Source organism: Erpetoichthys calabaricus, chromosome 1 (assembly GCF_900747795.2).
Source record: "Erpetoichthys calabaricus chromosome 1, fErpCal1.3, whole genome shotgun sequence".
NCBI lineage: Eukaryota > Metazoa > Chordata > Cladistia > Polypteriformes > Polypteridae > Erpetoichthys > Erpetoichthys calabaricus.
This window is the reverse complement of record NC_041394.2, coordinates 117,890,504-117,962,592: the sequence shown is the minus strand read 5'-3', so window position 1 is coordinate 117,962,592 and position 72,089 is coordinate 117,890,504. Positions and strand designations below refer to the sequence as shown.

General features: G+C 36.3%; 1 protein-coding gene across 1 annotated transcript; it reads left to right on the top strand.

Annotated features, from left to right (window-relative positions):
• The first annotated feature begins 22,762 nt into the window (after window positions 1-22,762).
• LOC114654891 (achaete-scute homolog 4-like) lies at window positions 22,763-35,950 on the top strand. The gene is made up of 2 exons (XM_028805736.2): window positions 22,763-22,975; window positions 34,018-35,950. Exon 2 carries the CDS (start codon window positions 34,018-34,020, stop codon window positions 34,576-34,578), a length of 561 nt encoding a protein of 186 aa, XP_028661569.1. The 5' UTR covers window positions 22,763-22,975; the 3' UTR covers window positions 34,579-35,950.
• The last annotated feature ends 36,139 nt before the right edge of the window (window positions 35,951-72,089 follow it).

Below are 72,089 nucleotides of genomic sequence, written 5' to 3'. Positions count from 1 at the left end.
TTCATCAGAAGTTTTTCCTTGGATGATACACACCATAATGGGGAATGTACCCCACCCTTCCTTCACTAAAATTCAGGCTTTCTTTGGGTACTTTGACAGCATAACCCTTCTCTATAATGTCTTATCATATCTTAACTTTATAGTCTTCATGGAAATCTGAATTTTTGCTGAAATTTTAGCAGTAGTGACCACGTACCAGTCTTGCAAATTCTGAGGCAATGTGCATGAACTTGATGTTCTCCTATGACATTTCCTCTTTCTCTTCATAGCTGCGCTCTGGAAAATCTGAATTGTACTGTACTATCTTATTCTTTAATAATTTTTTTTTCTTTTCTTGTAACTTTCTCTTTATCATCTTATAAATCACATTGATTTACACTGTTGTATGAAAATGTGCTATATAAATAAATGTTATTGATATTATTGGAGCTCAGGCTGCCTTGGGAGTGTTTCCTAAGTGAAGAATCTTATTGGCTTTGTGGCTCAATTTTTGAGGCCTCTCACCTTTTGGCATTTTTTGCTGCTGTATCACAACACATTAACATAGTATTCCAACTCCAGCTGGCACTGTGTGAAAAAGAAACAGCTTCTTTACACTTAATAACTGGTTTACATCACATTACACTGCCATGACTGCATCCAAATGCTTCAAATAATTCAATGTCAATCTTCTATATTGCTGTAAAGGAATTTTATCATGCTCTTCCTAGCAGAGCTGTTTAAATAGAAATATCGGTATGTTTTCAGGCACAAACTGCTTTTTCAGGTGTTGCTAAAGTGTCTCTTTTTTTGGAGCCTAAAAATTGCTAATTGCTAGCCTAATTAAGTAATCTGTTATTCCTTAGTTTTTATGTTTTGTGATGAATGTAGAAACTACAAAACTAAGTTGGTGATTTTTTATTATTCTGTATAAAGCATTTATGTATTTTACAATGGGATAATTTAATATTTCTTTTTCATCTTGGTTTTTAAGGGTGGAGAGGTGGCTCTGAGGTTAGGGATCTGTTTCAAATCCTGTAAATGCCAGAAGTGATTCTACTCTGTTGGACTTTTGTATAAGGCCCTTAACCTGCAATTGCTTTGTCCTGGGTATGACATTAATCTGCATCCACCCCTGCAAGCAGGCCCTCTAACTTACAGGAAAAACTTGGGGGTTGGTGGCAGGATTGGCACTCCAGCCTCCATAACAAACCTCACACTGTTCAGTGTGGTGCTGAGGTGTCATCCGCTGCACTCGGGTCTCAATCTAGGTGGTTCATTGTGTGGTGGGTGCAGCAACGCACTATCAGCGCATGCTCCCAACTTCTCTCTCTTGGTTTTTAAAAATTTCATCATCATCATTTTTTTCACTCTGTTTTTTGTTAGGAGTTCTGGTTATTTAATCCATTGGTTACCAATGAGTATGTTAGTGGGTCTGACATTGAAGTAGTTGCAGTATTCAGTGTCATTTGCCTGGGTATCCACTCTGATTGTTGCTAATTATCATAATTAGGATACAATTATAGGAGCAAACTACACAAACAACATTTCAAATTAATAGGAAAACAACAAAAAAGGGTTAAGCATTTAAAACTATAGCAAAAATACAAATATGTGCAATGTAAAAGTTATTCGCTCACTCTTTGGCAAATCAGAAGGGTATTTCTTTCAGTATAGCTTGGTAGAGTCCTACAATCTTAAAAATTTCTTTGTGGGTTGTTCTGGACGGTAGATATCAGTAACATTTCTTCTGATCTCTTCTGGAATTTCCTTTGATTGTTGCCTTATATGGTTGCTGAATCTTTGTGTTGGCAACGTGACTCTGCTAAAGGCCAAAATAAGTGTGGGCTGGCTGTTAATCAAGCCTGTTTGTGCAATTATTCGTTTACGTGGATTGATTTCATTCAAGCACAATTGCAGAGGAAGTGGCTGTTAGATAACTTTGTTATTTATTTATTTCCCCAGGTGCCTTTTGTCTAATGACAGATTTTGGTTGAAGACCTGAAAACATTCAGCATCAAACTTTTGCAATTTTTGAAATATAGAGGATATCAGGAATGGAGGAAACACTTTTTCATGGCCCTCTATTAATGAAATGATTATAAAGTACAAAGCATTTTAGCCACTTTCAGTGTGCATCCCAACACCTCTGCAGCAAAAGTTACATAAATGAGAGACTCGTACTTGTCACTGGGCTAATGTTGCATCTTAACATAACATAACATAACATTGTGAATTTCCCCTTGGGATTAATAAAGTATCTATCTATCTATCTATCTATCTATCTATCTATCTATCTATCTATCTATCTATCTATCTATCTATCTATCTATCTATCTATCTATCTATCTAACATGAAATTTCAGTCATGAACCTGAATAATTAAAACCTCTACAAGTGTGTGAATGGTCTTATTTTCCACTGCATTTATAACGTTTTAATAAGGGGAAAATATTTTAAAAACCATAGATAGCCCTATGTGTCTCTTACTCTTTACTTACTAATGTGACTCACTGTCTAAGGATGTTCATATCATATTTTTGAATTTCTTAGTTACTTTGGTCTCTGACAGTTAATTAAAGGATTTGCTCATAGCATGTCATTTAGAAAATTATTTCCTGACATGGGAACATTCTGTATTAAATGTTTTATATCCATGCTCGTTTCCTTTGTTGACCTTATCATTTAATGTTTACTGAGGTAACATGTTTTCATTGAATAATGCATATATTTAACATACTATAAAGTAATTTTAAAAAATAAAGCAAAAAACTTATTTTGGAATTATGAAGAAAAAATTGGCATAATCCTCAAAATATGTTCCCAAACTAGCAATCTTTATCTTCATTACTTTAAATAGAATAGACCATTATAAGAACACTTAACAAAATTCTAAAAGAAAAGAATCCACTCAGTCTCTCCAGCTCATTCAGTTAGCCTAAGGCAATTTATTCCAATAGATCATTCAGGGTCTCTACTCCAAATGCATGACTGACTAAATCTCAATTGACAGATTTCTGCTTTCTATCTTGAATGCACTTCTCCTTTATGTCCACCAGAGGGTTTCAGGCACAACCTAAATATTCACATTTTTTAGGCCCAATGCACAGACCTAGAGAGGAAGAGAGAGAAAGTTACAGATAGTATGTGCCACAGATTTAAATGAGTGTTCACTAAGAGTTGCCTTGAGAACTGTATAAAGGTCAGTGTTAGAGAATCTCTGTGTTTAGGTATACTACTACAGGGCAAACAATGATGACAGAAAATCTGGGGTGGTAGAATTCAGAGTTTTACAAATCAGAGTAATATAATTTTAAAAAATAAATGAAAATTGGTCAGGAAAGCAGTGTATTTGAGCCAGCTGAGTAATGATATATTCTTTTAATTTTGTATGAATCATGATTCTAGCAGGCACATTTTCATCCTGGTACAATCTGTTACTACCTAATGGTTGAATCACAAAATAGAAAATTGCAGTGATCCAATGAAGCAGAAGATACTATCATCCCTCTAAATGGAAACCTATTAAAATCTGCCATTGTAATAATATTTTAACACATTTATTAATAATACTTTGTCATAGTTTTTCATATGTGTACTTCTATGAAAGATATAGATATATTAGGCTAAATACAGTATATAAATTCGTAGTTGTGTCCCCTCTTAACTGAATCCATATTTAAGCTTGCCCCTGTTGTCCAAATTTTACATTTCTTAATTGTTTTATCATCTTAGAAAAAGATGATGACCAAAGTGTATATACAGTTTTCAGTTCAGGTATGATTATTTAGAGGCTGAAAGCTGGCGATTGTTGTAGTTAGGGTTTATTCTGTGCCTTATGTGTATTTTGTGTTTTATTGTTGGCTTTATTTTTTAACTATTATTTTTCATTTTTTTATGAAAAAAGTGGTTGTTTTTGAACTTACATTTCTTAACAAAATCATATTTGCTGCAGGTGCTATAACAAAGTTTGTATTTTTAAAGCATAATGTAATAATTCATTAATAATAATTCATTACATTTATATAGCGCTTTTCTCAGTACTCAAAGCGCTATCCACACAGGGAGGAACCGGGAAGTGAACCCACAATCTTCCACAGTCTCCTTACTGCAAAGTAGCAGCACTACCACTGCGCCACCTGTGAGGACAGAATCCATTTTAAAAACCGCCAATGTGTTTAATTATATAAAAATTATTTTTACTAGTGCCTGAATTTCTTATTTAAAATGTAAGATGAGTTTGCAGATTGTAAGGATAAGTAATAATGAAATAATGAAGTGATGTCAATGGTTGTAAAGCTGTCAGTTATCTTGTCTGCAGAGGGAGGAAGAGAATAGGCATTATTACAGAGTGCTAATCCTTGGAGTAGTGGGGAATTACAATTACTAGAGCCCTTCAGCTGTCCCCTATGTGTACACATGTGACATAAGCAACTTAATGTTGTTCCTGATTTGAAATTCAAACTAGTGAGAGCTGGAAACAGCCATTCTGTCTTTCCAAGGGGTGGTGGATGAAAGGTCAGGATGAACTTCCCCAATTGCGCACAACATTATTACAGAGCCAGGGGTGATTATCAGAGAATGCCCATATCAACTCTCATATACAAAAAGAGCAGAATTGTTGCTTGAAGTTAAACAAATGATATACATTGGTGTTATTGAAGAAAGTTTTAGTCCCTGGTCTACCCCATCGTAATAGTTCCAAAGCTAGATGTTAATTGTTTTTTTGCAATGACTTCTGTTGGCTTAATCAAGTCTCCCATTTTGACAACTATCTGATGCCATGAGCAGACAAAATATTCAGTGTTTGACCACTCTTGACATGATAAAAGGGCATTGGCAAATTCCTTTAATGGAATCTACCATGGAAAACATAGTGTTTAGTAGCCCCAGTAGACACTGTCTTTCCATTTGGTTTGCATGGAGCACCAGCTACATTCCAGCATCTCGTGAATAAAGTCCTACGTGTCCATAATGCCTATAGTGCCACCTACATGGACGTAAATGCTACCTACTCCAGCACATGGGAGGAACACAGTATTTTGTTGGTATTTTATAATTATTTTCATTCATCTTACCCTGAAAGTTTAATGAGGTCACATAGTGGGCTGCAGCCTCCTGGTTGAGAACCTCTTCTCTAAAGACATACCATGTGCATTTCATCTTGCAGATTTCCTGGTGAAAAATTCGTTTGCTTTGTTCTCTCGATGATGATTCTAGTTTAGTGTTCTGTCTCTGATATTTGGTTTATTCTGCACATCTGGTTATGGACTTATTTCAACCAAGATATATTAACTTTTAACCAAGTTTCATAAGGATTGGGCAATACAAGTGAATTGGGAACAAGCTACTATTGTAGCAGTAAAGAATTTCAATAATATTTGTATTTGAGAAGACATTTCTGAAAAGATCAAAAATATAAGTGAAAATATTTGGATTATTGTTTATAATTAAATTTTTCAAGTTTAAATTGTCTAGGATGACCACATTTTCAGATTTTGCCAATAGATATGCTCAATATACATAAATGTAAATAAATACATATCAATGACAGTAAAAGTGTGAAGAGAAAACATAACATTGGAGGAAGACGTTGGAGATTTTATAGCTTGATGAGATATTTCAAATCAACACAGAAGTTGACATACATGTAAAAAAAGAATAATTTTTGTGTATGCAAATTGGTGGCATGTATTCATATTTGTGGAAGCCAAATGTTATGATTAGATACGAAGATAACAAGTTAAGCAACACTGACTAAACCTCTGGAAAGCAAATTAGTGCACTGATTAGTACAGCTGCCTCATGATTGTAGTGGTTATGTATGTCCTCCAGGGGGCATACCGCTCCCTCAACCCCATTTATTCTTCAGTGGGGAAGCATTTTTTCCTTCGCTTCCCACTGCACAGCACAGTATAAAGCACCAATATATTAATAAATACAGTCCTTTCTTCTTCTTCTTCTTTTTCTCTCCCGATTCCGTCTCCCTGATTGGTGGTGAGGCAGCTCCTTATATAGCACACCTGGAAGTGCTCCAGGTGTTTCTCAACCTTCTTCCGGCTGCACTTCCAGGTGTGGTGGGAGAGGTTCCTCCAAGGACCCAGTAGCACCTGCAGCCCCTCCTGGCAGCACCCAGGAAGCCCCGCAGGGCTGTTCCAAACTACAAGTCCTGACATGCCCTGCAGGGATCCGTGGTGCTATAGCAACCCGGGGGACTGCCCTCTAGTGTCTTGGTGGAAATAAAGTCGTGAGTACAGTCTCTTCCCTCGGCCTTCCACCCACCCAGCGTCCCAGCCATGTAATGCTCCTGGCCATTCGTCGCACCAGGTATGATTGAGTATACCAATGATTGATTGGCGCCACCTCCAGATTCTTGCTTTCAGCCTGATGCTACCAGGGTAGCTTTTATTTTCTTGCTATTATATATTAGATCAAATGAGTCCAGTAATTAAATGAATAGGTAGATATAACATGTCATGCATCCACAAATGTTGGATAATAACTCACATTATACCTATATAATATACTGTAACATTCTGAAGTGCACTTAATCTGCTTCAGGGTATTAGGGGCTCAGAACATATTAGAACAGAAATATGCACAAGGCAGGAACTAGCCCTGAAAGCAGTTCATCACAGAGTCACAATAAATCATATTTGGTAAAATAAAAGTAAATCATTAAAATCAAAGGAATATGCAGTGTTGAATATACCTGTTGTCAATCCATTAATATACTTGTTAGCTACGTCTTTGTTCTAAAGAAAGAAAAAAAGAAAATTGCAGACTATTCAAATGGAAATATTTGGTGATAGTTAAAATTATGAAACATCTTTGTTCAGTTTTAAAATTTTAATAGTGTAATATATTTTTTGTCATCCACACAAAGAGACTTGTGATGGTAATTGCTACTAAAGAAACTCATCCATGATGAAATCTGCTTATTTAATTGGGGATCATATATTGTCACCCCACTTTGTACAAGGTGCCAGTTCACAGCAGATACTGTTAATGGAATTATATAAAGTAAACACTGGTAGATTGATTAATTGATGAAACGGAATTTGCCAGACATTGGGATTGCTATTCTACTGGTAGAAGAGACCAAACCAAGTTTGCAAAGGTAGATTATTAGAAGATGACTTATACCTGATGACTTTATATATGTGACATTACATAAACAAGTCTAAAGGAATACTGTAAGAGACAATAGTGGCGGATAAACAAGCTTGCAGGGCATATCATGAAAAGAGGGAAACCTTGCAGCAACAATCTTAAGGTAGATTTTCACTAAAATTTAATTTGAAGTCAGAGACTTTTCCTTCCCTATGCTTGACTTGTACAGTGTACTTCTGTATGGTAGTGGCTGTTCCAGTCTACTTATCAGTCTTACAATGCTTCCTTTATTTATTCATTACCAAAACCTTGTGGTATTTCAATTCCCTAGTATTATGTAGTGGTGAAGCCACTTCACCACAGTTACCTTGTTTGAAGTCACTTCCATTTTTGTATGCTTCACAAATAAGTTGGGTAATGGAGTCAGGCAAAAGGCTATCCTAATCTCACCATATGAAAGTTTTAGTAAGTAATATCAATTATCTTTCAGAATGAAGTCAATTGGACCCAGCCAGACCCAAAGTGGTGTTCACAGGTTGTAACCTAGTAGCCTAGCCACCCACTTAAACCTCTTGAGCTCAACCTGAAATGGTTAGGTGGGCTCCACAATATGGACTCGCCACCTGCAAGGCAGAACATTCAGGCTGAGAATAAACCAGTGGGACTGGTTTTAAAAACTTAAAATGCCTACAGTCACTTCATGATCACTTCTGTAAGTAGTAATCAACTCTGGAAGAGCTGATTTGTTATTGTCAGTTCTGCTTTGGATCTCATCAAAATCTGTTTTATATTTGTCAAATACAGTAACAATTTCCCTTCTGATTGTGGACTTGCAATGCCTGGACAATTTTTTCAGAAAGCCTGCTCCATCACAGGGCTAACCTTGGACACCCTGGAAACTATTGTGGAAAAGAGGATGGTGGCAAACTTGAATGCCATAATTAAAAATCCCCTCCATCCCCTCCAGGAGGCACTCTCTTGGAGCAAATTTAGCTACAGACTCATTCCACCACAGTGTGCTAAGAAGTGACTATGGGGATCTTTTCTGCCTGCGTCTATCAGGCAATTCAATATTTTATACTGATGACCTACACTAAACACTTAATTTATGTTATACTCTTTAAGTTCATTTTCTGAGATCTACACAGTATATTCTACATTTATTTACTCATCGATTTATCTGTTGATGATGAGTCAGTATCTTTGCTTTTTATGTTTGATGCTGCATGCATCTAAATTTCCTATTGGGATTAATAACGTTTATTTAATTTAAATTAAACAGTCAAACAAATAAAAGAATCAGAGAATCATTGAAAAAGGTGCAGTGCAAAAGTTATTTCAAGCTTTTCAGTATAGCTCAGCTATACATCTTGAAGATGAGAAGTGCACAGATGAATCCATTCATTAGCAGTAGCTTTGATCTTTGCAATCAATTAATATATTGTTTAATTCCAATAGTAAATGACTTTACATTTTTCACAGGACTTGCATAAAAATAAATGTTCTCATACTATGAATGTGCACTTAACTTAAAAAGAAATGACTGGGAATGACAGATATTGGGACATCATTTGTAATTACTCTACATGGCTTGTAATAAAATCAGTGACTTACCCCACACTTCCCTGATTACCATCAAACAAACATAAATTGAAAAAATAATAGCCAGTACTAAATATCTACTCTATATATATAAAATCCTAAGCTTAAAAGTGCAATGATTTTATATGACATGTTTATGTCATGTTTTTTGTCACGCTTTAAATCAGGCTTATTTTAAAACCTACATATATATGTTTGGTATTATTCTTTTCAGAATTTATCGAACTTTAACGTGATGTTGTTCGATTTTCAGATTCTTATTCCGTTTTTAAATTATAAACTAAAATATCAAGAAAGTTGTGGTTTTTGTCAGTTAAAACGAATGGATTGTTTATTTGGTCTGTTATAAATACTCATTGAGCATAGTGGACCTCAGTTTAACAGGAATACTCCAATCAGTAAATATTTTATTCTCATTTCATGATTTTTACTCCGTTAAATAATAATTAATTTTTCTTTTACATATTTATAGAATTTCGTGATTTTGACTCCAATAAATAATAATTTTTCTTTTGTACATTTACAGATTTTACTAATATTCTGACCGCAACTTGGGGTTGGGTGCCAAAGGCGCCAGGGGGGCTTGTTCTGATATATAAAATAAGGTTACCCTTCATAATTGTAAGGTGTCTGCCTTTCTGTCTCTCTAACCTCCCTTGTCTTTCTTGCCACTGTGTTAATATTTATTCTCTATAGTATTCCATAGCATTGTGCATTGTGAATGCACTTAAACCAGTACTGGGTTGTGAGGGCCACAGCCAGCTTTTGTAGCAAAGGGTGCAAGGCAGAAAAAAGAATGTGATTAGGTGCTGGTGTATCACAATGTACACGCACACACCCAACCATAGTCACAAATATATGGCCAGGTAAATGTTAATTATCCTAACACACACTTCGCAGAAGCATTGAAAGAACATGTATACAATAGCAAAGCGAGCAGCCTGAAGATGTGAGGCAACACATTGTAAATATTTTTTTCTATCCTAAAATATTTTCTAAAATTTACCTTGTTTTCTGATAGATGTCTTGCTTTATTTATTCTAATGTACCATCAGCCATCTAAAATGCCATTGAACCCAATGTTCTGGCGTGATAATGGCAATGGTCTACTATTACGAATTTAACAGTCCATTGTTTTTTGTACAGTGAATAAGACACAGTTCTAGAGTTTCCATGTGTTGTGTGAATAGATATCTTCAAATTGACTTTTACAGCCCTGGATATGATTAATGAAAACTCAATGACTGACATTTGGATTGTGATTATATGATGAATTTAATTATAAACATTGTTGGAATAAAAACATGCCAGTCTGTTTCAATAAACGTTAAAGTTAGTCTATATTTGGGACAGCTTAGATATTAGGAAAACAAACAGGCTATACGGACTGAATGGTCTCTTCTCGTTTGTCAAATGTCTTAGTTCTTATGAATATTTAAATTAATCAGAGGTTGAAGGTGTCCCTATATTTGGGTGAAAAACTGCACCTATATGTTGTCACAGTTACTGTATGTTTTAAATCTTGTATTATATCTGTATGTTTTGTTGTTATTTTTAGGGGATGTCATCAAGTCCCCTTGGAGTTTAGACCATGATGGGCTGCTACACTCCAGTTTGCAAAGCAGAAACAGGGAAGTGCTGGTACATCGTTTTGGCCCACTTCAATCCCTGGGCACAACACAAGCCAGGAACGATAGCATTACTTGGAGAGTTTAAATGCTTGCACAGCTCACTAAAGTTGTCCCTCATGGACAGACAATAGAGGAGGTGAACATTGTACATGGTATTATTTCTTTCTACTTTTTCTTATCTGTATAATACTTAAAATGTTCGGTCATTACATGGTCCATATAAATGTGCAGCCTGTAAATGTCAATGCTGTATGTAATATGTTAAAACAAACCGTGATTTAGTGCATACCACTTTTGATCTAAATCCTCCAAAACTTTGTAATAGTACAATATTACAGATCAAAGCATTATATTTGAATCTGACTGAAGCTACCATTTTTACAAGATGTGCTACAGGCACATAGGATGAGGGGGGAGAGGAATACTTTCAGAAACTGAAAGTATTGTCATTATTTTGAGTTCATCTCTGTCAAAGATGCAAAGAACATTGTGGTTCATTGTAAACTTTGTCCTGGAAGCAAAATGCCTTCAACCAAGAAAAATACAATGTCGAATTTATTAATGCATCTGACATGGCAGCAAAGCAGTAATATAAAACTTGTGGAAAAAAATGCTAGCGCCAGCTGTCTGAGGTTCAAACTCCAAGGTCTGAGAGATGAACGTAGGACAGCTTACAAAGGAGCTTCTAACAGCAGAGTGTCACGGACTTGCTCCTGCAGAGAAGCCTGCCTCTGTGTCTATGATGTCAGCCAGCAATGATGAAAATGACTTTTTTGCATTTGAGGCTACTTGGCAGAAAAATAAGTTATGGACGATTTCATGCCACAAGGTTACAAGGTTGATACTCTGAACCAGTTCTCAAACATCAAAAACATGTACATGAAGTACAACATTCTGACCCCATCTAGCAGCGTTTTTCAGATTAGGGTGTTTAGTGATAGATAGATAGATAGATAGATAGATAGATAGATAGATAGATAGATAGATAGATAGATAGATAGATAGATAGATAGATAGATAGATAGATAGATAGATAGATAGATACTTTATTAATCCCAAGGGGAAATTCACATTGCTCACCCCGAGAAGGAACAGATTGTCTGATAAGGGGTTTGAGAAGCTTGTGTTAATAAGATACAGTGATTGTTTCACTTCTCAACATTTGATAATGTTTACTATGTCAGAGAGAGGTAACAACACTGGGGACATGATATCAGCCTAAATATGAAGCAACATTTAATGTTTTGTAAATGTTTGGTAAAACTATTAAACTCCTTGCTACTGTGAGAATACTTTAGTTAAAATTTCAGGAGAGACTAGTACTTTAATTTTATACAGTATTTTTAATTTTTAATACAAGCTGCAGTGTCTGGGGTTATGCAGTCAGATTGTTGACTCTTTCTCTACAAGGTTAACTGTTCCAATAAAGTGGATCAGTTTTTAAAAGAAGTTAGCTGTACAGCCCTGTTATGGCGGGCTGGGCATTGAAAGTAACAGAAGGATATAATAAGTAATGTAACTAATTACTTTTGGTACTAATTAATAAGTAAAGTAATATTATTACTCTTAAAAAGAGTAATAAGTAACTTATTACTCTTCCTGAGTAACTTTCCCAACAGTGGCTACAAAATGAAATTATATGTATGCCTAAAATTCCCCATTATTCCTTCTAATTACCTGTTTAAATTGAAAAGAATTCAGTTTCCTCTGAAATAGTGTTTTGCAATGACCATCAACAAAAGCCAAGTTACTAGGAAAAGCAAGAATTTATCTGCAGCAGGAATGTTTTGCTCATGTGCAATTGTATGTAGCATGTTCAAGAGTAAGAAGCACCAGTGAATTAATGACATTAGCCCTGGAGACAAAAATATTGCATACAGAAAAAGACTTGGTTACTTTCACAGTACTTCTGATATATCCCATTTACCCAAGGCAATGTAACTTAAGCTTAGTGTCTCCTGAAATTTCCCAGGTAACACAGCTAGTATTGCTATTTACATTTTAAACCACCAGGAAATTTCCACAAAAACATGAGATTAAAGATGTTTCTCAGCCATCACTAGAAACAATGTTGGGTAAGTAAAAGATTAAAAAAATTTACATTTTTGGGTGGAGTATTCTTTTGGTGCTCACACAAATGCATCAAACACAAATCGTTATTATATTAAACACTTCATCCATGCAGCTATTACCATTCTTTTGAAAGTTGCAGTCAAAACATAAACATTACAGAAACATTCACAGGCAAAGTTTCAATCCACCAATATTTTAATTTGTATATTTTATATATATCAAAACCTCAAATAAAATGGAAATATGATAATAAACTTAAGGAATGTACACTATTGAAGTTTTTTTTTAACTGCTTGCTTTGAGATTTTTTTAATATAAATGTCTAAATGTGGTAAAACAAATACAAAAAAGCCATTTTCACTAATGTGCTATATGTGCAATTTGGACAATTTTAAAATACTGTTTTAGGTTTCCATTTAATTACAGTAATATACATTATTTTTTAACCTTCTGATGAAAGTAATATTTTTAGTGTGGCTGTTGCAAAAAATAGTAAACAACTATTGAACTTAATACAATAAATTATACATATACACTCTTTTTTTCTTGACTCTAGAAACCTAACATTTTCATTTATCTAATTAGTGGGGGCTGTCTGCAGGTAATTCAAACCTGTAATCTTTAATGGTGTTTAGTTCTTTTTCACATAGTAAAGGGCTGTTTCACACAGTCTCTGTCATAATAGAGTGGGATAAATGGGTACAACTGCTTATCTGCAGATCTTCTTCAATAAATGGAGACCCATTGCTTGTCCATTACGAATAGCATAACTTCAGAGATCGTAAAAGAAAAACAAAATGGTTCTGTTCCCCCCTGCCATCTAAAGGCCATTTTGTAAGATTATCCTGGGTGGATAGTTGTTCACCACAAAGGGAGTATTAGAACGGAATTTGTAGGCCTGGAGACCAATCTTGACTTCTTTAATGCTGCTAGAATCCTAACCAGGAAAAGAAAATCTGAGCACATTTCTCCAGTTTTGATGTCACTACTCTGGTTACCTGTGTCATTCAGGATTGACTTTAAAATTCTGCTTATGGTTTATAAAGCCTTAAATAATCTCGCCCCATCTTATATATCAGAATGTCTGACATCTTATATTCCAAATCGTAATCTCAGATCCTCAAATGAGTGTCTCCTTAGAATTCCGAGAGCAAAACTTTAAAGAAGTGGTGAGGCTGCCTTCTGCTGTTATGCACCTAAAATCTGGAATAGCCTACCAATAGGAATTCGCCAGGTTAAAACAGTGGAGCACTTCAAAAAACTGCTGAAAACACATTATTTTAACATGGCCTTCTCATAATTTCACTGTAATTTAATCCTGATACTCTGTATATCCAATTCATTATAATAACTATCCATGGTAGCTCTAAAATCTGTTCTAACCCCTATTCTCTCTTCTGTTTCTTTTTTTGCCACCACCATTTACTCCAAGCACCACGATGTTCCAACAGTGAAGAATTAAAAGCCAGAAGTCTGCATGTCCATCATCATCAAGTCCTTCCGTGAGAACCCTAGACACAAGAGGACTATTTCATTTATGTTAGGTTAGAATGCCCAGAGGGGACTGGGCGGTCTCATGGCCTGGAACCCCTGCAGATTTTATTTTTTTTCTCCAGCCGTCTGGAGTTTTTTTTTTTGTTTTTTCTGTCCACCCTGGCCATCGGACCTTACTCTTTTTTTTTTATGTTAACTAATATGGTCTTATTTTAATTTCTTATGTTGTTATATTTTTTATTTACTGTTCTTCATTATGTAAAGCACTTTGAGCTACTTTTTGTATGAAAATGTGCTGTACAAATAAATGTTATTATTATTATTATTAATCACCATTTCAGCATAAGTGAGGAACTATGATTTTATTTTAGCTTTCAGTCATGGATAATTGTTAACAAAGTGGCTAGTAGAATCATAAGAACTATTATCTCAACTTCATGAAGGTCTGTTACACCAGGGGTCCCCAACCACCGGTCCGCGACCCACTACCGGGCCGCAGCCGTCTGACAGCCGGGCCGCGAGAGAACTGCCGGCAACGGAGACTCACTCAGACATTTCAGAACGCTTGGCGGGTGGGGCTTTGCAGCGGCGCAGAGAGAGGAGAGAGACCGAGGTGAGAGACTATTACAACAAAGTATTGTTACGGTCCCGACAGTTTCCCCATATGAAACGAGTCTATAGAAATCACGTTACTACGAAGTACATTCAGCAGATGCTTTCATTACAACGAAGTGACCTTGAAATGCCTGAATGAATCATCCACAGAGCAGTTAGATCTGTGGTCGCAGCTCAGATGTGCACGTTTGCACAACGATCCCCAAACAGAAACTTTGTAAAAAAAATTCTTTCTTCGAACTTTCCTCGTACTGTTTTTTTTTTTTTGCTGTTTTTGTTTTCTGTGGTTTTCAGTGATACCTTTTGCTTATTGCTTGTCAACATTTGAAAAACATCCATTGGAATTTAACTCATTGTCACCCTCTTATAGAAACGGCAGAGACGAAAAAAACGATAACAGTGTTAATGTTTGTGATGTGCAATCTGTTGGAATGGCAAATGCAAAGCATATGTCTTTGTTATATGCAAAAAAAGAAGAAAAATCTCAGGTTGCAAACATATGCGAACTGCTTAATAACTTAATAATAATAGAAATGTTATGTAAATTGTGTATAAAACTGCCCCCCCCCCACTCCCCCCGACCGGTCCGTGGAAAAATTTGCATCTAATAAAGTGGTCCTTGCTGTCAAAAAGGTTGGGGACCACTGTGTTACACCATAGTTTGTGTATCAGGCCACATACACAGACAACTGGACTAAGATCTGCACATTGGACAATAGTGCAGACCTCTTGTATAACATTTCTGCAAAAAGTGTGAGCCTTGCAGAGTTACTACTATGTGTTCATTCACAGCAGGCTTCTGGTACACTAGCAAAAATTGAGGGATGACAGTATGTTAAATTTAGAATATTAGAAGATTGTAGCATTCTTTATGCAGTAATGTTCATGATACCTACTGTACATCATTCAGTTGGGGAGACAGCAAAGCCCCACTATATTTTAGAAAATCACCTTTCTCAATAACTGCCTTGCATACCTTTTATTTAACAGTATAATGGAGTATGGAGGATATAACAGTTTTGGTGACTTATCTCCCATGAAAGTTACAGACTTTGTCTTGACTACTTTTTGTTATTCATTTACTCAGTAGTTTTAATATGGCCACATGTACATTGTGTAAGTGAGCCCTATGCTGGACTAATAGTTCTACCTTTTATGTGTTCAATGGCCACAACCCTGAATTGGACTAAGGGGGATCTGAGAATGTTAATTTGTTTGCATTACACCATAGACTTTAATACAGAATGAATAAAAAGTCAACGTGGAAATTAATGGGGTTACTGTAAGATCACATTGCATTAGGAGTGTGGAGGTTTTGAATTGTTAAATGTATCCCTTTGTGGACTTGGTTGGGTATTCAGGCAAACAACTAACCTTCTGTCGATACACTGTACATTTGCTTCTGATGTTGGATTTATTGTTGGATTTTTTATTGAGGTGTAGTTCTAAAGGTTCAATATATTAAAAGCTTTATAACAGACTAGCTAGACGGGCTGAAAGGTTTTCATTCTAATCCTTTTCTTATTTAGTGCACTGTTTTTGCTGCTAATTAACTTCTTTTGAATTCATTTTAATAAACTTGTTTTTTAAGATTTGTTCCCCTGAATTTCTTTATAGTTCCTCTGAATTACTTCATTTCTTCCTTAAATGGCACCCAAACAGAAATGAAATGTGAAGTGAGTAAGCCAACAGAAGACCAACTAAGTCAGGGCCTGAAACTGCAATAAATTTCACTCCAACCAGTTGCTTATTTAGGCTCTGATTCTTGTTGTTAAGTAAACCCATTCTTTAATTTTTGCTGCTCTCATTGTGCAACAGTATACATTTCCAAAATTTTCTCTTATTTTAAGAACACTGTTAAAATGTTTTGGGGACCTGAGCAGATCAGCATTTTTGAGACCTTCACCTTTCTTTATTTTCAGATAATGTATGATTGACACAGTTTGCTAGTCATGTTTTGCTTCATTTTGTATCTCATTATTGTTTGGCTGCTAATTAAGGAAAAAGTAACAATTAAGGGGTCTAAGTCAAATATAATTAATTAAAAAAAAATTAATTAGGAGCAAAAACAGGTCACTAATTAAGAAAAGGGCTAGAATGAAAATCTGCAGCCACTGGGGCCCTCCAGAACAGGAGTTGGGGACCCCTGACCTATGCCATTATCCAGCCAAGATGCTTATGTAATGGAAGGATAGGGGAAATGGCTTATGAAGGGTGCTATAACTGCTATTTGGCAGCTCCCTGGGATGCAACAGTGCCTCAGATACCCACAGGGCTATATGGGATTTGGTATTTGTTGGCTCAGCCATGTTGGGTTCTAAGGGGGCTGCCAGGGGGTGCTGCAGGAGCCACAGAGCCCTATTTGGTCAGGCTACTGTCACACCTGAGAGGACGTCAGGATCTCACTAATGAGCCACCTGGAGTACTCCCATTTGCAGCATAAAAGGAGCTTCCCCACACATAAAATGTGTGCTTTCCATCACTTGTGCTTGTGTCTTTGTTTAAGGCGGCTGGAGCACCCTGATGGTCACAATATATATTATATTATATTATATTATGTTATATTATATTATACAAGCCGTCCCCTGCGGCTCCCCCTTCAAGTAGTGAAACAGGACAGTGAGGAGGGCCATGCCCAAATCCCTACTCCTGATGTCACGCTTCCCCCTCTCCTCGGCCTGCAGTCTCTGCCTTGGATTAGCGTAAATATATTGCTCCTGCAAGCGAACTATGATTCTTAGCACGATGAGAGAAGTCGCAAAATCAATCGGAATGTTCAAGCAAATTACAGAAAAAAACACAATCTAAATCCGTTAATTAGTTTGATTGTAAAAAGTGGACAGACATACAGACAGACAGTTGTTGGATTTTATATATAGAGAGATTATATAAAGATACAAGAAACACAGATAAAGAGTTGGGATACCACCTTGGTGATCGCATATAATGTGAAAGGTTCATAGAAAATAAACACACAATTAATTGCAGGGATGTCTTTGCAGACACAAGTCCAAAACAGAACTGAAGCAGGTAGGTGGTTTTCCGGGTTATGAAGATAGATAGCTGGAAGGGGTAGGTCTAGGAGGTTGAACACTGGAGAAGATGTCAGTGATAGAAGGGCGGCCAACCACTCGGTTTGCAGAGTGAGAACAACATTCAGTAGAGCCCTTTAACTTCCTCTCAGGCGCACACACATGACAATAAAGTATGTAAAGTTAATGATGACAATGTTGAATAAAGTTATGTTCAAACAACATGTTCAAACACATGTATTTTTACTAAATTATTATTAAATAAGTTAGTTCTGGAAAACACGTGTCATACATGACTGTCAGAGGATCTCCTCATGGACTTGATGGATGTGAAAACAAACCAGGGAGAGAGGGAGTGCTGTTGCCAATTTTCTCTTATCCTTCTTAGCCCCACCCCTTCTGGTCTGTGCACAATAAGAAGCCCGGCTGTCCAGGAGGAGGAGGAATCATTTCCACTACAAGTGACCAGCCAGATGGAGCTCCTGTGAACGACCCTAGTTTTGACAGCCAATAACTTGTTATTTGTAGTTGTGCCCAAAAGTTCCTTTTGCGTTATCACCTAAATATGTAATTTTTTTTTTTTTTTGGCATAAGCATTGTTGCTTTGACCTGTCATTCCTGCACCCGGCTAGACATTCTTTTGATCTGACATGTATCATGCTTAGATGAAAATGAACATTTGAATTGCAGACATACCTCCCGTCATTAAATTCATTAAATTCATATGCTCAACTGGAAAACCTTGAAATTATGTAGTTTCAGGCTGTGAAACTGCACAAGTGAATTGACCTTCTGCTTGTTGAATGTTTTTCACTTGCTTTTCTTTAACTTTTAAAATTCAGTTTGCACTCAACTCTCAGTTACTTTGGCACTTTCACTATCACATGAAATGCAATATTAGCCAGTAAATGAGATGTTACTGTGCCAGTGTGTCTTCAGTTTAAACCCTAATTTCCAACTGAGCTCATTCTGCTTTAGTTTTACTTTCTCAATGACTTATTTGACAATATTTTAGTAAAAATACATGTGTTTGGGTTGCTGTAAGCATATGATTGGATGATTACACACATGGATTATGTGACATGAGTAATGCAAGATGTTTTTCAATGGATGTTTTGATACCGTATGCTGTTGTCCTACATTGGTCACCATTGACGTATACTGTATAAGAAACTTTTTCATTTGTTCTGCTGTAACTGTGTCACTTGGATAACATGAGGTGTACATTCTTGTCACATATTCTTTATACCCCAGAAAACAATCTAACTTAAATTAGATTAAAACTGTAAATGTCAACACAAAGACCATCATATTCATATTTTTATATGCATTTTACAATAACCAGTACTACTGATCAAAATATAAATTCAACATGTTATTAGATGCCAAGTTATTTGTAGAATTTAAGCCTGGCATGAGATATCAAAAGCAATTATTATCTTCCCTTTATGCTCTCCCCTCTTGTCTTTGCCTCCAGGTGTTTTTATTCTCGATGCAAATAATTAAAACCCTATCCAATATGTTAAACAATCATTTAGCAGAAGACCTCCCAGTGTGTATGTCTGTGTGCCACCCTAGGCCAGAATTAAAATGCCACATTGCAGAAATGTATAAATTAAGGGCCTTTATTGGGGGGGAATTTCAAAAGAAGCTGAAATGTGCGTAGACAAAACTAGAAAACATATCAGCCCCACTGGGTCTAAAGAAATATATTCTGAGACTCCTTTGTACCAGTGAGGGAAGCATTTTTTGCATCAAAACCACCTCCATGATTAACTTTCTCACTCTGTTGCTCTCATCCCCACTTTTCCCTAACCTGGACACTTCTTGTCTTTCCCTTTTATTCTAAGTTCAATACACCTCATGGTTGGCCAGTAGATTTTTAAAAGTGCTACAAGATACATTTTTGCAGCTACTTGTTCCCAGGCACTCAAGACTACTCCTGTACTGACTACAGTGTCCCTATTGTCAACATTATACAAGTTACACTTTGGTTTTATTTTTTGCTTATCATTTTATACATAGTGTCTGTCTCTTTTGTTTCATGTCATTTTGGTTTACTTGACTGTTATGGCACTGTTCATTACTAGACACATCATTTATTTACTGTGTGACATATGATGTCAAGGCTGACAACTTATATAAGATTACTTTGCAATTATGAGGGCATTTAGCTTTTGTGCAAATAAATGGAGGACTTTGCAAGAGACTTCAGTGGTGGAACAAATCAAAACGTTCTGTATATGGTTGTGACTTTCCTTTGTTTATTGACTCCTGCTGTGAACAGATTGAAAAATGCTTGTCCTGATGGACTTATTGTGAAGTTTACTGGGAATTGTTTAGTTGATAAACAGGCAAAAGATCAAATGTAGGACGTCAAAGGAAAATCGACTGTGAAGTTCAAAATGTAAGAACAAAAATTTGAGATCAAAAAATCAAAGCAAAAGTCCTGGATGCCTAGAAATGAAGTAACCAGCAATTATGAGTGATTGTTGTGAGATATGTCCAAAAACTTGGATGCTACCGTTGCGTGTCCACAAACAACAGAGCAACAACCATGAAACAAAAACAAAAATTACATTATAAATGATGACATTAAATAAAGGTTTTAAATTACTAATAATACACAGACATCATTGCTAATTGACTAAAACTAAGATTCATGACAACTTTGAATATAGTGTTGTTTAGTAAAGATGTAGTTATCTCTCATTACTCTTGAAATTTTCTGCTAACAATCCAAAAGCTTGAGAAGGTGAGTGTAGCAAGCCTCCATCTTATACAGGTGGAAAGTGATGACATTATATGTCACATGGCAAATATTAGGGATAGAGTTTGCAAACAATAAATTAGTGTAAGTTGTTGCCAATGATAAAAAATATACAAAATGGTGGTGCTAGTGCTAAAAAAAACAAATACAAAATGACTGCCAAAATAATCAAGTTATCAAAATGAAAACAAAAGTGTAAAATATGCACAAAATCTGTACCTTTCAAAACCTCAGAGTTATAAAATTAGCATTTTGTTATTGTTAATTTTTATTATTTTCACTGGTGCTGTCATTATCTGCACATTTTAATGCTGGGACAGGAACAGCTTTCTGTTTCTGCTGCATGCTGCCAGGAAGTCATGTTGAATGACATCAGTACAAATATTTTGCTTTTGTGTATACAATGAGAAACACATTGTGATATTTATCTAGCATTAGAAGCTGTAGAATATTTCTGGGATATTTGTGTTGCATTGTGGTATACTTTAGATTTTTGATAATTTGGATTTTGATCATTTTTTGATCACTCACCTTACTAAATTTTGAATTTGATTTTTTATTCTTTAATTCCAGATCCATTTTCTTTCTTTCAGTCAATTTTTTCATCTTGATCAGAGCTGAACAGCTGCATCTCCAATGAAGCCTTTGTGTCTTTTAGGTCACCCTGGTCTCTAATCATTTCAGAGGAAATAATATTCTTCTTCGGCCACATCTCACCCTAGTTTGTAACTGACCCAATCTGAAGCCAAATAAAGATATTCAATATGATTACAGGACTCATTGTGCCCTAACAGAGCTCTGTCTTTGACATGCATCACATAATTGCAGTGAATAGTTCTATTATATTTGTGAATGTGTGTGTATATATAAAGATGAATCATCAAAAGAGTGGAAAAAGAAAAAAACAGAATTTTCCATGTACAGTGCAAAAAAAATTGAATGCCAACTTTTGAAACTAATTGTCCTTAAGTAATGTCAAAATGTAAGGTCATTTTTTTATTTTGGTTACTGATTCTTTCACAAATTTCAAAATGTGTTTTTTCAATGTGCTCATTACTATAAGGGATTTTGCTCTGTTATTACCACAATGCATTCTATCTGAATATACTCTGACTGAAACTGGGTAAGTCTGAGGTAACCACTGCTCAAGACAAAGGCTGTCCATCTTGTTAAACCTGCCTGAACTGTTTACATTGTGATGCGGACCAAATATACCCTTCACCAGACATAACATGCATTTGTTAAGTGTTTAATGCATTTAGAGTCTGTGAAGCTCACACAAATTTCTGACAGTTAACCTTTGTCTATTATTAGCCAAGTGGTGAAGATCTAGCACATTCACATCATTGTGTCAACTTAAGCCATTCTAGTTGTCTACAGGCTTACATTTTATTAATATAAACAATCTTTAAAATGTACAAACATTTTATAAATAACAAACCTTACACATTATATTAATTGAAAAATTGAACACCCCAACTTTGTTAAATAAAGAAGCATATACTAACCTAAAGGTTTAACAGCTGCAGTTCATATCCCATAATTAAATAGCTTGATTTTAGGAGAAATGAGGACAAAAGAGACTCTTGAATGACTGATAGTAACTGTTCAGTATTATACCTTAAAATGGTTAATTGGACTTACATTTCATTACAATTTGCACTTTGTGTATAACTATATGTGATTCGATTTTTTTGTAACCCACACACACCTTTACTAACTGAAATTTCCCTTTTAGTGTTATCTTCATAACCCTGGTAATCATAAAGTGGTTTCAAAAAAATGGTTGGGTGGATGAGGTCTTGAGCTCCCACTGCCCTCAGAGCATGCTTTTCTGCTTAGAGTGAATGTTTCTCATAGTCCTTTGTTAAGGACAAGAATAAAAAGAATTTCTTCTGAGAGTGAATTTTTGAGCTAAGATGCAAGCTTTTATAATGCTTTTTTATATGTCATACCTGCTTACCAGCAAAGGATTAAGCATTTTTTTGTGAGTAGTAGTGATGATGATCATTTTTAATGTCCCTTTATTGTTTTCTATCATTTTGATTAAACTGGATTTCTATTTATATATACTCAAGTAGACTCAAAACCATATTTTGCAAAATTCCTGTTACCTGTTCATAGAGGCGAATGTTTACAATTATCAGTAAGGATCCTTAAGTAGACAATATCCAGTTTATTTGGCCTACCTGCATGCTTGCAGGAAAACTTCACAAAACATGGAAACCTTTCAACTCCTAAAAGCTATACTCCCTGTCAGTCTACCATGCTTTATGCAGTTATTCAATTTTCTCCTTAATACCTCTAATGTTGAAACCTGATCCCATCTAAGGGATTATGCAGGAGGTAAATCTGCAATTTCAAAAAGACTTTGTGGGTGGAGGCCAAAGCTTGAGCTGTCTGTCTCAGTTGTTTTCTTTTGATCTCATCTCATTTACCTGGCCTTAAAAAAATGTAGTGACAAACAGGGTCTCTCCTCCCTTCACAGTCTCAGACGAGGAACCTATCTGCAAGCTCTTTTATAGCACTTGCTAAGCTTCAGGGTTTAAACTACACCATTTACGTTAACCAACTGCTTTTGAACTATGATTTTGCTTGCAAGTTAATTTGTGAATGTGACTTTGGACGTCAATGGTGTAAATGAAACAAAAAAAAATCCTCGAAAGGTAAGAAAATGTATTTATAGTTAATATAGCTTTTGTGTGATTTTAATGACTGTGGTATTTTAAAATGTATTTATAAATTATGGGTTCAGTTGCATATTAAAGATTAAGTTAATTGCAATTGCACTTATTATTATAATACAGTTTTAGTTTATAGACACTGCATGAGTAGTATGCACCCAAGAAGTTGAAGGGGTGAATGCTAATGTTCTTTTCTTTGGAATTTAACTTTTTTCTGCAGCTTGTCATTACCTAACACTTTAGCAAGAAAAGATTTAGCTATTGCCAAACCACATTTGACATTATGCACCTTCAAATAAGGTAAAAGTGAATATCAAATAGTTATAGCATTTTCAACAACAACTATAATACATTTTATGTATATAGCTTTTTGTTCGATTGTCCACTAAAACACTGTAACTCTGAGAGCACCACTAGAAGGAACACAATTAAAAAATGTTTTTAGCTTTAAATTTTTAAATTTTAAATTCTTCTAAAGCGGAGTACATAATATGTCAATTTAATATATTGTTTCTTAATTTTAAAATTAGCACAAAGTTTAGTGCATTACTTTCACCAGTTCATCATAATTTTGTCACAAGCACAGCAAAAAAAAAACATCAGGCAATGAAACAGAAAAGCATGCAGGTTACCAAAAATCTTTTCAAAACACATTTGAAAATGTTTTTAATTATGTTTTAAACAGTATTTCTATACAAATTGAAATCTGGTGTTTTTCTATAGTTTGGGTTGTGCCCTGAGACCCTGAACTATACTTTATAGAGTGGGATTGACAAAAGCGTATTTCATTGGTAGCCTTTTACAGAATGTTCTAGACTGACTTATAAAAAGAATACTATAGTAAACAGTGTCTATCTATCTGGTTGGTTTAGTAGAACAAGTTAAAGATGAAGTTTTCCAAGTTAAAGATGAAGTTTATACAGCTGAAATGCTGTATCTCTATCCTTCATTTCGATTTTAAATTTTCTTTTAGCATGGAAAAAACATCAACCTGTATAAAGCTATAGAGCTAAATATTAATTAAAATCCACAAATCCTGCTAATATTGTTTCATGGTCATAATGGCACAGCAATAAAAAATGCAACAAATACAAAATGCTAAATTGTCATTAAAATCTTTCTATAACAACAACAACATTTATTTATATAGCACATTTTCATACAAATAATGTAGCTCAAAGTGCTCTAATAGATTATTAACTATTATTGATTTTTATGGTCAAATTTAGTTACATGTTAGTACCGTAGTTCACACAACCACCTCAAAGCCTCCTGAGGCTGGTAGCAAATTCTGGCCAGGACACTGTTTGCATCCATGTTGCATGTTCTTCTCCCAGTATCCTGTTTTCCTGCAGCGTGCACATTAGGCTAATGGCTGATTCCTAATTGGCCTTGCATGGGAGAATGGAGTTATGTGTGCGTCAGAACATGGACTTTGGCTCCTGACTACAGCATGATGCTGTAGACAAAGGCTTCAACCTTCCATGACCTAAAACATTGAACTAAGCATTCAATGCTTCCTCCCAATGCACCAAACTAAATTCATTTTGCAATTTCTGCTCAGTTTACATTATTGACTGATTGATCGGTTGCTTGCTTGATTGATTGATTTGGCTGTATTGTTTGTCCTCTGAGTTTGTATCCTTGTTTTTTTATGTTTACACTCCTGCATCCATGTAAAGTTCCCCTTGGGATTAATAAAATTTATCTAAAATAATTTAATCTAATCTAACCTAATAAACACCTTGTTAATTGATTACATACAGTATATAGATATATTACACATATTATATACATATATTATTTAAATGAATAATAAGCATGTAACAAAAGAATAGTTAATGTCTTGTTACTGAAGACTGAAATGTGCAAAACTGATAGAATTAAGAAAATGATGATAAATACAGAGCTGTGAGTTTAACATCACACAGAGAGTTATTAAATACTTTTAGTTTTGTATCATCTAGGCATTTGTTAATAGTATAAATATGATTTTTAAATATTTATTTCCTCCAATTACATGTACATGTCAATAAGATACATGTAAACAAATATTCTATGCTTAAATTAAATGTTTAAACTTACATTCCACATATAAGTAATACATAGTCAATCCCTGAGGTAGAAAAATTGAATGAGCAAATAGTTTCCTACGAAGAGTGGCACAGTGGTTAGTACTAATTTATTGTATGAACAGGGAGCAGGGTTTGATTCTGTACCACACCATTGTCTTTCTTCAAGCAGCATGACTTTTTTACAAATCAAATACATGCAAGTTCAGTTCAAAAACAATTCTGAATCAGCACAATGAGTGTGGGATTGTGTATAAAAGTGCCTCCTGATTGACTGGCATTTGCTCCAAGGTTAGTTCCAACTTTGCTCCTCATGTTGCAGACATACATTTTGACTTCAAACAAAATGATGCGTAGATGCTTGGGTTACTGTATTACAATAACAACATTTATTTCTGTAGCACATTTTCATGCACAAGATGTAGCTCAAAGTGCTTTACAAAGTGTCAAAGAAATAGTTACAAGAAAAGAAAAACAAATTATGTTAGGCCTGTTAGGCACAAACAATAATGAGTAAGTAACAAGATAACCAGGAGGACAGAGAAAGAAAGAAAGAAAGAAAGAAAGAAAGAAAGAAAGAAAGAAAGAAAGAAAGAAAGAAAGAAAGAAAGAAAGAAAGAAAGAAAGAAAGAAAGAAACCAAATAAGCTGGAGAAAAAAAAACTAAACCTGCAAGGGTTTTTTTAAATATTACTGTCAATTATTCAGCAGATCAGCAAATAACATCAGAAAGCTTGGTCATCACAATAAACAGAATAACAGCTCTGTTGTAATGAGAAAAAGAAAGAATCAAAAGTTGTCCTACATGATAACTGGAATAGGAATCCTCAATAAAATAATTTTACCCTCTCTCTGCTTTTTAAGAATAAATGCTGTCTTTATAGAATATTATGAACCATTGCATTTTGTCTGAAATTCACAGCAAGTATAAGATGACCTTGTTGAGATTTTCATGACACAAAAAAATTGCATTGTCATTTGGTATGAACAGGTGGCACGGTGGCGCAGTGGGTAGTGCTGCTGCCTCGCAGTTGGGAGACCTGGGGACCTGGGTTCACTTCCCGGGTCCTCCCTGCGTGGAGTTTGCATGTTCTCCCCGTGTCTGCGTGGGTTTCCTCCGGGCGCTCCGGTTTCCTCCCACAGTCCAAAGACATGCTGGTTAGGTGGATTGGCGATTCTAAATTGGTCCTAGTGTGTGCTTGGTGTGTGTGTGTGTATCCTGTGGTGGGTTGGCACCCTGCCTGGGATTGGTTCCTGCCTTGTGCCCTGTGTTGGCTGGGATTGGCTCCAGCAGACCCCCGTGACCCTGTGTTCGGATTCAGCGGGTTGGAAAATGGGTGGGTGGGTGGTATGAACAGAAAATTCACATACAATCTCATTGTACAGGACGTGGATGATCAAAGATATTTTCCATCCATTATATTGCTTCATTGTTCAAAAGACCAGTTATACCATTTATACATCAATGATCTAACAACATCTATTAAATTTGCTTAAACTAGCTAGTATTTTGGGAGATAGTCCAAGTAATATTGGGCAAAAAAGAGAATTTGTATTGGAGTCTAGTTTCTTGTATAACATACTGCCAAATCTATTTTCAAGCACTTATTCTTATATACTCTATACTTAAAAGGCACTGAATTCTATTTTGAGAAAACATTTCATCTGCGGTGGGTTGGCACCCTGCCCGGGATTGGTTCCTGCCTTGTGCCCTGTGTTGGCTGGGATTGGCTGCAGCAGACCCCCGTGACCCTGTGTTCGGATTTAGTGGGTTGGAAAATGGATGGATGGATGGAAAACATTTCATATCGTCTTCTAATTCTTTCAAGCTCTCCTTTGTGAAGCTATGCACAATCACCACTAATCTGCAGATATTGTTGTCAATCAGGTTAATAAGATGTATAGGTTAGGCAAGACTCCAAATCGGACCATTGGGGAAGGAGTAAGGATAAGTTCATGACTGTGTCCTGGGGTGGACTGGAACCACACTTGTCTTTTTCCCATCATTGACAGGAAAGTCAGAACCTCTTTAAAATCTTGAGTTTGGTAACATAAAATGACATTCTTACATTCTCTAAATCTAATTAAGAGTTTTAGGGGTTCAAAGACAATACAGGCAGAATTGGATGCAAGGCATGGGCAGGGCATGAGCCTATTGCAAGGCTCACTCATGCACACACTCACATGCACACTCATACATGGTCAGTTTGAAAAGACCAACCTTGGCCTAACCTGCAGATTTTGGGAGATGTGAAAGGAAAACTAAACTACCTGGAGGAAAATGTACTGTATGTAGAGACAGGAGAATGTGTAAACTTCACAGAGATGGTGACCTATGACAGGATTCATGCCATGCCATCTCATCAATTTAGATACAGTAAGTGGGTTAGAAAATGGATGGGTGTGTGAATGGGTTAGACACAGCACTTCTTTAACTTAATGTACATGTACTTAGTAAGTTAAAGTATTTTGGTTTTGTAAGTGAAGAATAAAAATGCAATAAATATTTTAGTATAAGGAAAGTTTTCTATCTTCTCAAATCAATTGCCTTAATGGATCTGAAAAACCATAATGGGAACAGTACAGTTTTGTAAAAACATTTTAGACAAAGTTAAGCTACTCAGCAAAGGCATTATATTAGCAATTTCTGTCAGTTTATTGGTATGGGCATAGTCATACTATAAAAAGTCATACTGTCTCTCCACCATTATCCATAGTTTTCTCTATTTTGGTTTTAAATTGAAATACAATAGAATATGCTAATAGAAGTATATTCACTAATATAATCACTAATATATGGTTTTGCCATAATATTACATGTTCAGCTGTATGCACAATAAACAAGCAAGTGCAAAAGTAATACATCTGAAGGCTAAATTTTATTTTCTTTTTATCTGTGGTCTTTCAGAGACTTCAAAAATAATTAATTGTTAAAGCTGAAATAGAGAAGAAAGATTTTAAGAAATGGGATAGATCTGCAAAATGTATGCACCAACTACACCATTAATTCCGAGACTCTTTAATCTTTTCCAAAACAGGTCTCATCCTGCTTTAAGGAATACACTTCAGAGGTGAATGAAATGCCTGCTTTATTCTCCAACTTTTTTTTTTCTTTTGTCTTTTACAGCAGAACACATGTAACTTAATGGAAGTAAAATTATTTATTTATTTATTTATATACTATTTTGCTGTAAATGCCACAGTTGAATAAATAACAGAAAGCATGCTTATAGCACAAAACTCATCAGTCTTACTTTAGTATAACATTTAACATGTTGTTAGTGTGAAATCACAATCCAATTTAGTATTAGTATTTAGTAAGTATTTAAGTAGATTTCAAATATAAAGTGAATTACTTTCTTTATATTGCTACTTTTATGAATATGTGCCACGTAATATGTGGGTGTTGAACTTCGCTTTAATACCTGCATTTAGAGGAACTCTTTCTTTAATCAAGTGACTCATGCTGTATATGCTCTTAGAGTCAGAAACACTTACTGGATATTATTTTTGTAACAAAATATATTTTAATGAAACCTTTAGCTGAGATGTAAATTGTTTAATCTTATACTGTTTTTCTTTACAGTTAAATCAAAGGTCAGGCATAAAAGCATCATAAATGAGCAGCTCATACAGTGTTCATTGTACAAGTATCAAAAGAAGGCTGCTTAAAAACTAAAAATTATGAACAAAATCAAAGCAAGCAGCACCAGTAGGAATGAGTTCAGGGATCTGTTTCTCATAACAAAATAGATATAGATTTTGGGCCGTGCACATTTTTATCTATCTATCTATCTATCTATCTATCTATCTATCTATCTATCTATCTATCTATCTATCTATCTATCTATCTATCTATCTATCTATCTATCTATCTATCTATCTCTGTTAATCTGTGTATGTATGTGCTTATTATAGCATGCCTGAGAATGATTCGTTATAAACTAGATTTGACTGTATATAAAACAGCATGGTCGTCTGAATCCTAGCCCAGTCCCTGTCTGTGTGCTTGTATGTTCTCTCTGTATGTGTGAGTTTTCCTCTGGGAAGTCTGTTTCTTTCTCCCATTTTCCATTGACTTTTATATCTGGTCACATAAACATTTGACCATAATGAGTGTGTGTGCCCTACAATAGAGTATAAGGCAGGTTCATGGCTTGCATGCAGTGCTACTGTAATAGGCTCATGCCCACACAATTTTGATTTGAGTTAAGCAGGTTTGAAAATGGAAAGGCAGATGGACTCTACAAATTTGCAATTTAGTCCGTATATACCCTATTTGCTGTTATGCATTTCAGATGCAGGGTAGCACAGTGGCACACAGTGTCAAATCCCATGCCCAGTCTCTGTCCTTTTTGAATCTGCACACTTTCTGAGTATCTGTATGGGTTCTTCTTCAGGTGCTCTGGTTTTCCTGGTAGGTTAATTGACACTTCCACATTGGGCTCACCGTAAGTGGAGGTATTTGCATGACTGGGCTCTGTAATTGACCAGCACTGCCCTAGGCTGTTTCCGCACATGTGGCCTGTGGTGCCTGGGTAGGCTCCACTTCTCCAAAAGAATGAATTAAATAAACAGGTTTTAGACTGCTATGCCATTTTATTTTGTTTCAGTGTGTCTTTATATATTTAGAACTTGGGTTGGCATATACAGTACTAAAATACATTTGAGTTCCACAATAATGTACAGTCGTACATTGGATGTTTGTAAGCTACTTTTGGCCAGACCAGGGTCGGTCCTATGTTTGCTTAATGCTGCCTATTTAAATTCCACATGTCACAAGAAATAACTGGATTCAATTATATATGGATATCACTGAACATACAAATACCTTGAAAGTGCAAATAAGGTGGAAGTTTCCATAAAGAGTTGCACCTCTATCATTTTCGTTGTTTAGTAAGTATTAATTATCAGTGTTTCTTTCCTGCAAAAAAAATACATAATATTATAACAGCTGTAATTATCTGCAGCCATTGTTCATTTGCAATCACTCTCTGGCTCAGGGGCTCAATAGCTCCGGCTCCCAACAGCAAGCAGTGGTGCTTACTTTTTATTCCACCATCAATGGTGTCTGGTATATTGTTCTGTCATGATCAATTTAAGAGGTTCACCATATTAGAAGAGAGCCATCTAAAAACTAAAATTGCGAATTAAAGTCAGATATTCAAAATTGTTAAGATAATCGGGCTAAATAAGGTGTAACATAATGAAGAGCAGAAACAAAAGGCACTGAAGAACGTCACCCTGTTTGAATCTCTTTTCACAGGGGAAACAACAATGACAGAAATGTGAAACTTCTGAATGAAGAGAAAAAGTCAAATTGAATTTTAGTTTTATATTGAAAGTACTGTCCTCAGCTAACGAAGTTACCAGTTATTGGAGCATAGTGACTTTACAAAATCCATCCATCCATCCATTTTCCAACCCGCTGAATCCGAACACCGGGTCACGGGGGTCTGCTGGAGCCAATCCCAGCCAACACAGGGCACAAGGCAGGAACCAATCCCGGGCAGGGTGCCAGCCCACCGCAGGACACACACAAACACACCCACACACCAAGGCCAATTTAGAAACACCAATCCACCTAACCAGCATGTCTTTGGACTGTGGGAGGAAACCAGAGCGCCCGGAGGAAACTCACGCAGACACGGGGAGAACATGCAAACTCCACGCAGGGAGGACCCGGGAAGCGAACCCAGGTCCCCAGGTCTCCCAACTGCGAGGCAGCAGTGCTACCCACCGTGCCACCATGCCGCCCAACTTTATAAAATGACCTTTTAAATTATATTGTGTTGAATAGCAATTGAAAATACAGTATGTTTTATTCTCTAAGGGAGAAAAGTGAATATAATATAAACAGCCTTCTCAGAAGCAGACCACTGCAAAATCTGTAAGGTAAAAACATATTTTCAGACTAAACACAATAATTAAATCAATATAACTGATCTGACATATCTTGTTATCTCACATTCACAGTTAGGGGAGGAGTAAACATAATGCAGTATGTGGTGGATTTAGTTTTTTATAAGAAGCAAAATTTGATCCATTTATTTCACATGCTGCGAGTTGGCAGTGGAAATTACAGGTGAGACTTTAAAAATGAAAGACTGATCTATAAAATTTAATTTTAAGAACTACATACTGCTGTCACTCCAGAAATGAAAATTAAATGAAAAGGGTGATTCGTTTTTCTGCATGATTTTCATTTTAAAGTCATTAGATTGTTTAACAGTTCAAGAAAGATATACACTAGAAGGCAGCAAAGTATTGTGAAAATGCTATTTGACAGCTTGTGATTTCTAAAAATCTCAAGTATGAATAAAAGTAACTTTAACAAAACAAAGTTATAAGAGTGAGTGCTTCTAAAATGCAGAGGGCTAAATAAATCAGTCTTTAATTAATTTAGCATCATTCACAGAATACTGCAAATTTCCAACTGCAATTACAATTACAGTTACATTTAAAACCATGAAGTGTTCATGACTAAAGAAGATTATTAACAATATATGCAATATAAATGCCTTTAAAATAAGTGATACCAGTATCTGTGTAATTATTTTAATGTATATGTGAATTTAAACCTTTGTGTTGATGACCAAAATTAACAGCCAGTTAATTCAAAATATTATTTGTAGAGTGTATTATGTAAAGTGCATTTGGATTCTTCAAACTGAGTAGAATTCGATGGCGCACTAATATCGTGTTGTATGAAATGATGATCAGTTTTTCACAAGATAGACTAAGCTTGTCTGAAATGACTCCAAAGACTGCTGTAAAATGATCTGCGATGACGGTAAATACCACACAAAATGATTTTAATTTTGGACAATCCCAAAAGATATGCCCAAGCGAGTCTGAAGCTACCTAGCCTAGTCTGGCGGTAAGCACTGTGACATTAATTGATTAAACTTGGAAATCCTGCCAATATTCTTTTCATTACCAGTTTAAATATTTTCAAGTATGAATGTTAGAGGTAATGGATTAGGGAAGTTTGGCAAATTCAGTTTTACAAAGTTACTAACTTATAAATAGAAAAATAAGTACATTAAGGGAATTCCATGTTTACAACAGAGCCGATCAAAAGATGAAAACATATTATCAATATAAAGATCTCTGAAGGTTGAGATACCTATTGTCTTCCAAGAATTAAATACTATCTAGGTCAGTTAGGGCTAAAATACAGTGTTGTTCTGTAATGGAGCAGCAATGTTTTCTACATTGGTTGCATATTTTGAGCGAGTGATGCACTAGGAAATTGCTGATAATTAATAAAGACCGGAGCACAGATCAAAGTATACAGAGAGGTCTTCTTACAAGATTTTGTTTCCAGATCTAACCAGACAACAGCATATTTAGAACACACTTCTTCTTTTGATTTTCTCAAATTATAAATATTCACAACTTGATAATATAGCAGAAATCAGACAACACTGGGCCATTCTAATTTTGACATTTGTAAAGTTGTTTTTTTTAACACATGGCCTTTTTGCTTTTCATATAAATGAACTAATAATGGAATCAAGCTAAAAAAAAGATTTGTTAATAATAAGAATACTGTAAAACAGGAATAACAAGAATAAACATTTTGGAAGGATATTCATTTTGCCAGCTATAGAAAGGCGAATAGTTGGCCATAACTACTGACATCTTGTTTAGTTCTTTCAATCAACCAAAATTGTGATTAAAAAGATCTTTAATTTTCGGTGTATCCTCCAAATACTTAAACTGTTTTGAAACAGTTAACAGATTTCCTTCTAATACATCATTACATGCTAAGCCCACTTTTTCCAGATTCATTTCAAATCTAGAGAAATTGTGAAAGTCAAGACTGGAAATGATACATTAGTGATGAATAGAATCCTATTGTTCAAATAGAGATCCAAAGTTTTGTACCATTCCTTGCCTTATAATTACATTTATTTTTGCCGAAAACAAATAGTCTACGGTTAATTGCAATTGCAAACACAAAAGGCTAAACTGGACAGCCTTGGCAGGTTGCACATTCAAATGTGAAATAATCTGAGTTTATATTGTTTACCTACACAATGGTCTTTGGGATAAATACCTGGACTAAACCCAAATCTGAAAAACACCATTAAGAAGAGTTTATTGTGTTTCTAAATTTAAAATCATGAAAAATATATTTCACCAATATATACATGTATAAAAACAGATTTGTAATTTTCATGCTACTTAAACCTCTTATATGTTATGTAGTAATCAGTTCTAAATTTTAAGATACTGAAAAGAAATGTTTTAATCATGTTTATACAATTAACATTTTAAAAGTAGACATCATTTCACATTTTAACTGCACTGAATTTTAATTTTATGTTAATATAGCAAGCATGTGAAATAAATAATATCTGAAATAATATTTTGTTGTTTCCTGCAAAAACGTTACCTTAAAAACCACAACAGAGCCTTCATAAACTTAAGGTCTATAAAACCAAAGATTTGAAAAAGAGCTTTTTCCATCAATATATAATAATGTATGTTAATCTTTGAAAAAGCTGGAAGCTTTGAACAGTGCAGTCTTAGGCATGATCCAATGATTACAGTAACATCAAATACTGTTAGGGATTATAAAGCAATATTAAAGGCAATTTTGTCAGAGAAGGATTGATTACTTAAACGACGATCATAGACCTTCTGTTTAAAGAGGATTTTTTGTTTACTGCTTCCTTTTGAGACAGGCTGTATCAGAAGAAATTTGTAAGGCATTATATTTAAACATGCAGGTGAGGATGATTAACTCTTAAGCACCCTGGATTTTCCTTTGACTTAATGAAGCAATTATTTTTTTTGTAACTTGCTCAGGCAATTCTACAACTAAACATATTTCAAAGGATCACTTATTTGAGCATAGATCTAAAGAAACTGGTTTAAGGATTTTAGAGAAGTGTTGTGGAATAAAAGCACTAATAACCTGAAATATCTGTTTTTGATTTAGATGGCCACTAATCAAGCAGGATCATTTTTGGGCCATTTCCCTTATCCAAGGACCTCACCTATAAGCATTCCAGTAGAGCACCCTGGAGTTGCCTTTGGAGAACCATTTGCTGTGCCAGTAGCCTTTGACCCTTCTTACTTGGACCAGGCTTACAGCCATGGATTTTCTAGAAGAATATCCTACATTCCTTTTCCTGGCCACTTAGGAGTTTATGACTATTCTTTTGAACCAGCTTTCATTAGAAAAAGGAATGAACGGGAGAGGCAAAGGGTCCGTTGTGTCAATGAAGGTTACGCACGACTCCGTGAGCATCTTCCACAGGAGTTTGAGGACAAGCGCCTTAGCAAAGTGGAAACCCTAAGGGCAGCAATTAACTATATCAAGCACCTCCAGAATCTGTTGGATCTTCAGACTTCAGCTTTGTCAAAAGAAAAGTCTTTGCCTCCCAAAGGACTTTGTGGCTCATCAGCTCCTTCAGAGAGGAAAGAGTGCAATAGTGATGGGGAATCCAAGACCTCATCAACCTCTTCACCTTACAGTGAGTCAGATGACATGACCTAAGGTAAAATCAGACTGCTAGATTAAATGTTGAAAATTATTTTCTTCATTGGTACTCTCAGGAAATGGGCTTCACTGACTAAAAAATCAGCATTCAATCAGTATTCCATTCTGGACCTCAAAGCACTCTGTACTCAACTGGCATTGAGTTCAGAGCATAAAACTGTTATTGCTCCTTGGACAAACCCTAAAACATTGCATCCAACAGACTCTGGACTCCACAGTACTGTTTTGGAATTATCAGTTTTGGAACATTGCCAAGAAAAGACATGGGCGTCTAGATATGAGCTCCCCCAAAACTCAAAGACATTGATGGTGTTCTGTAATGTAATACAAAAAATTGGAACTTTATTACTGCTTGGTTGGGAACCTGTATCTAGAATTGTTGCCAAAAAGTGTACATTGTATTTAAAAAGCTGAACTGCTCTCTTTATGGTATTATTTTTCAAAATTTCTACGCCAACGTTCATTGGAGAATATGGAGTTCATTTTCCCTGTAACATACTGGATTATTCTAATTACACAGTAGGTTGTATACATCTTCATATATCCAGCAAGTTTCACAGACATGAAAGAGATCGACCTTTATATATTTAAAAACAGATGGTGGAGATCATTGATAATAGCTAAAGCAGGAATAGCATTCTACAGAACCATCTAATGGTTGTTTTTCACTCTCAGAAAGCATAGACAAACATCAAAACTGTGAAGCCATAGCAGGAAGAAATTTGGAGAATTCAGTTACAATAATGCATATTTCAGAGGCCATGATTTTGTTAAACAGGGTCTGAGGTGGCGGTGGTGGTGGGGGGGTTGTTAAGATAAACATAAAAATGTCAAAGAGCTGAGTGCAAATTCCAAGCAGATAATATCACATTTTCAAGAGGGTAAGCAAGGAAAAAGAAAGAAAAGAAGCAGTTCTTTTCCTATTATCTCTTGCAATACTTAAATTCTTCACAATCCATCAGCCTAATTACCACACATCTAATAGCCATTTCTTCAAAGCTGCAAAATACATGAACAATCATTTACAAGACATTTTACCAGGTAAGGCATTATTATGGTGGAACTTGCAGTGTCACACATCAATTAATGCATATCGCAAAAAAGCTATTCTAAGTGTTTTAATGTATAAAGAAAACAATTTTAATTGAAGGGAATGAATATGTAATCATTAATGGCATTTAAAATAAATAATGTTTACATTGTTTGATTGAAATAATTAAAAATCAGAGGGGATCACGTAACAGAGAAAAGGTTTACTTCATTGCAAAACCGTTATGATCTGGGCTTACCACACTGCATTCAGGTTCAGCTGAAACGATCACTAGCCAAGCTCCTTTAATAGCCAAGGTGAATATCATATTCTAGAAGTAGTACTAGGGTGTTGTACCGTGTTAGCCATTATGAATGTAAAGAAAAGCCAAGCAAAATGACACCTTTTATTGGCTAACTGGAAAGATTACAATATGCAAGCTTTCGAGGCAACTCAGGCCCCTTCTTCAGGCAAGATGTAATCATCTTGCCTGAAGAAGGGGCCTGAGTTGCCTCGAAAGCTTGCATATTGTAATCTTTCCAGTTAGCCAATAAAAGGTGTCATTTTGCTTGGCTTTTCTCTATATTCTAGAAGTGAAAAAAATAAAAAATAAAATAACATGAAAGTGGATTTACTGTGCTCTTTGTCTTTGCAAATCAATAGATTCAGCATGTAACCAATCATCTGTAAATTACAAATGTTTACAATTTCCAGAATATTGCTGAGCATGATTAACTTTCTTATGAATGGATCGTTATTAATGCACATGAACACGGAGCGATGACCAGGGTTCTTATCTCCAGCAACCAGCGGTTTCGGTGTAAAATTGGCTCTTCATCTCCTTGCGTGGGTTACTCCTGGGTATTACAAATTTCTCTGATGATCCTACCTCGAGCGATAATTCTATTTTTTTTCTTATTTATTAACAATAACACACAGTTCAATCAAAGTTACAATCATACACAGAATATACTAATAAAAAAATATCCAAAACTGAAAACACAAATTCTTTCCATGACTCAACTCGGAGAGCTACAGTATATGACAAGAGAACTCAGTTCTCCCAGCTCCTTATCTACTTTATGAATTCTTACCAGATTCTAAAAACATTTGCTACTGTTTCTCACAGAGGTGATTCAATTTTCTGCTTTTAAAAAGCTTTGTTTTCCCTTATACATGTTATGTTGAACCCAGGGCTATGTGTAAATTCCTTTTTTATGTTCTTTTTGTTTTTGGTGCTTTGCTTTTTATCATTTATGTTGTTGTTGTTTATGTTTATTATTTGTTTACTTGCAATTATATATTTTTATCAGTTTTGTTTATTGTTTGATTTCTGTGTGTGAATGCTTGTTCTGCCATGTCCCTTGTATTTAGTGGGTGGCCCTCCAAAAGGTATTGCTCCCCGTCAATCTCTGCTGAGGGACTGCTCCCTGCCCTATAAAGGCTTGTGGAAATTGCAGTCCCTTGCAGTAACATTGTATGCGCTGGGTGTTGGTGAGTTCCCTGCTTATTGTTTATTGTCATTTCTTTGGATTTTCTGGATCTTGCACATTTTTTGGCTCTGTTTTAGGTTTTTGACTTTTGATTAACATATTTGGATTTAATGTTACAGTGGAGTGTCTTTTTAGGCAATCCATTTTTGCTTTTTTGAGCATTTAGCTGTATTTTTTATTTTGTTAAATAAATCTGTTATTTATAAAGATTCTTTACTTTTCCTTTTTGTAAAAAGAACAGTGACCCTTCTCCTTATTGGGCTTTTGCTATATATTTTTTTTATATTTGTAGTGTTTTTTTGCCAGCACACAATTCTTGCACTTGCCCCAGCTGAAGCCAGCAGATGGTATTTGTGGCCTAGTTGGACTAGTGAGCCTATACTGGGCACACCATTGAAGATCCTGCTCTGTTTCTTGGCTGAGTTTTGGGGGTCTCACCTATTTCACTTAGTAGGGAAACTCCAGTTTATAACACTATGCTGTTATACAAGTCACAATGCTTTCAAATTTATATACTTTGCAAAGCATTTTCAAAATAATTCATTTTGATAATTGAAAAAACTGTTTCAGAGTGGATAAAAGGCCACAATAAAAAAATAAAAATTATAAATATTTTTTTAAATGTATCCATATTAGTGTGAACTAGGATGGAGTAATGATAAAATTAATAAAGTGCTGCTTTTATATGCATTTGCAATGGAAGAAAAGTTATAGGTTACTGTATTTCCACAATGTAAAGAAAAGAAGGTTTTGGTTGTAAAGCACTTGCCATGTGTGTGCCTGGAAATAACTTTGTTTCTTTTCAGATGAGTTGATCCTTTTTAGATGAGTTGTCATGCAAACATTGCAGTGCGAAACATTGCAATAGATGTTTGGTAATACTTTAATAAATTAAGCAGCAATTAAGATTCTGCATGTTGTAAAATCTATTACTGTTGTCACACATACACATTCTTAGGGGACACCTTCACTCACACGCAAGGATAAGACGGGGCACTGTCACTAACTTCTTTTCTAGCATTATCCACAGCCTTGTAGGGCCATGCAAGGAAGATGCCTGATCACATCTAACCAAGTGTTCTTGGACACTCTAACCCTTCCCACATGCAAAAGAGATAGAGCTCCTGTACTCCACTCAAGCATTTTAGTAGTTCACAGCACTGGCCTTTTTCTATATTTTACTCAGTTTTCCATCTGTGATAAAACAGGGTTTTACAGATGCAGTATTCTAAACCTTGATTTGTGCTTACTCCAGTTTATAATGTGTTACAAGTATATTTAATATGATATAAAACAATGAAAAATTACAGTAACATATTCCAAGAGTCTTTTATTGTTAGTGATAATGTATTATTATTAATAGCATAAAATGTTCATAAGCTGGTATAGATACCTAAACTAAAGTGTAACCAACATTTCAATTCATTACTATTCAAGAATCAGGTGTATCTTTAGTGTTATAAGGATATCTGGCAGATATGCAAAATTTTTAACTCCAAATGGTCTGAATGTGGAGTATTCCCTTAACTATTGATCCAGTGTGGCAGGCACTTGACGGCATTATTTGTAATTTAAATCTTGTCTTAGATACATTTTAAAAAAAGATACAATATGTATGTGCTTTGATTGACTACCGTATATATTCATGGATAAGTCAGAGCTTGATTTTACCATATAATTTCTGCTATTTTATAATGTCGGTCATATAAGTAGAATGTGGAAAACTCACACTATTGGTCCAAGATATGATATACTAATGCCCACTTGAGAGAGTAACCACGGAGCACACTGCCTTTTTTTTCTATGTGGGTGCGGCAATGCGCTGTATCAGCACGTGCTCCTAACCTCTCTCTCTCTCTCTCTCTATTGTGCCTACATGACCACATGGTAATACCCGAACTATTCCGAAACAACGTTTGCACTGATTTGTGTTTTTTGTATTTCACACCCTCATACACCTTTATCTTAAGAGCATCCCTTATGTACAATGAAGCGTTAAATCTGGTTTTTAAATTAAGTCGTTGAAGTGGCGAAAGAAATTGGTAACTGCTCTGCTGCAACAAAATGTGATGCGCCTGAGAAACTGGTGCGAGATTGGAGGAGGCAAGAAGATGTAAAAAAAAAAAAAAAAATTAAGTGTCGCATTTTTGAATGGGCGCATAAGTCGGGGTCTGATTTTGTGATCGATTTTTCGGGTTTCAAGACCCGACCTATATGCGAGTATATACGGTAATATAAAATGGTCAAGTTTGATGAAGAATGGCAGTATGCGTTCTTACCTTTTCTGTTAAAACAGAAGTCAATACAGTGGAACCTCGGTTCATGAATGTCTCGGTACACGTACAAATCGGTTTACGATCAAAAAGTTTGCCAAACTTTTGCCTCGTTTCACAACCACACACTCGGTATACGAACAAGCCAGTTTCCCTTTCGGTTTGTACATATTCTCCCAGTCTTTTCCTGTGCAGTGAGCAAGACAGAGAGAGCGAGAGAGCACGACACACACACACACAAACACGCACACACGCACACACACACACACACAGGCAGTGCAAGAGAGACAGAGGCACACACACACAGGCAGCGCAAGAGAGACAGATGCACACACACAGGCAGTGCGAGAGAGACAGACGCACACACTCAGGCAGCGCCAGAGAGAGACAGAGGCACACACATAGGCAGCGCCAGAGAGAGACAGATGCACACACATAGGCAGCACGAGAAAGAGAGACGCACACACACAGGCAGCACAAGAGAGAGAGACGCGCACACACACAGGCAGTGCGAGAGAGAGGGGGCTGGACACATAAGGTAGGAAGGCAGTTAAAGAATGCACTGGGCTTGATTTTGTTTTCACTTCTGTTTACAGCGATCGGTTCGTAGCATGCACTGTTGCAATGTTACTTTTCTTGGTGGTTTATTAAATTACGGATTTTTTCAAATGTTCTTTTTTTTTCCTGTGCTTAAAACTCATTAAAAAAAAAAGTGTTTTTAGCCAGCGGTTGTTAGCGCTATAGCGCAAACTATTGCAGTGTTAGTTTTCTCTGTTGTTCAAGGTTTTCTCAGTGTTATTCAATGTTTTTACATTTAGTTTATTATTACGCTGTGCATTCTACGGTTTAATTAACTCTATTTGTACTTAAAAAACTTAAAAAATATATATATTTACATACAGTTCGTATGGTCTGGAACGGATTAATTGTATTTACGTACAATCCTATGGGGGAAATTGCTTCGGTTCACGACCAAATCGGTTTATGACCAGAGTTTTGGAACGAATTATGGTCGTGAACCGAGGTTCCACTGTACTATGTAACCATCTACTAGTTAATAAAATGGATGGATAGGGAATGGATGAAGCAATAGACAAAAAAGGGAAACATTGGTGAGTCCAGATCAATAAGCTTTGTGTTTCTATTTTTCTGAATGGCAAATGCAAAAAAAGAATGTGGCTAGATGAAAAAATACAGGAATACTTAAAATGACGTGTTAACTTATCATTATTTTTTAAAAAACATAAGTCTTTGATGGCAGGAGCACCATCGTGAATCTCAATTGAGTAGTTTGTGCAGCCACTATCTCAAAATTCATAATAAAGTGGAATGCATTTTTTAAAATTACCCTTCTTTCTGTGAGACAGTGATAGTGGTGGGATAAATAGTAAGAGAGAGACGAAGAGTGAGGATGTTAATTATTGTTAGTGTAACTGATTCATATTAGGTTTTTCAGCTCTTGATGTTTCCTATAAAAGAAATGATAGCACAAAAACAAACTGAATATTTTACTTTGCACTGCAGTTCAACAATTCAAGTACGTTATATTAAAAATCTAAAGTGATTTTTTTTTCATTTTTAGAACAAGCATTTATATATTTATATGACAACAGAGTGGTATAGTGGGTAGTACTGCTACCCCACAAACTCTTAGTATGAATCCCCTGCCTGGTTGTTGTCCACGTGGAGTTTCCATCTCCTCCATGTGCCTATATGGCCATTCTTGAGGACACTTTGAAGATCATGTTAACTGGCAATACCATACTGACCCCTACATGAGTAGTAGTGGAGAGGATGTTTCAGTGGGCCTTACAAAGGACTAGCACCCTGTCTTTGGGTGTTTCCTGCTTTTTACCCAATGTTGCAAGATTAGGCTTCTGCCACACCCCAATACCCTGAATTGGATTAAGCAGATTTGAGAATGCTTTTATGTTTTTACACTATGTCGTTTGTGATACCTGATAACATGTGTAGTCGATATGTTGTGTGATACAGTATATTAATATTTTGTAATATATTTATTTTTGGCTAAAAGTAAAATTTGCATTTTTTTGTGTTACTTCATTTTAACGATTCCCTAGCCTTATGCTTTGCTCTGCAGAATTTTGGAATTGGTTTTATCTATTAAAAGAAAGTAATAAACAAGGAAGAAATTTTCTTAAACCAAAAACATATGCATCACAATTTACTGCCCCACACATTACAAATATACCACATTTTAGTTGATTAAGAGTATTTTCATAAGTTGAAAGTGATTATTACTGTGGGGAAATAAATCATAGATAAGCAAAAACTGGAAAATGTCTGTACTGTAAGAGTTTGCACACCTTTCGTTCCTTCAGCATATTAGTTAACCAAATGTGGGATAGAACTGTAACTTTAGCAGTACTATAGCAGTTCATCTTAATTACAGTTTGTCAAGCCAGGCTGACAGATATTTTGAAGTCTTGTCAACCATTACCTATTTGGCTCTTTCATGAGACCATTCAAGAATGTCACCTATTGGCACCACCTAGCATCCAGAACACAAAACAACAGATATGAAAAATGAGGGTATTATTACAAATATAGAAGGGAAAGGATTTCAAGCTGAAAAACAAATAACAATGCCTGCCTGCCCATCCTAAATGTCACAACATGGGACAATTAAAGTAGTTATCAGTGTGGGCAGCTTACCTAGTTTCTCACATTTAATGATTTTTCCTTTCACTGTTTCTAAATGATTATTTGCATTTGTTTCTCCTGCCAGCATGTTTTTGGTGACAACTTCTGCTACAGCTTCTGTCTCTGAAGAGAACCGAAGTCACTTAAATGATATTCAAAAGTAACCTTCTGTTTGACAAATGAGGTTTAGGGTTATTTCAATCTGACAATGAACTCCCCCCTCTTTCAGGACATATTCCAGGATCTATCTGAGTTGTACTTAATGACATCCCTATACACCAGGGTCTACCATTGCCTTGCCTAAGAGATACTGTAGTGGCTGATAGCTACTGTAAACTGAAAAGCTGCTTGTTCTTCCAGTACCCCGTCTGGAAAAAAATGTGCAATCAATAGCAAAGCCTGGTAGCCAAAGTGTACCCTTATCTGTGAAAAGTTGTCATATAACCTACATTTTTTTTAACTATATCTCACATGGTGGTGTATTGGTCACTCATTTTGAAAGCTCTGTGTTCTTCTCCAAGAACAAACTTTGGTGGTACACCAAATAATTGCATAAAGGGCTTATGCCAGCACTAACATTTGGTCATACTGGGTCAATTTAAATAAACCTTGGAAATTTTAGCAGTCACCTTTGCTGAAACAGCATATACTTTCACTAGGAAATAAAGAAGGCTGCTTATGGGCTAATGGTTCATTTAACTTGTAGGTTGACCTTGCTTTTTAACTGTGATTCAGCTACAGAATTTCAGGTTTTCAGTTCTTGTGTTGCATACTCTTTTGTGTTCTCTTTATTATGGGAAAGGTTCTGTCAGAATGTCTGGAATAAGCAGAATGTGCTAGCATGTGGCACCAGGAGGATCCCATTGAACAGCTCATTTAAAAGAGCAAGCAACCAAGAAGGTGTCAGATAGAACAACCGTAAGCATTTAAAGACCACTCAAGTGGACAACAGAGTGTGCTCTAACCAGGAGGCTCACTGTTGAAAAGAAGAGTGGCCAGTCTTTGGAGAGAGCAATCTGTTTTACCTAACAAATGGGAAAGTGAGGGAGCAGTCCAATCAAAAGGTCTAGAAATGGCCTTTAAAAGGAAAACCCAGTACCAGTGGAAGGTTTCTTAATTTTTATCACCTTGGGTTATTCCTATAATTTCTCTTTTTCTGTGTTCTGTTCTAAAAAAAATCACCATTCTGATCATTGAGACTCTATTTGGAAATATTCAGTGTCTGTAGATATTGCAAGAATGCTCGCCTACTGCAAAAGTTACAGCAGTTTTTCTAATTTGGCATAGATTATTGCAATTTCACACTATTAAGGAAACAATCCTTATCCCTATTTAATCATTACTTTTGTTTATCATGGACTGTTGCAGTGTCTGCATGTTTTTGTTCCAGTCACTTTCTCCATTAGTAACCAATTCATTATTCTAATGCAACATACTAATTTGCTTTTTTTATTTTACTGGCATTTTAATCATTTCACTTTTTTCTTTCAGCAGCAGTCAAACAATAATGAAATGCAAAGAGGTGAGTGAACTAACATAGATACAATTTGCACCTGTGGCTTTCATACAGCAATAAAATATTTGAAAAGAATAAAGTGAAATGTAGTAAGGAAAGCATTTGGATAGTGATCTCAGAAAAAAATAAAATCAGTTTGGAAAATGATGGGTGTAGCAGAAAGATAACGCTAATAAGCCACAAAATTAAAAAATAGGTTTTATGAGCAACTAAATAGGAGATTGATTGAGTTAAACTTTGTCTCTCTTTCACGGGGTCAGATTAATAAAACTTGTGTAAGCTCAAAAAGAGGGGTGAAATTTGTGTGCGCAGGTTTCCACACAAACAGTGGGATTTATAAAAGAAAACTTGACTGGAGAACATGTGTATATTTATGACCGCTCTGAACTATTCGTGCACAACTTTTTGGAGGAACTGGGAAATGATGACATACTTGATCATTTAGGGGAATGCAGCTGAAGCAGCTTAATGACGATTCATAATACTTCATTATTAGATTGTGTATGATTTGACAAGCATAATATTACACCTCAAAAGTTTATCACTAATTATGATGTATAGAGTTATTTTAGTTCCCATTTAAGTTGGTCAATACTGTGTATTTGCACTGAAGAACTTTTTAAAAGTTTTTGGAAGTTTATGTAGCCTACCTGTTGGCACTTCTCAGGGAACTCATTATCTCAGCCAAGATTCACTCCATCATGCCTGCTGTGCTGGAAGCCATTAACTGACTGGTGAGGTGCTGCATCCAGTTTTCATATGATATTGGTGCACCTACATAAACACAACAGGTTTTTACAATGAAGCTGCTTTTGTTAACTGTGAGCAGTGACATTTTATTAAAGCAATTCTTCTTTGGTGCCAAGATGATACTGACAAACGTTGTGGCTCTGTGGCCTGGATCCACCCGTGATTCTTTTATTTTGATGAAAACCATCTTTGACAGACATGATGGTACTGTACGTGGTTGGATGTTTTATTGTTGAAGTAATTGGCTGATCCCTCAGTTTTTCATATGGCCTATACTGTTCATTGTAACAGGAATCATATCATTACATTATGCCTTTCTCTGACCCCCGGAGCACAGAGTGGCACTGTAATGCCACGCATGATCTTACATGGCCACTTGCCACAAGCAGCCTGGTATTCTTGAATGTAGGTGTCTATCAGTCAAAGAAGTTCAGCAGTATTGTGATTGCATATGAATGAGGTTGATTAGCATAGTAAATATATGTGTTTTTCAGGGCAACAACCAGGCGGGGTTTGTGGATGTTGAACGTGCGCACATATACAAGATGTGATTAATAAAGGTAAATTATATAGAAATGTGCATATGACAGGTTTTATAAATCACACACACACACACATATATATATATATATACACACACACACACACATATATATATATATATATATATATATAATATATATATATATATATATATATATATTTGCCATAAGCTGTTTCTTGGCATCTACATATTTTTATGTTTAAATCCAGTTTTATAAACGAGACCCCAGGACTGTTTGAGACCCCTTAATTAGCTTGTCATCTCCTGGCTTGTTTTGCATCTATTTATTGTAAAGAAAAAATCAACTAAGCAAGTCAATTAAAATTAAGTCAAATGAAGAATGCTAAATTAGCAACATGAACTGACTACTGTTTGAGAAAACCACTGGAGCAAAAATCTGTGACTGCAGCCCTATGGAATCTGTTTAATAAAAATTATGCATTTAACAGAAAAAAGAATTTTTTAGAAATTCTTGAACAGAAGCTGTTCGGTCTTTGCAGTGCAAACTTACTACATTAAAGTTGTGGTACAATGGTTAAGCACTTGACCTTTGCTCAGTTTTATCTTAGAACAGATCTCAGGTCACTATGTGTCAGCACCCTTAAGGTCATAATGAAGCCTGACAATACTAAATAACATCAGGGCTCTACTTTCGGCCTTCACTCTGGTAGACAGTAATTGAAAGGTTTTGAATGTAAAGATATGCTTGAATATACTAAGGTTTTGCATCTCAGCAGTATTTCAATATATGTTAAAGAAAAAGAATGATTTGAGTTTAAAAGTAGCCATTTGTAAAATATAACATCACTTTGTGAGACTCTGGTCCCATGTGAAAAAGACTTCTGATCTCCAGGATGATTAAATGTTATTATTTAATTAAATCCATTCATATAAATGTCTTAAGATGATAAAATTAAACAGTGGAATATTTTAAGTTATTTACACCAGGTTGATAGTAATGAATTATAGAGGTATGTGTTCATTTAACAGGTTATATAACATAGCATAACCTTCCCAAAGGCATTTTAATCAATTCAAGGTGACGGGGGCTGGACTTTGTCCCAGAAAACCACAATGCAAGGCAGGAAACACCCATGTCACACAGACCATCACAGGAACCATTCACACACTCACCAACACTGTGACAGTTTAGAATGTCCCCAGTAGATTAACCCTGAATGTTTCTTGGGATGTGTAGACATCAAGGAACATGCAAACTGCACACAGATGACAACCAGACGTGAGATTTAAACTTAGGACACTGGATCCCATTGTCCCACCTTGTGGCCCTTTTTTATGTTGTAAATCAATTTATTTAAGAAATGCTCATAACAATTATAAAGCAGTTTTCAGTGTTTCATAAAACTTGGAATGGAATTACTGTTTGCAAATAAACAAGTCTGGATGATATGAATGCTAAAGGATGCATCTCTGTGGGGGGGAATTAAGTACTGAACCAGGTGGTGACAAGTATGAAGTAGACAACCATGCTCATTCCAAAGAGAAATGTTGAGTCGAAACATGGCTTGTACTGCGGGAGATAGCTATATAAAAACAAAGAAATGTTGATGGGGGCTATCCCACCTTAATAGGCTGAAAGTCATGCTGGAGCCAGCCCTCCATATGAAAACATTTTAGACAGAGTAACGGTAGGCCTCACTGTTTGCTACATTATGTAGAGCTGAAATCTGAAATTGGTGTGCACAGTGACATTTAAGAAGTAGAGTTGTACATCATTGCTACTGTGTCCCTGAAGTCACATGAAAGCAACTGGAGAAAACACTTTATTGATGGCGTTTGAAAACTTGAAATGTGTACATCTTAGAAAATCGAGGCCTTTGCTCATTACTCTGACATGTGGTATTTAATCAAAGGACAAATGGGTGTAGCTAATTTTCTTCTGTATGAGTCTTGGCGTGATTGCTCTCAACAAAGTGCAGTATAAAAAAATTAAAAATGCTGTGCCAACCTTCTTACTTTTAATGTGAATCATTACATTCATTTTTACTTCTATGCATTACCATTAAATATAGCATAACGTATCATAACAAACACAAAAAACATAATGTTACTAAAACTGATCATGAAATTTACCATGTGCAGTAATTGCCAAGTGGTCAAAAATCACCCTCAATAGGCAGTAATCTTAGAAGTGTCTTATTTGATGTATGACATAAAGAATATGAGCACGAGTGCATGGTCCAAATGTTGTAGTGTGTAGTGTGCTTTGTATTGTGAGATGTGGGTGCTTATTTTGCTGGCTTTCTTAGCCTTCTTGAATAGAAGCAATTTATAAATGTGAACTTCTTCTAACACAATCATTCGCCCTACTTGCAAAAGTAGTCTGCTTATTTGTTTGAGTGGCATTAGAACATAATGTAACAAGAAGGTTATTTTGTGGTAATATAATCTGTGAAATATATTTCAAAGCCATGCAATTCAGCTGAAAGAGACAGACTGGCAGAGAGATGGACAAATGACAACTGGAAGGTGCAGGCTAATGAGATGGACAGAAAACATGTGAGGAACACACAAGCGGGTTATTTTAAAAGTGCTGATAGCTGCTTGAACAATATGGTTAGAAAACACAGTCTGCCATAAATGATGAGAACAGCTGAAGGTGTTATTAATGTTCAGTTCAGAAATAAACAGCCATCCCCACATCTGACAAGAATTCTAAATCAGGCAGTTTCCCATATCTCACAAGAATTTCATGAATATGTAAATATGTGAGTGGCTATAATGACAAGGATCCAGCACAACATCAGAAATGCCTCAATGCTGTTGACATTCCTGCCGGATGGGACATCTGGTTGTCAGCATTCCCCCACTTGGCTGTAATTTCCCTTGGCTTTTCTCAGGCCTGAATATGTATTTATACATAATTATACACTGTATTATTGGGAATTAATGTTATCTTTTTAAGTAAGTAAAATACATATATCTCTCTCTATACCATATTTCCCTTGTGTAATTATTTCCTCCGTGGTTATAAACGGGATGGTATTGGCTATAGTCTGTTGTGCATCAAGAAATACATCCCAGGGGAGAAAGAGCGCTCCCTGCTGGAGTGTTCCTCCTTTGGGTAGTTTACAAAATGATCTGGTGTAATGCTACTATTGAATCAAACACACATATCTTTCACCAGTGTTAACACTACACTGTTATGAGTTACCCAATGGGGAAGATAAAAACTATTGAAAGACATCTTACCCAACACAATCTATTAATTACTCAATTTCATGACGTTTCCCTCTTGTATCTAACTTATTGCTTTTTTAATTGAGGACTTTGGCTTTCTCTGTCTCCCTGGTGGCACCTATGGAACTCAACAGGGCTGCACTATGGCACTACAGCTCCCGGGATGCTCTGCGGGTGTTCATTTGGGTACCAAGGCCCAGGGATGTTGCCATCTAGCATATGAAGCATTATGTTACATACTACATACATTATATACTGTAGCAGTTGAGGTAGTTATCGACCTCTTTCACCCTCAGGTACCACGCCAAACGCCAGGTAAAAGTCCAAGACTTCTTTATTTTGAGATAATTATGTGCACAAAGCACCCTCCACTCCACACTACTCATATAAATCAATTCTCTCAGTACAATAATCACTCCTCCTCTCCCAGACACTTCGTCACCCTACCTCCCAGCTCCCCTGGCCCGGAGGTGTTCCTGCCCAACAGTCCACAAGTCCTTATTACTTCCGGGTCAGGGTAAAAGTCCTTTTCTTCAACCCGGAAGCACGTCGTTTCTTCTTGTCATGTGATTATGACGCACTTCCGGGTTATAGGGCAGGTAAGAGTCCACGAGCCTCCCTACAGCGACTCCCAGTGGTCCCCAAGGTATCCAGCAGGGCTGTGCATAAAAACTACAAAGTCCATGAGGCCCTGCTGGAATTCGGGGCCCATCCATAAGTTATGTTATATATTGCATATATAAATATTACAGTCATGTGAAAAAGTAAATACACCCCAAGAAATGTTTGTTTTACATATTTGGACATATGGTCTTCATTTAAACAGTTTACTATATAGATAAAAGTGATATATTACAACCTTCATGTCACATTTACATTTTGTAGTTAATTGTATAACTTAAATAAACATAAATGCAGATTTCACATGTGGAAAAAGAAAGTATACGTCTACATTTGTTGCTACCTCAAATACCTAAAATTATAACAAGGTGCACCAGATTACTGTAGGTGAAAATGACTAGAATATCATTAGAGATGATCTTGGAGAAGATTACCTTATTAAAATCTCAGACATTTACTTTGGTCTTCTCTTTGTTGTCTATAAGGTTACCTATGAGTGGAGAAGTCAAGTCACCCCAGCAAGTTCATCCCGAGAGCACAACACAAGATGTTGAAAGAAGTTTAAAAGAACCCGAGGATTTCATCATTAGACCTACAGGCAGGTCTTGCACAGTAGATCCACATGGGTTGTGTGCAGGGACAGATCTGAAGTCTACGGGTCTCTGGGCCAGACAAGACATTGTGCCCCCCTACCACTCCTGGCAACCATAATTAAACTAAAAACAAAAAAATTCATTATTTAACCAAGTGCAGATGTTTATTTTCATTTATAAAACATCAAACACATTCTAATAATTTAATTATAAGAGCTGATAAGATAGCACATGCTACAAAATACATAATGGGAGGTCTATAAATTGAAAGTACACCTTATGCAAAGGTACTAGAAAAAGTCCAGAGAAGAATGACTAGGCTGATTCTAGGGCTACAGTGGATGAGTTATGAAGAAAGATTAAAAGAGTTGAGTTTTTATAGTTTAAGTATAAGGACATTAAGAGGTGACACGATTAAAGAGTTTAAATTTATGAAGGGAATTAGTATGTTGGATTGAGGCTGTTACTTTAAAACGAGTTTATAAAGAACACGAGGACACAGTTGGAAACTTGTTAAGGGTACATTTCGCACAAACATGAGGAGGATTTTTTTTCACATGGAGAACCACAGACACAGGAAATAAGTTACCAAGTAGTGTAATAGACAGTAGAACTCGATTTGTTGTTATTTTGGAAGAATTAAGTAGATAGGACTGAGTAATTTTGTTGGGCTGAATGGCCCGTTCTCATCTAGACTGTTCTAATGTTTTAATGTACACAATAAGAATTTGCATTGGAACTTTACATGAAAAGCTGTCAGTTACAGAAGAACATAATGTATGGTAATTGTTGGATTCAGTAATAAAGCAAGCCTGCATTATTCCACATTAACACAAAAGAATAATAATGTGAGTATTGTTTGGCCACCTTTGTTAAACACGGATAATCAGAAAAATCACAGGCATTACTTTGCTCAAACTGAGACTGTGTTTGCTAAAGCCAAATACACAGTATGGTGCTGAATTTTGCTGAAGAGCAATGTACAGGGCTGTAGCAGCTAACACCACATCTAAACATTCAGAGGTGTCACTGACAGTGAGATTGCTTGAGTGATCCTGTGCTCTCTATGAAAAACGTATCCAGCAACATTATACCTTTTTAATATCCTAGTTCGAACAATCAATATAGGCCAACACTTATCACTAGGTTGTAATACAATAGAAAATATAACTAGAGAAGAAATAAAGAATGATGCTGTAATTAGTAAGTCAGTTCTCATACAATGCAAAGGCTCCTGTATTGCTTTACTCCTCAGAGATTCATCAGTAATATTGCCCAATTAAAGTGAGCGACTTCAAACGTTTTTGCATCATTATTGTTCAAATTTCAGTTTTAATCTGTGACAAATGCGAAAACTGTCTTTTCCCCTCACATCAAGGCAGAGTGGTGGCTTAGAGGATAAGGATCTGTGTTGGACTATGTTGGAACCTGGAAGGTTGCTGGTTCATATCCCATTACTGCTAGAAGCGATCCTACTGCACTTGAGCAAGGCCTATAACTTGAAAATTGCTCCAAGGGTGCTTTACAATGGCTGACCTTGTGCTCTGACTTCCAAAGGTCATGCAAAAAGACAATTTCCACTCATACATTAACAAAGAATATGAAATCAAAAATGCACTGACTGGCTGGGTCAGAAATGGCCTTAAAGCTATGTAAATGTTAGAAAATGTGGGCTGTTATCCATACTCCAATAATTTTCATAATCCCTGATGAGGTTTTAATTTGATCAGGTGTAATGAAAGTTTGAGTTGTACATATCAACCCCAAGCAACTGTCCAAATCAGAAAAATAGGTAAACGTAATAGACTGATTCAGAGCAGAAGAGTATGCTAAATAGAAAGCATAAATGCTTATAAGCATCCACACGATGTTCAAGCCTGTTTACTAGATTGTCAATGGTGGCTTCGAATGTTTCTATCTGAAACCTGCTCTTCATGTCGAGCATCGCTTCAGAATCTGCACCCTCATCAACAAATTATTTAAACTTGGCTTTCCACTGTTCATTTTGCTTATAGGTTTGACTTATATCATCTTATACTTGGCTTTCATAGTAAACAAACAGGTGTTATTGTGCAGACACAAATGCTGGCAGTGACTCAAGTGCTTTTACAAAAGTAGAGAGGTCAAGCTCATATTTCTGCAACAAAAGAGAATGTTTCTTGAAACCGGGTTAATACAGTGGCCTATTAGTTTGACATGAATATCATCAACATTGTATCCAGATGTGCACTGAATGCAGGGGTTTTGCTCTGTGGGTCTTGTTTTTCACCATCATCTGCAAAACTGCAATGTTGCCTTTACTTTGTAATAGTTTTGCCATTGTACTTTAGCCAAGTCTGCTGTATAACAGATCCAAAATGTGATGGATACAGAATTTAAACTTACATTTATGAGGAAATCAACATTGCCAAATACCCTGGCCCACTGAAAAGTGAATGCTGATGAAAACCTATACAAAGCTTAGAGTTAGTCAAAATACTTACCAACTATTCTTCTACATGCTTCAACACTATTGACACCAACTCATTTTAATGAACGGGCTACATAAAGACTATATTAATAAAATTGATTTTTTATTTATAGTGACTACAAGGAGGCAACCCACACCCCAAACACGTGACACAAATGCCGTGGATACAGTTCCAAGTGAAAATAAAATTGTTTTACTATACAACAATACATATATAGACTTTAAAAAGTCAGATCAACAACAGTATGAGCACCACAATGCTTCTCTCATCCCCTTCCACTCTTCCTCAGTGAACAGCACCCTCTTCCTCCCAGCTCCAACTCCCTGAGTGAAGCAAGACACCTCCTTTTGTTGTGGGTCTGGTAGCACTTCCAGTGTCACAGCATTGCATACCAGAAGGATGTCTGGGTCATACTGAAGCTCCCTGAAATAGGGAGGTCTAGTTTTCAATGCGCCCCCCTGCAGCACCCAAGGACCCGACTGGGTTGCAATTCTGTACTACAACTCTCAGGCAACTCTGCAGGTGTCCAGACTGGGCTCCAGCCAGAGGAGCACTGCCATCTCTCATGATGGGAGACAAATTGTTCAAAACATTTATTCATCCCTCATGCGTCCATTGGGACAGAAACCAAAGACTCATCCCTGACCCCAGTTGGGTTGCCAGTTCATCCAGTCCAGCATGTATATACAGTAGATGGATAGGCATTAGTTTGCATTATACCATACACAGTTTGTTTTCAAAATGGAAAAGTGGGTAAAGAAGTATGTTTCATTGCTTCATTAGTGCAGCCATAAAGAACCTACACTTGTGTCTTGCCTTTGGAGTCTGTAGTTGCCATTGTTCAACATGAGGTAAAGAGCTGTGCAAATGAAAGTCAAACAAGCCATTATGAGGCTGAAAAATAAGAATAAAACCATTTGAGACAATGGCAGAACATTAAGATTACCTAAATTAACTGTCTAGAATAGGGGTACTCAAACGGCGGACCGCGGTCCACAATCCGGACCGCCAAGACGTTTTTGGCGGACCGCGACTGTCTTCTGCGTAAGTCAAAATTCCGAATATAAAAGCACCAAAATTATTGTTGTTTTATTATTTACTCTGTAGCAGGGTTGCCAACTGGTATTTTTTATGCCAAATAACTGAAATCTGGCATTTTTGAAAACTGTTTGGCATATAAAATTTGCGTTTGGTCATCTGGCATTTTTTGGTCTTTTTTACAATGCGAATTATCCACCAAAGTCAGAGCTCCGTTCGCATAAGATCGACGCCCTTAAGTCGTCGTTGGTAGCGAGTTCATCGCTGATGACGAAAGCGACCACCACACAATCAAATGTTACAGAAGCTTCGCTACGCATTGTTTGGGTTCTTGCCAGACATAAGAAAGCATTTACTGATGCAGAGGTTGTTAAAGAATGCATGATGTCTGCTTCTTCGGTTCTGTTTAGCGACAAAAAGTGTGTTGAACTGATTCAGCAGATACCATTATCAGACGGTACTGCTAGTCGTCGTGCAGATGACCTTTCTGACAATAGATAGATAGATAGATAGATAGATAGATAGATAGATAGATAGATAGATAGATAGATAGATAGATAGATAGATAGATAGATACTTTATTAATCCCAATGGGAAATTCACATGTGGTCGGTGGTCAGTTAATATCAGATCTTAAACAGGCTAAATTGTTTGCTCTCGCGTGCGATGAATCCACTGATAAAACTGACATGTCTCAACTCTGTATGTTCACAAGATTTTTTGATGGCCATAATTTTGTTGAAGAGTTTCTGACATTACTACCGCTAGCAAAACAGACCCGCGGTGAGGACGTGTTTTCAGCATTACCGCAGTTTATGCACGCAGCTGGATTGGATGTAACAAAAATGGTTTCCCTTACAACAGACGGGGCACCAGCAATGACTGGTAAAGATAGAGGACTTGTCACTCATATGAAGGCACTTCAGCCCAACCTTGTTGCTTATCACTGCATCATTCATCAGTCTGCCCTCTGTTCAAAACTTTGTGACAAACTGGCGGAAGTGAAGTCTACTCTTGTGAAATTATTGAATTTTTTACGATGTAATTCATCTCTGCAGCATCGTCTGTTTCGTTCTTTTCTTGAAGAGATGTCTGCAGAATTTGGAGATTTGCTGCTTCACATTGACGTCAGATGGTTAAGCAAGGGCGGTGTGTTGGAAAGGTTCTGGAATCTCCGTGAAGATGTAGCTGACTTCCTGCAGTCCTTGAATACAAAGAAGCTGCAGAATTTTTAACATTTATTCAAGACAGTGACAAGGTCGCACTGCTGGCATTTCTTGTTGATATTATGGGACATATAAATACACTGAATTTGTCACTTCAGGGTGCAGACAAAACCATTGTCGAATTGCAAGAAAAAATGTTGTGCCTTTGAAACAAAACTGAGCATTTTCATCAATGACTTGGAAGGTGGCAAGATTCTGCATTTCCCAAACCTGAAGAGCTGCATGACAGCTGATCAACAGGCATGTTTTCAGTTGATTTCCACATTTCTACATCATTTGAAGGTCGAGTTTGATGAACGTTTTAAGGATTTCAGAAAACTGAAGCCTGTGTTTTTGTTTGTTGCTGATCCTTTCATTGTCCAGCCTGACGGTGAATGGACTCAAACCCGTCACTGTTGCAAATGGAAGCAGCTGATTTGCAAGCTTCTCACGTTTTGAAAGCTAAATTGAACAAAGTCGGCATAACAATTTTTTGGTCAAAGTTTGTTCCAGATTCTTAGTATCCTGCTGCAAAGAAACTGGCGATTTCCGTGCTCACTATGTTTGGGTTCAACATATTCTTGTGAGTGTGCGTTCTCCACTATGAACACTATCAAGACGAAACATCGAAGTGTATTTACCGACCAGAACCTCAGGAATCCAATAAGAATTGCACTGACTGGTTACTCACCGAACTATGCTGCCATTATGAAATCCGAAACAACAGTTTCACACTTCACACTGGGTGACAATCATTTACGTACCAACTGTTGTAATGGTGTGTTTAATTGCAAGTAGTCATTTGACTTTTTTGAATTGTTTTCCATGTTTTGTGCATGTCTTGGTCTTCTGTAAAAATTTTATCATTTGCGTTGAATCTATTACTACCCTCTCTACAGACCTACATGGTAAACCTGGCTATAGCGGACCCCGATGGTTGGTGGCGAACTGAATGTGGACCGGAATTCAAAAACTTTGAGTACCCCTGGTCTACAATATCATTAAGAAGAAAGAACCTGCTGGTGAACTCTGTAATCACAAAGTGACTGGTAGGCCAAGGAAGACCTCCACTGCTGATGACAGAAGAATCCTCACTATGGTAAAGACAAAACCCCAAACTCCTGTTCAACAGCTCAGAAACAGTCTTCAGGGGGCAGATGTGTAGGTGTCAGAGACTACTATCCAACAGGAGACTTCAAAAACAAAACACAGATGCAAGATGCAAGCCACTAGAGGCCAAAAGAACAGGATGGCCAAATTACAGTTTGTGAAAAAATACTTAAGAGACCCTGCAGAATTCTTCTGGACAGATGAGGCAAAGATGAACCTGTACCAGAGTGATGGAATGAAAGCAACATGTGGAGACAAAAAGGAACTACCCAAGATGCCAAGCTTACCTCCTCATCCATTAAACATGGTGGGGGTGTTATGGCTTGGGCATGTATGGATGCCACAGGCACCTGGCACACTAAACGTCATTGATGGCAGAACTGCTGACAGGTGTTGCAACATCTTATCTGCTCAAGTTCCAGTAAAATGCCTCCAAACTCATCAGACAGCCCTTCATCCTACAACAAGATAATGATCCCAAACATACTGCTAAGGCACCACAGGAGCTTTTCAAAGCTAAAAAATGGAATGTTTTTGAATGGCCAAGTCAGTAGATCCAATTGAGCGTAACTGCCATATGCTGGAGGGGAAATTTAGGGGACAAGCCCCCCCGAAACAAGCAGGAGCTGATAATGGCTGCATTAGAGAACATACTTGGCACCTGATGATGTTTGAGAATTGCAGACTTCAAGCAGTCATTGCCAGTGAGGGATGTGCAACAACATATTCAATTTATATACCTGCCATTGCTGTGCCCCAAATATTATGGAGCCCTGAAATGGGGGAACCATGTATAAAAAGTATTGTCATTCCTACATGGTGTGACCGAAATCTATGCAAATACCCTTAAAATTAAGTCTGCAATGTGCGCTTTAATCACATCTGAATTGTTTGATGTGTAATTTTAAACTGTAGATGGAGTAGAATTAAGAAAAAATGTGTCTTTGTCCCAAACATTATAGAGTTCTGTACAGCATTTGATAAAGCTGCCAGTGGAATCCAATACTGAAGGACATTTTGTTCTTTCAAAGACTGTATTTAATTTTTAACAATAATAAAAGTGGTAAAGCATCCAGTCATAAGCTGAATCATCACTACCTTAAGTCAAAAACAAAATGTAAAAGTGATCAGTTGAGTCAGAGAATCAACAAGTACGGCCTAATTCAGTAAGAGTTGATTAGCCACAGGAAAGACATTTTTATCAAGGAAACGTTTTCTTCTAATTGCCAGACGATGAAAAATTAGACCTAAGGGAACTCTCTTCTATCAAATTTGAGTCTAAATGCTAGAACACAAAAATTATCTTCCAACAATTACATTTAAACTGCAAATGCCTGTGGCACTGGAGTTTCAAAATATATAGTTTATTCTATACGTGGATTTACAAGTTACATATGGTTTTACTGCCAAGAGATTAAACATTATGTTATGACATGTTTCTCTGTGCTCTATACTCTATAATCCCCTGTTTGCTTAACATTTGGTAAATTTTAATATTTTAGTAGCACATTGATAAATAATTCATTTATTTTATTAATTTTTGAACTAGTTTCTTCTCTTAGAGATAAAGGTGACTGCCACAGTTTATCTAGGCAGGACTCATCTTATAACAGCCTCACTAATTCACAGAGAGCAGTGGTCCTAACCTGAATATCAGTGAGAAACTGAAGTAGGAGAAAACTAAAGAAATAAAAGAAATCTCAATGCAAAACATCGAGGGAGAACATGCTCCTCATGGGATGTTCATGGTCGGAACATCAGACCTCTAAAGTTGCCCATGCTGCTGGATAAACCAAGAGATATTAGTATAATAGCAGCACTCAACCTGTTTTATGGTTCATATTTTATTTTTACATCCTTATGGAACTTTCGAATTCATAGAATTGGGTGCATTTAGTACAAAGAGAGTATATTAAATTTTAATGGGGAATTAATACAAGAATTTATTTGAATGCATGGCATGAAAGTCATGTATCTTGGTATTTTTTTTATTCACAATGAAATGCAAAAGATTACTATTGTTTTCATGACTACATACAATCTACACAAAGGGCAATCTAAGAGATGTAGAGCTCTTAATTGTGTCCAAGAAATGGAAACATTATTTTATGATGCTTACTCTTTGGAAATAATGACAAGAAATGAGTCAGGGTACCTGTAAATGGGATGGTCCATTAAAAGCTGATCTTAAATTTACAGGGCATCCATTATATTTACATAACAAATGACTAAGCAATGAAAGAAATAACTTTCTGTTCCAATTTTTACAACATCTTCCAAAAGCACTTGCATATCAGAAAACAGAAAGCCATATGATTTATCTTTGACCTGCTTTTAAACAAATGTTCAATGTAAAAGGCAGCATTTGACAGCTTTCTCTCCTGTGCGGACTGCTGATGTCGGTCCCAGTTCTTTTTCAATGTGCATCACTGTTTGCTGTCATTTTATTCTTCTATGATATTATCAGCTTTATAATATTAGCATATATTCTCCTCAAAGCTCAAAGGCACCTATTGTAAAAACTATTACCAGCTAAAATATGGTCATGAAATGAGGACTAGGTGAATTTAAATATAAGGTACTGGCAGGGCATATCTGAGACCTGATAAATGAAACAGCATACTGTATGAAATATGAGTATAATATCTACAGTATCACGTAATATTAATGCTTTTAATGGAACTCAAATAATAATGAGTACATGAACTTGAAAACTTTAACATTAACCTCCAGATTCATAACTAGTCCAGTGTATTATTTATTAAATCAGTAGAACTTGTTCCTATTTTATTTTATTTTTTTTGGCTTTGGATTTATTTTTACTATATTTGGGTGCTGTTAATAAAGTACAGTCATCGTAATGATTCTTCAGTGATGTTTGAATTATTTTTTTTTCTTTTGCTCTTTTAAATGTTATCACTAATAAGACTTTTTATATTGCAAACATAAATAACCATAAATGCAAACCTCAATAATACAAAATTTCAAAAATAAAAAACAACGTTAGGAAGACAAGAGAGCTGGAATGCAAAATGTCACAGCAAGGGGCAGTTGTCCAATGCTACCCCATATATCTCCATCAGGTAATTGCATTCCCATTTGCTTCAGCACCTTATGGAAATTAATTGACTCAATTAACTAACTCACAAGTAAACCAAACTGGAAAACAGGAGACAGAGGAACAAGTTTATAAAATTTCATCAGCATGCATGGTATGTTTTTGTCTTTCTTTTAACTGTTCCTAAATAGCTGAAATTACCCATGTTGTTATAACTCTAAAATTCCATTATAAAAACAGATCAACTATTTTACCTTTTTAATATATGGCAAAACTGCCCATTACTGCTACAAGCAATCTTGCTGTATACTGGTACCTAGGTGGAATTAAGGTTTTCATTCCTCTGGCTCACCTTTGGTGATATTTGCATATTTATTTCACTTTGAAAATCCCCTCTTGTAGGGGCGGACTGTCCATTTGGGGCAATGCCCGGTGGGCCGCGGACTCTTTTCTGGTCAGGGGGCCGGCCATTTCAATCTAATAAATTTTATATACTGGTTACTGTTTGACATTAAAATTAATTTTCTAAACTACTAAACATCTGTCCAATGCTGTGATTTATATAGTCCTATATATTAACGGTATTAGCATCATCAGTTGTTTTAGTTGTCAGTACACAACATTGCAGCGAAAAATTTGGTCAAAACTTCCTTTGCGATTTCTGTTCGAGACAATACAATCGTTTTGGTTAGCATATGCATTATTGGAATTTATTTTATCTCATATCTAATATTAAATTCTTCTGTACTAATAATTCGTTTAGATTATGTATTATGCATTTTATTGTTCTCTGGTCAGTCGGGTAGTGAGCGATAATTAGTGGTTTTCAGATGCGATTATTAGTATAAAGAAATAAAGTTATAAAGGCACAGGATAAGATATTTTTCATATTAGGATGGTACATTTATAGTTTATCATTAAGTTAATGGAACATTTCAGTTATGTGAGGTTTTCATTATAACCTCGGTTTGTAATTTATTCCATTGTAAATGAGCAGCTACTATCCTACTAGGGTACTGGCACTTGGACATGACATTGACATTTGACATGTACTCTAATAATGTGTAGCATGTTACTAAATTTTTTTTTCATTAAATTTTATTTCTAAGCCTGTCATCAAATTTTAGTTGTTGTCTAAACAACAGTGTACAGATTAAGTTTGGTGACAGTTTACATAGACTTCATATCATAGACTCATAGCAAGTAGCGGGCCACGTACTCATCAAAAATTTTAAGAAAATTACAATGAATAATGGGGCCGTGTGGGTTGACCTCGTCACCTCATTCGTTGAGAGGATGCCCTGGCCGGTTTTGAGACCCAGTCCGCTCCTGCCCTCTTGGTCACTGATATTGACATTTGAAGATTGCTATCTAAGTGTGAATTGTTGTCTTTCTCTTGCAGACAACTAGACCATAATCACAAAAACTGTCACGACACTCATATTGTTTCCATATGTGTGATTGAAAATATTATTGATAATCTGTGTGGGTAGCTGCAAGAATCGCTTCAGACTGCTGACACAGACTGTTTGTGATCCACTCACATGTTCCTTCCCATTTACAAAGGTATATATAAATTTCCCGATGAAATTTGTGAGCATTGTGGTATAAATCAAAATACCTGCACATAAAACTATAACATTCTACTTTACTTGTTAGTTTTATGTGCTGAGCTGAATGTTATTTTGCTAATTTAAAATAAATCCCGAAGTGGTAATATGGTGAAGAGCAGTGCTATTTAGCAATCAAAAACTGCTTTATGGAAAAAGAATTGTGTGCGGGAGTGTTGTCTTGTCTCGCTGTTCGCTTTTTTTCAGCCGACACTATTGCAGCAACTCGTGTAGCGATTGTTGTGAAATACTGACTGGGTATTCACAGGGATATACCTATCCGGTCCTGCTGTTTGAGAGTGTGTGTAACAGGGGATATCGTTCTAAGATTCACGTCCAGCCGGCCTCCAGACGGTTTTCCAGGAAAGCCCCAACCCCTGTGCAGTTATTTTTGTGTCTCACCTCGTATTTTATTCAGTTGACTATTGGGTCTTTTTTCTGGCCATAAAAAGAAAGTTTTATTCACACTGTGAAGTGCCCTGAGCTACTGCAAAGTGACCATGATCATAATTTTGCTTACAGAAATGAAGATTGAGGTCAGTACAGGTATTAAAGATGAACGTTAAGGTAAGGAAACTGTGCCTTGTGAGTGCAGTTGAATTTTAATGTCATGAGAGAAGATATGGAAGCACACACTGGGTTCTTTGAACTACAAATTTACATTAAATATCCCAAAAATATAGCATTTATTTTGAATGGGGAGTCTAAATTTAGCCTGTGTGCATTAGTGTGGATATTTTTGAGATCGTGTCCAGTGATGAAATGACCTCTCATCCCTAACATACCGCTTACACAACAAGAATAGGTTCCAGCTACTTCTGAATTGGAAAATGGGGAATTGGACAATGGAAGATTGAATAATATAGCAATTTCATCTAGATGGGAATTTTAAGGGCTTCACTTGCTGTTAAATACAAATTTAGTGGTGAGAATTGTCAACGTTAATTTCTAAACACATTTTTAAAATATACTTTAAAACATTACATGTGATTATTTTGATTAAGTAAGTTATTCAGGTTCTCTCTTCATGGTGCATGACCCTATACTCAAAGTTGTTAGCAGCTTTCTTAATATAAATATTGTCACAAGTAATAGAAAAGCACACGATTTAGAACTAAAACACTTTCACTCCCTTGCACAGACAAGGTTAAAGTAAAGTGAGATAAACAGGCTTTTTAAACTAGCATTATGTGATTCCACAATAGCCATGTGGCGCGACTTAACTTGACTCCTATCTTCCTTGTATGCAATTTCCCATCTTCTGTAATTCTGAAATAAAACCATTGGCTGTTTTGAATAACAATAAATCTCTGCTGTTTAGCCTTGTTTACTTTAATATTGTTAGCTGACTTTTGTAAGGAGAGCGTATTGAGGGGCCTGGAAACGCTGCTATAACTTGGGCCATAACTACTTAGAACTTAAAACAAAGAAACTCATTAGACAAGTTAAGTTTCATGTCTTCAATGCTGTAATACCATTGGTCTCTAAGCAACAAATGCACTCTAATTTGACAACTCAAAACAGACTGTAAAGAAGATAGAAACAAGACTAATGGTGCCCGTGTCATGTAAGGAAGATTTCATCACCTCTCAAAGTTCTGTCTGTCTTGTCAAATAAAAGTAGAGGTGCTAACCCAGGTGTCCTGGTTTAATTCCAGCAGTCAAATAACATCTGGAAATGAAAACCTGTAACTTGCTGTCATCAGTTTTTTAAATGAATGCAAATTGATCTGAAATACTCATTCAAAAAACACTCTTTTAACTCTGAAGAAATCTGCTTATAGTCAAAACCTAAACTTGTCAATCTTGCTGTATGGTCGTTCCTAGCTCTTGAGAACTTATAAAAATGGAGCATAGTGAACGGCTATAAAATTTCCATCCTTTCAATTTCTGTACCTTCATTTTTTAAGGTGAGAACTGTAAAAAGCTCAAGTATGTGACCTGGATGCAATGGGTACAAAGTAAGGATCAGCCTTAAACCTCATGCCGGTCAATGTCAGTTTAAGTTTACAGCCCAAAAATTACTGCCAGATTAGTAAACCATGTGTCTATTCACAGGATAACCTATTTCCTTTGCAAACATAGAAGCTAATGAAATGGGAATATGAATTGGTGGTATCTGTTCATAATCAATGAATATAGTACTTGAAACACAAAGTCACATTGACATTTTTATCTACTGAATGAGGAAGGATATTAATCATATGATGGATAAAAAGAACATATCAGTTTAAAAGTATTCAATTTTATTATTAAAAATTTTCTAAACCCACTTATTCAGAACAAACTCTCAGGGTTCTCAAGACTTTCCATACAGCACTGGCCCTCAATGGAGCATCAGTCAATCTCAAGGATGACATATGGTCTACTTACTCAAACTCCGACAATCAAGCAAATCTGCACATATTTGGACTGTAAAATGTATGTTTTTAATTATTTGATATTTGTTATTAAAATTACCAATTTGTTTAACATTTTTTGGTGGCAAGATCTTAGTAAAGGTAAAATACCTTTTTTTAGCCTTTACATTAACAAAAGCTGTAATTCGAATAACTGTGTGTAGACAATCAATATCCACTGTGCAAATACATATATTTCTATAGGATTTTTTAAAATTATTGTAGGTTCTTCAAAATACTAAAAATAATAATATACTGTAAGCATTATGTGCTATATATGTCTTAAATTAAATGCCAAAATAATATAACAATACAGAAAGAGAATACCCCCTCTTTGCGCATTTCTGTTTTAGTCCATAAAGTAATCCCTCCTCCATCGCGGGGGTTGCGTTCCAGAGCCACCCGCGAAATAAGAAAATCCGCGAAGTAGAAACCATATGTTTATATGGTTATTTTTATATTGTCATGCTTGGGTCACAGATTTGCGCAGAAACACAGGAGGTTGTAGAGAGACAGGAACGTTATTCAAACACTGCAAACAAACATTTGTCTCTTTTTCAAAAGTTTAAACTGTGCTCCATGACAAGACAGAGATGACAGTTCAGTCTCACAATTAAAAGAATGCAAACATATCTTCCTCTTCAAAGGAGCAAACAAACCAATAGGGCTGTTTGGCTTGTAAGTATGCGAAGCACCGCGGCACAAAGCTGTTGAAGGTGGCAGCTCACACCCCCTCCGTCAGGAGCAGAGAGAGAGAGAGAGAGAGAGAGAGTTAGAGAGAGATAGAGAGAGACAGATAAAAAAATCAATACGTGCCCTTTGAGCTTTTAAGTATGCGAAGCACCGTGCAGCATACTTAAAAGCTGCACACATTAGGTAGCAATGTGAAGATAATCTTTCAGCATTTTTAGACGAGCGTCCGTATCGTCTAGGTGTGCGAACAGCCCCCCTGCTCACACCCCCTACGTCAGGATCACAGATAGTCAGCGCAAGAGAGAGAGAAAGAAAAGTAAGTTGGGTAGCTTCTCAGCCATCTGCCAATAGCGTCCCTTGTATGAAACCAACTGGGCAAACCAACTGAGGAAGCATGTACCAGAAATTAAAAGACCCATTGTCCGCAGAAACCCGCGAAGCAGGTTATATATTTAAATATGCTTACATATAAAATCCGCGATGGAGTGAAGCCGCGAAAGGCGAAGCGCGATATAGCGAGGGATTACTGTATAGCATGTTTTAGTGTGAATTCTACGCATGGCATTACACATGAGGCCCCTTGTCATTTCAAGCAGTGCAGTATTTCTTACTCTTTATTTCATCATGATACTCGATCACTTGATTGCCCCTTCGGGGGTGGACCCTCTAGGTCATTTCAACTTGCAGATATTCAATTGATTCAACAAGCAGTTGTATTTGTGAAAAGGACCCCTGCTGTCATGGGCCCCTTGGCACACACCCAGAATGCCTTGAGGGTAGATCCATTCCAATCCTACTAAACACTACACTAGCATACTGCCTACTTCTCATATGCAAATGTGTTTGAAGTGTTTGTATTGGGATTTAAAGCTAAAATCCACAAGCTTATCTCTTTCTTACTAACTCTTAAATGCTGCCTGTCTTCTTCCTCGGCAATATCCTGAATTTTGAATCTTGCATCTTCCCTGTAGTGAGAATTTAATTTTACCATTTTTGAAACATTGTTAGAAACCAAGAGCACGTCTGATTTTCAAATTTCATTTACCACCAGTGAGAATTTGTACATTTTTGCCTTTTTTCCTGCATAACAATCTAAAACATAGGTCTTATTTTCTCAACCAGCAGATGGATCACACCAGAGGGGTCACGCCAGTCCCATCAAGCATAGAGCACAAGTCAGGAAAAATCCTGGATAGGGTGCCAGCTCATTGCTACCGCTACACCTCTGTGTCCACATATATTTAACTAGCAAAATACCCGCGCTTCGCAGCGGAGAAGTAGTGTGTTAAAGAGGTTATGAAAAAAAAAAGGAAACATTTTAAAAATAACGTAACATGATTGTCAATGTAATTGTGTTGTCATTGTTATGAGTGTTGCTGTGTTTTATATATATAAAATACACACACACACATATAAACATATATATACATATACATATACACATATATATACATATCTACATATATATATATATATATATATACATATACACATCCACATATCAACATATATATATACACATATATACACACACACACGCTTTATGGGTGATGATTGTTTTACTCTTTTTATGTTTATTTTATTTTATTGTAGAATCAACTCCTATCTGCGCACAGCAGGGCAGCCGTGGGCGGATGCGTATGGTGTATTCCACTCCATGTTATCGTGCATTGCGCTGTCAGTGGTATTTTGATAAAAGAATTTGAACAACATATAAGAAGCGTATAAATTATTAAACAGTAAAACATTAACATTTAAGAAGTAAAGTTACATTAAGTACTACTGCAGTGCCTTCGGGTATACCTCATTTTTTATTTGCCCATTACATGCTTAAATGTATAAATTTTTTGGTGCACCTACCGGAGAACACGCGACATATAACCGAGCGTGGGAGAAGCATGGATTTTAAACACGCGTTGAGTTCATCTGCTGGTCTCCCTCGTGGAATAACTGGTAATGTTTGACTAAAATCTACAGCGAGTAAAACGACATTACCTCCTATTTTTTTTTTACGATCTCTGAGATCTTGCTTTTTTCGGTTCAAGGCTTCATAAGCTGTTTTATGTTGTATGGTGTACTTATCCCAAACCATCATCTTTGAATGTTGCAAGACTTTCGCCTTGTATGTAGATCGGGGTAATTACATTCATTGCATTCCTAGTCTGAATCACAATGTGATTGTATGGGTGGTTACCTGGCACTGTAGGGTTGCCACCCGTCCTTTAAAATACGGAATCGTGGCGCGTTTGAGAATGAAATTGCGCGTCCCGTTTTGAATCAATACTGGACGGGATTTATCCCGTATTTTTTTTATCATTTTTTTTTTAAAGCAGCGTCTCATGCAAATCATCCCACACGCATTTTATGAAGATGCCTCCTTTCCTACATTTGATTGGGTAATACTTGATGTCATCGTTAGTTTGATTGGTGTTTTTAACTGTCCAGTGAGGAGGGCGTGTCTTTTAAGTAGAGTCTGCAAAGTGTTGGCACTGAGATGTGGCGTCAGCGCCATAGTTGAAGCCCGTAACGTTGCGGTCAGCAAGTCGGCTAACATCCGTCATGTGCCGTCTTTCAGTTGCGAGAAGCAGATCATGGAATGGTTGAAACTGTTGCCCCTAACGTTGCGCCACGGCGTGTGGTTCGTTTATACCTCGTGTCTTCTCATTAAACTTTTATCTCGCGAATATGTTATTGCAATCCGCAGCGGGAGCGTTTCTATAAACTTAATTTAAACTTACGTTTTACACCGTGCTTTGTTTCCCTTATGAACATGCTTGTATGCTTAACTCGGTCCGTTCTCAATTGTTTAATTAATTTTTTGCTCTTCGCTGTTTGCGGCTGTTCCTCCATTTCCCCCTACTTCGTTCTTTTATCTCGCGAATATGTTATTGCAATCTTTAACGGGAGCGTTTCAATAAACTGATTGAAAATAGTTTTGCATTTACCTTTTTAGTAAAAGGCGAGCTTTTAAGCCTGAGAAATCACCCCGTAAATGCACACGTTTAATTGGACATGTGTTAATATGTATGGTTACACAGTATTAAAAGACAGTGAACAACGTCAGTTACCTTTGTTCCCGTGTTTGATAAAAGGTGAGCTTTTAAGCCTGAGAAATCACCCCGTAAATGCACACGTTTAATTGCACATGTGTTAATATGTATGCTTACACAGTATTAAAAGACAGTCAAAAATTAACGTCATTTACCTTCGTTCCCGCGTGCGACTCGTGCTGTAAATCTCTTCCTTGTTTTTAGTTCACGTGATTACGTAGGAGGCGTGATGACGCTATACGTGACTCCGCCTCCTCCATTACAGTGTATGGACAAAAAATATGTTCCAGTTATGACCATTACGCTTTGAATTTCGAAATGAAACCTGCCTAACTTTTGTAAGTAAGCTGTAAGGAATGAGCCTGCCAAATTTCAGCCTTCCACCTACACGGGAAGTTGGAGAATTAGTGATGAGTGAGTCAGTCAGTCAGTGAGTGAGTGAGTGAGTGAGTCAGTGAGGGCTTTGCCTTTTATTAGTATAGATTATTAACAGTATAAATTATTTTAATGAAGCTGACAAGTTATCTGTAAAATGTAATATACATACAGTACTTTAATGCATTTCATCATTAAAATGTTATCAAGCATACATCCTAGTATTCTAACAGCACACAGCTCCAAGAGGATAGCTCTTGGAAACCTAAATTGACTCATAAGCTAGTCATAATCATCTATAAATACATGCTCTCTTCTATTGAATTGAATTGAAGGTCTTCTTTGATATTGTATGGTACAATGAGATTCAATATGCAACTCCTACATAAACTTTTTTTCCTATTAAATGATAAAAAATAAAAAACAATGAAAAATATAGAATATGAAAGAATAAGTATAATATACATGTACATATAGTGCAGATAAAGCAAATGGTTCATAAAGTGGCTCAGGTTGTGAAGTATTACAGTTGTAGTGCAAGTTTACAGCGAGGTAAATGTAATTATAAGTGCAAACAGTTCTACCAGGAGAACTTGATGGACTGATTGAGTGCGTTCATAGCTCTTGGGATGAAACTGTTTCTGAACCTCAAGGTCAGCGCATGAAATTGCTCTGAAGCATTTGCTGGATGGGAGACATTCAAATAGACTGTGGCATGGGTGAGTGGAATCCATACAGATGTTGGTGTATTTCGTGAATCAGCATGTGCTATAAGTGTCCTCCAGGACTTGAAGCTATAACCCGATAATCCTCTGTGCTCTCAACACAACCCACTGTAGAGCTTACCGATCAGCTGCTGTGCAGCTTTGATATCACACATAAATACAGTGGGTTAAAGTACTCTTAGTGGTGCACTGAGAGTAACAACGCTAAAGCAGCTATGGTATTTGGAATAGTTCGAGGGCAGGGCACTTCACATTAAAATGTTACAGAATGTTTACAATCAATTGCCTTAAATTTGTAAATGATAGGCAATTAATTTCGGTTGATTTGATATAGCCCGCATCATGGATGTGAATCCAAAAAACTGTGAATCTTGACTCTGTGTGCTGCCCATTTGCAAAACCGAGCAGAAAAGTGCCTATGCATGGTGTAAGGCTGCCATGAGAATGTGCATGGCTTTATGGCAAGTTTAGTTTTTATACATATCGAAGTGAGCATGGAAACAGGCATACACAACATTTTTGTGCATTAGTACCGTTTATACATGAGGCCCAAGGTGTCTGCACTCTGCATTGTTAAAAGTAATATCAACTCTCTGCAGTGTTTCCCACAGAAAAAATTAAGTTCATCCAGAACTGAGGGAATCCCATTTTGGTGTTACCCCTGGAAACTTTTTACTATTTTGGTCACATGACTATATCCATTAAATTTTAGTGTTAACTGTTACATCTTTTGTGCATTAATTCAGACATGTACTTAAATGATAAATTATTACTGGTTTACATTGTGGTAATCAGTACAATTAAAAAACGCAGAAAATGTTATTATCCCAATAATTTTTTTTAAATTATTAATAATTAAAAAACAATTATGTTGATACATCATTTTACACATAATAAATAATAAACACAAATGAATTTTCAATTAAAAAATACTTTCTCTGAATAAAGATGAAATAATGATTTAAATATGACCCTTACACTAAATAAATGAGTGCACACTTTTTTATTTCATGGAAAATATTAACTTGCAACTTCAAAACTTTCACATACAGAAATGATTTTGTTGATAATGTTTACACAACTTAGAAATCAAATCTGAAATTTCTTAAGCATATTGCATGACCACCTCAATTTTATCTGGCAGAAAGGAAGTAATCTAAACTGCCACTTTAAAGGAATATTCCACCCAAAAATCACTATTTTTATGTTACTTACTCCATGTATTTTATAGTGATGGCCAAAAAAATTTTCATGTAATGTTTTCATGAGAGATGAGAGAGAAAGATTTACGCGACTTGTGCTGTACAATGGCAAATGATGTAAAAAACATCCAAAGAAAAAAGACAAATATTCCCACATTACAACCCCTCCCCAAATGGTACAAGCCTATGTGAAAATTTAAACTATCCATCTATCCATTTTCTTAACCCGCTCATTGCATTTAATCATTTTACAATGGACACCAATGGTAAAAGAAAAATAGAAAGGTGGTGCTGTAAAAGCAAGAATTAAATGAAAAAATGGCACTGGAGGAGGATCTTCTCTGAATACACAGGGAGAATGAAAAATTGCCCATGTTGTTAGTTCTGCTCCAAAATTTTGCACTTTACGGAGAGCAGGCTTAAACTTGATATACCTGATACTGTTTTAATTGTGAATGGATTTCATTTAATTCAAGCAGAAATTCAGTATGGTGTTGAAAAAAGACAGGAGGGGAACTACTCATCTATGTGAATGAGGTGTGGTGTAAAAGTGAACATATTACAGTTAAAACTACAGTTCATAATTCAGATATTAAAATTCTGGCTGTTGAAATTCACTCATGTTATTTGCAGTTAATTTCATCATCCTTGTTAATGTTTATATTTCTCCCTCCTCAAATGGGTACTTAGCAATGAAAATTATTCATTCTGTCACCATCACTTTTATGATAACTCACTCTGATACTGTAGGTATAATATGTGGTGACTTCAACCATGTGATTTTGGAAGGAGCTATGGACGAATTTCTATCAGTTTGTGTCTTGTTCCACTTGAGGAAATAACAAGCTGGACTTGCTTTATTCAAATATTAAAGATACCTTTAAATGGAACTGGAACTACTGGAACCTGATTCATCTTATTCCCAGCCACAAGCCTATCATTAGATTAGATTAGATAAACTTTATTAATCCCATCGGGAAAATCAAAGAAGCAAAAATACAAAAAACAAGAATACAGACTCACAGAACAGATAATCTATACTAATAAAAGGCAAAGCCCTCACTGACTCACTCACTCACTCACTCACTGACTGACTCACTCATCACTAATTCTCCAACATCCCGTGTAGGTGGAAGGCTGAAATTTGGCAGGCTCATTCCTTACAGCTTACTTACAAAAGTTAGGCAGGTTTCATTACGAAATTCAAAGCGTAATGGTCATAACTGGAACATATTTTTTGTCCATACACTGTAATGGAGGAGGCGGAGTCACGTATCGCGTCATCACGCCTCCTACGTAATCACGTGAACTAAAAACAAGGAAGAGATTTACAGCACGAGTCGCACGCGGGAACGAAGGTAAATGACGTTAATTTTTGACTGTCTTTTAATACTGTGTAAGCATACATATTAACACATGTGCAATTAAACGTGTGCATTTACGGGGTGATTTCTCAGGCTTAAAAGCTCACCTTTTATCAAACGCGGGAACAAAGGTAACTGACGTTGTTCACTGTCTTTTAATACTGTGTAACCATACATATTAACACATGTCCAATTAAACGTGTGCATTTACGGGGTGATTTCTCAGGCTTAAAAGCTCGCCTTTTACTAAAAAGGTAAATGCAAAACTATTTTCAATCAGTTTATTGAAACGCTCCCGTTAAGGATTGCAATAACATATTCGCGAGATAAAAGAACGAAGTAGGGGGAAATGGAGGAACAGCTGCAAACAGCGAAGAGCAAAAAATTAATTAAACAATTGAGAACGGACCGAGTTAAGCATACAAGCATGTTCATAAGGGAAACAAAGCACGGTGTAAAACGTAAGTTTAAATTAAGTTTATACAAACGCTCCCGCTGCGGATTGCAATAACATATTCGCGAGATAAAAGTTTAATGAGAAGACACGAGGTGTAAACGAACCACACACCGTGGCGCAACGTTAGGGGCAACAGTTTCAACCATTCTATGATCTGCTTCTCGCAACTGAAAGACGGCACATGGCGGATGTTAGCCGACTTGCTGACCGCAACGTTACGGGCTTCAACTATGGCGCTGACGCCACATCTCGGTGCCAACACTTTGCAGACTCTACTTAAAAGACACGCCCTCCTCACTGGACAGTTAAAAACACCAATCAAACTAACGATGACATCAAGTATTACCCAATCAAAAGTAGGAAAGGAGGCATCTTCATAAAATGCGTGTGGGATGATTTGCATGAGACGCTGCTTTAAAAAAAAAATGATAAAAAAAATACGGGATAAATCCCGTCCAGTATTGATTCAAAACGGGACGCGCAATTTCATTCTCAAACGTGCCATGATTCCGTATTTTAAAGGACGGGTGGCAACCCTACAGTGCCAGGTAACCACCCATACAATCACATTGTGATTCAGACTAGGAATGCAATGAATGTAATTACCCCGATCTACATACAAGGCGAAAGTCTTGCAACATTCAAAGATGATGGTTTGGGATAAGTACACCATACAACATAAAACAGCTTATGAAGCCTTGAACCGAAAAAAGCAAGATCTCAGAGATCGTAAAAAAAAAAATAGGAGGTAATGTCGTTTTACTCGCTGTAGATTTTAGTCAAACATTACCAGTTATTCCACGAGGGAGACCAGCAGATGAACTCAACGCGTGTTTAAAATCCATGCTTCTCCCACGCTCGGTTATATGTCGCGTGTTCTCCGGTAGGTGCACCAAAAAATTTATACATTTAAGCATGTAATGGGCAAACAAAAAATGAGGTATACCCGAAGGCACTGCAGTAGTACTTAATGTAACTTTACTTCTTAAATGTTAATGTTTTACTGTTTAATAATTTATACACTTCTTATATGTTGTTCAAATTCTTTTATCAAAATACCACTGACAGCGCAATGCACGATAACATGGAGTGAATACACCATACGCATCCGCCCACGGCTGCCCTGCTGTGCGCAGATAGGAGTTGATTCTACAATAAAATAAAATAAACATAAAAAGAGTAAAACAATCATCACCCATAAAGCGTGTGTGTGTGTATATATGTGTATATATATATGTTGATATGTGGATGTGTATATGTATACAGTGGTGTGAAAAACTATTTGCCCCCTTCCTGATTTCTTATTCTTTTGCATGTTTGTCACACAAAATGTTTCTGATCATCAAACACATTTAACCATTAGTCAAATATAACACAAGTAAACACAAAATGCAGTTTGTAAATGGTGGTTTTTATTATTTAGGGAGAAAAAAAAATCCAAACCTACATGGCCCTGTGTGAAAAAGTAATTGCCCCCTGAACCTAATAACTGGTTGGGCCACCCTTAGCAGCAATAACTGCAATCAAGCGTTTGCGATAACTTGCAATGAGTCTTTTACAGAGCTCTGGAGGAATTTTGGCCCACTCATCTTTGCAAAATTGTTGTAATTCAGCTTTATTTGAGGGTTTTCTAGCATGAACCGCCTTTTTAAGGTCATGCCATAGCATCTCAATTGGATTCAGGTCAGGACTTTGACTAGGCCAGTCCAAAGTCTTCATTTTGTTTTTCTTCAGCCATTCAGAGGTGGATTTTCTGGTGTGTTTTAGGTCATTGTCCTGTTGCAGCACACAAGATCGCTTCAGCTTGAGTTGACGAACAGATGGCCGGACATTCTCCTTCAGGATTTTTTGGTAGACAGTAGAATTCATGGTTCCATCTATCACAACAAGCCTTCCAGGTCCTGAAGCAGCAAAACAACCCCAGACCATCACACTACCACCACCATATTTTACTGTTGGTATGATGTTCTTTTTCTGAAATGCTGTGTTCCTTTTACGCCAGATGTAACGGGACATTTGCCTTCCAAAAAGTTCAACTTTTGACTCATCAGTCCACAAGGTATTTTC

Bases quoted from the DNA above. Each gene is read 5' to 3' on its own strand.
- LOC114654891 (XM_028805736.2), top strand. From the start codon at position 34,018: ATGGCCACTAATCAAGCAGGATCATTTTTGGGCCATTTCCCTTATCCA.